The sequence below is a fragment of the Manis pentadactyla genome, chromosome 4 (assembly GCF_030020395.1).
Source record: "Manis pentadactyla isolate mManPen7 chromosome 4, mManPen7.hap1, whole genome shotgun sequence".
Classification (NCBI taxonomy): Eukaryota; Metazoa; Chordata; class Mammalia; order Pholidota; family Manidae; genus Manis; species Manis pentadactyla.
In genome coordinates this window covers 111,125,362-111,197,450 of record NC_080022.1, presented here as the reverse complement: position 1 = coordinate 111,197,450, position 72,089 = coordinate 111,125,362, and the positions used below count along the sequence as shown (strand labels likewise).

Sequence of the window (72,089 nt, the reverse complement as noted above, 5' to 3'; positions counted from 1 at the left end):
ATCCTCATAAGGAGCAGAAACAAGTTTCACATGGGACCTTTTTCAAAGTTTTATTTTAAATGCATCAGTGATTTGAAGCAGGCATTGAACTTCCTGGTCCAACTATAAATTGAAAAGATTAACTTATAATGATGACTTCACACTTCAGTTTTTTTTTGGAGAATGAAAACAATCTGTGTAAGGGGACCAATTGGCTTTAATATTCACATTTCCTGAGTGTCAGGACCCAGATCTTTCACTAAACAGACTGCAAACTAAAGAATCATTCATGTTCTGTCTTACAGGTGACAGAGTTAGTCCTTGATAATTGCCTGTGTGTCAATGGGGAAATTGAAGGCCTGAATGATACTTTTAAAAAGCTAGAGTTTCTGAGTATGGCAAATGTGGAACTAAGTTCACTGGCTAGGCTGCCCAGCTTAAATAAACTTCGAAAGGTAAGTTGGCATGAGGCACAAAAGCATCATAATTTCAGTGCCAAAGACTGTTATGTCTAGTGTTTGGCCAAATGAAACAATCATTTTGCTTTTATTTAGAAGGTTCTAAGTTTTACAGTAAGAGGGTTATGTAGAATTTTGGAGTCAGGTCTAATACTGCTTTTAGATATTTAAATTTAATAATGAAATTGCTTTATGACATGAATTTGGATTTAACATGTACCAAATGCTTTCCTCTGAAACATAAACTCCAACTATAACACAACTGAAAACAACCTTGGGTTAGAAGACCATTACATAGGGCGTCTAATATATTATTTGGGGGTCGTAGGTGGGGATTTGGAAATTAATGACTTGTAACAGTCTCTTGAAGTCAGAGAGAATGAAAATTGCTTTTCTTCTCCAAATTGATCTGTTTTAAAAGTTTCATCCATCTTAAGCCTTCACCGTTTATTTTCTCTCCACTTTGAATATACAGTTAAAACTAAGTGACAATGTAATTTCTGGAGGCTTGGAAATCCTGGCAGAAAAATGTCCAAATCTTACATACCTCAATCTGAGTGGAAACAAAATCAAAGATCTTAGTACAGTAGAAGCTTTGGTAAGTGGAAAGGTGTGTCTCAGGACTTGCCTTTTTTAGGTGATTTTTCTGAGATTTGCTTGCATTTTATCTTAGTCATTTATATTTCCCTCTTTCAAAATTTGTGAATTTTATATATGTTGGGATCTAGATGGTTACTACTTTCTTTTTTGTATAAATTTTCAAATTAGTAAGTTGATTTTATTGACTTAAGGAAGTTAAATATCTGGCTTTAAAATTTTCAGGATCTTCTTAAATTCTATACTTTTTCCTTCCTTAATTATTTTTTGAGTTATTTCATTATTTGCTCCTTTTTTCTTGGTATGAGAGAAGGAAAAGGAGATGAAGTGAAACTGAAAATTGTTCCTCTGATTTCTAAAAAAGCTTGGAAAGAGGTTGAAACTGTTGAAAATCAGATGAACTATGGATTTAAACTAACCTTGTTATTGTTGTTACCTATATATGTACATATTCAGTCAACATATATATAATGCTTAATTATAGTAAGGCACTAAACCGGATGGTAGAGATATAGCAGTGAACAAAAGGAAGTACCTACTCTTATGCAGTTTACATGCTAGGGCCTGTCAGAGAATTGGCTGTGCTTAATATAAAAATTTTTCATTATAAAATCCTAAAAATCCAAAGTTCATTCTCTTGATTTCAAGTATATATTTTGTGGTCTATGAATGAAAAAGAAATAACATGGTATGTAAAATTTTGACTGTAAGTTTTAACACTTTACTTTTCCAGCAAAATCTTAAAAATTTGAAAAGTCTTGACTTGTTTAACTGTGAGATCACAAACCTCGAAGATTATAGAGAAAGTATTTTTGAACTGCTGCAGCAAATCACATACTTAGATGGATTTGATCAGGAGGATAATGAAGCACCAGACTCAGAAGGGGAGGATGATGAGGGTAATCATTCTTAATATTCATAAGTGTTTCATAATTACAGCTTCTGCTTGAGCCATGCAACTTGGATTGGGCCTAGATATTTAGGTGTAGGAAAAAAAAGGTGTTAGTAAGATAAGAAAAATAAAAAAAACCATAGCCATAATCCTGTATGTCTCTCAGATTTCTGATAGCTTTGGGAATTTAATGGTTATTGTAATATCAAGCTCCATGAAATTTTATATCTATGTATATAAACTTATGTAACCACTACCCAGTAAAAGTGGCAACTTTAAAAAAATGAGCTATTCACTGCAGTATTATCCGTAACAGCCCAAAAGTAGAAACAACCCAAATGTCCTTCAACTGATAAATGTATAAACAAAATGTGATATATCCACACGATGTAATATTATTCAGCCTTAAAAAGGAATCAAGTACTGATAGATGCTACAACATGAGTGACCCTTGAAAGCATTCTACTAAACGAAAGAATCCAATATATGACTACGTATATGAAATGTCCAGAATAGGCAAATTCATAGAAACAGAAAGTATAGATGAGTGGTTGTCAGGGCTGGGGGTGTGGAGAATGGGAAATGACTCTAAATGAGTATAGGTTTTTGGGGGGTTGGGGTGATGGAAATGTTATAGAATTAGGTAGTGAATATACATTTTTGAATAAATGGGTGACTAACAGCTCAGATGATGAAATGGCTGTTGTTAAATGAGACACTATCTGTTGTTACTGGTTGAAAAATTTTTCACTGTAAGAAATTTAATGGCTAAACAATGTTATAAAATAATGAAATGATGGATAAGCAGAAAAGTGAAACAAACTCTTAATACATATAATGTTTTGATGAAAATCTGTGTTGGAAAAATTTTAGTATTTAGAAGCCATATTTCTCAAATAGTAAGTGTGAATGTTGTAAAAGGGAGAATCTATATTCAAAAAAATCACCCTGAGATACTTTCTACCCACCCATTGGCTTAAGATTTGGAAGTGGTTGGAGCAAGGGTAAAAAGGATCAACATACCAGCAAGAACATTTGCCCAGCCATTTGCTCATCTTTCCAAATATTTTTAAAGATGGAGATGAAGATGATGAAGATGAAGAGGAAGATGAAGCTGGTCTACCTGAAGGATATGAGGAAGAGGAGGAGGAAGAGGAGGAGGAAGACGAAGCAGGCTCAGAACTGGGAGAGGGAGAAGAGGAAGTGGGCCTCTCATACTTAATGAAAGAAGAAATTCAGGTGAATAGACACTTCTTACATGCACTCAAAATTAATTTAGGCATAAGGCTAAGTACTATAGAAAGTAACTTGTGTAGAAATCTGCAAGTTGTTTCTAACTTGTGGGTGTTCATGTGTGTCTACCAGTCTTTTTTCCCCACTGTCCCCCAGCTTATACTGTGTCCAGAGAATCGAAAACACCTATCCTCCTAGAAATCTTACAAATCCCTTCTGCCCTCAGTGGCTTGGTATGGTGGAAACATTTTACAAATGTTCCTGAGCCTCAGTTTCTGCATTTAGCAAACTGAAATTATACTAGTCTAATAGGTTTCTTTTAAGGATTTAACAAGGTAATATATGTAAAGTATCTAGTCCTTGGTGCATTGTAGGCACTCAAGAAAACTTTCTTTTCCCTTAATTATTTCTTGTTTATGCTTCTGCAGTAGCTTCTAAGTGGCACCTCTGCATTCAGTGTTGCCACTTAGGTGCATCCCCCACAGTACTTGCCTGAGTAGTCTGGGTGCAAATGTGGTCATATCACTACCCTGCCTGGAACCCTTTAATATTGCCCTGTTGCTGCCAAGACATACAAACCCTTGATTGTCTGGCTCCTGCTTCCTTCTCAAGCCTCATCTTGGGAAGTGCCAAGTTAGATGGTTACACCAGAGCTGTTTTGTCTTTCTGACTGTGGATAAATTGTTTATCTGAGATGACTTCCTACCCACACCCGCTCATGGACTTTCTTTTCTTTTTTACTGAGGTAAGCATAAATATAGTAAAGCATTTAATGGACACTGGTTTTATGTACTAGATCCATGAAATTTCACTTAGGTATATACTTGTGTAACTGCCACCCAAATCATGCCACATGAACTCTTACCTTTAAAAACTCAACTCTGGAGTTGCCATTAGTGAAGCTTTTGTAATTTTTCATAGATAATCCTTTCTCTGTGACTTTTAAACCTTGATTGGACTTTTGTTGCCTGTAGACACTTTTGTAAAAACTTGTTTATTTGGCCAATTTATTAGATGGAGAGCTCCTTAAGGGAAGGCTTATTCATCTTTGTGTCTAAGCATCTAGTACATTGACTGGGACATACTAGACTCACAGGAAATGTCACTTGAATAAATGATTTTTAGTCCCTGGGAGATAAGTAATTTTCTCCAAATGTTGAATTTTTGAGTTTTGTTTTCATAATTCATAATTTAAAATAATTTTTATTACTAAAAGTAATATCTCTTATTTAGACTAGAAATCGAGAGTATTCTTATTTGTTCTAATGATTTTTACATTGGTTAGATAGATAATATCAGTGATCAAGGATTTTTCTAATACCATTTTAAATATGAAACTAGCATGGAAAAAGTAGGACTTAAACTTGTTTGGGGCCCTGGTGAGTTTGGAGCTATGTGATAATGAAGAACAGAACTTTTAAGTATTTTAAATATTCATAGAGAATGTCAGCCTGTTCAATTTATATCAGCGTACAACTCGAATATTTTTCCTCTAAGTTTTCATTTATTTAGTAAAATAATGGACTCATGTTATTTTGCATTTGGCTTTTTATTTTCTCTGTCAATAATTCCTTGTTAAGTCTAAGTAATTAAAAAATGACCTTCAACCAACTGCATATGTTTATATTTTCATTCCATTGAATATTGGGAAATATTATTAATTAAAAGTGACATGCTCAGGTATAGAGCCAAAGTCTCTTAAGATAATGCACATAACATTTAATCAGTGTAGTACCTGGGTAGCAGGGACCAAAAGAAGTTTTCAATCATGATGAAATAATTTGGGTATTTAAAATGTTTATAATGTTTTCAATTAGTTAATGTTTTGAACTTGTTTTTAGAAGCTAGGAGCCAGGAGAAGCTTCAGAGACTATTGAATTTAAAAAGAAATTAGAAGGAAATAGAAATGGTCTTTGATTAGCTATTTTTGTGTGAGTCTTATTTTTATTTCCACTGCTCTTCAGAGGTAAGGAATTAATATGTATAAAGAAGGACTTTATGTGTGTGTAGTTTATTTCATTAAAAATAGGGATGGGGGGCTTTAGAAGAATTGGGATTTATGGTGTCATAGTACAAATGAGGAAACATTTTATTTCCCACTAATTAGGAAAAGACCATAGTCTCCACTTAGCACATCTCTAATGGAAGCTGAGTTTTTATTGAGGGATATTATCTAATAAATGGTATTTAAAAAAAAAGAAAGGCCTAAATACAGGAATCAATTTATCTAATCATATTTTGTATCCAGAGAAGTAATTTGCTATTTGAACTTGTGCTTTTCTAAATTATCTAGGAATAAATGTGACTAGTATCTCAAGTGTTTTAAAAAAAATTATAAATATTTAAGTATCTTCACTTGCCATTCTTTGCAAATTTGAGATATTTAAAATGTCTCTCCTCTCCCTCTCCTTTCTTTTTCCTTCTCTCCCTTCCCCTTCCCACATCCCCTTTCTTTCCTGTTTCTCCTCTACCTTTCATTTCTTCTTTAGTTTAAGGATTCAGGTTCTCCTGATTTTTATTGTTTCCTTTCCATGTTTGCTATGCCATCTATTCCTTCTGTTCCTTGTAGCTTCGTGGTGTCCTGGTATGGAATGCTTTATAGTGTTTGAATTGACTTGTATAAGAATGATTTCTGATTTAAGTGTCATGTAGTTTAGTTTCTCGGGATTCTAGCTAAAAATACTGGGAAATTATGTTCTGTTTAGTATTTCTAGACACAAATGGGGCTGCGGATGCTGTGAAAAGAGTGGGTTGTCCGTTTTCCCTGACTACCCAGAAGTTCTTTTTTTTTAAATTAAAGTATCATTGATATACAATCTTTTGAAGATTTCACATGAGCATGTGGTTTCAACATTTACCCATATTATCAAGTCCCCCCTCACCCCATTGCAATCACTGTCCATCAGCATAGTAAGATGCTATAGAGTCATTACTTATCTTCTCCATGCTGTACTGCCTTCCGGGTGACCTACCTATATTGTGAGTGTTAATTATAATGCCCCTTAATCTCCTTCTCTCTCCCTCCCTGCCTACCCTCTCCACTCCCTTCCCTTTGGTAACCGCTAGTCCCTTCTTGAAGTCTGTGAGTCTGCTGTTGTTTTTTTCCTTCAGTTTTGCTTTGTTATTATACTCCACAAATGAGTGAAACCATTAGGTAATGTCTTTCTCTGCCTGGCTTATTTCACTGAGCATAATACCCTCTAGCTACATCCATGTTGTTGCAAATGGTAGGATTTGTTTTCTTTTTATGGCTGAATAGTATTCCATTGTATATATGTACCACCCCTTTATCCATTCATCTACTGATGGACACTTAGGTTGCTTCCATATCTTGGCTGTTGTAAATAGTGCTGCAATAAACATAGGGTTCATAGGTCTTTTTGAATCAGGGATCTTGTTTTCTTTGGGTAAATTCCTATGAGTGGAATTCCCGGGTCAAATGGTATTTCTATTTTTAGTTTTTTTTGGAACCTGCATATTGTTTTCCACTATGGTTGAACTAATTTACATTCCCACCAACAGTGTAGAAGGGCTCCGCTTTATCCACATCCTCGCCAGCCTTTGTTTTTTCTTGTCTTTTGGATATTGGCCATCCTAACTGGTGTGAGGTGGCATCTCATTGTGGTTTACCCAGCAGTTCTTGACATTTGCCAGTAAAAGTGTTTTTAAGTTGCTGTAAACTTTTGTGGGGTTGAAGAGGAGGCCCTAGATTGGTTCCATTTTTTTAATCAAACATATAGTAGAATTCAACTATTTGGAACATACCAAGGACAAGGCAGTAAGTGTAAAAGGCCTCTGAATAACCAAAATATAAGTAACAAAAGACATTTTCTTTGTAGGAGAATGTTTAAGCTGTTATTCTAGACTTGTTTTCTCTTTTGCATTCAATCCTCTGATCAGTCTGTTGATCTATTTTCTGAATGTACATCAGATTAAAATGAAATAGTAACTGACTGCAAAAGAGAAAGCATGAAAACTAGGAAAAAATACAACTCAAAGTAGAGGCCAGAGTCATTTTTAAAAGGAGAAAACATTTTGCATGTATTAATAAGCTTTGAGGGAATCACCATATTCCAATTAGTCCATGATTAAAATGGCGACTATGATAATTCAAGAAAAAGGTTTGTTAGGTTTAGCATAAAATGGAATTGCACTTTAGAGATTTGTGTTCCAATTGGCTGAAGTAAAAAAAAAAATTGGTTAGATTTTTCAATTTTTTCAAGGCTACGTTTAAATCTTAGTTATCTAGGACAACTCATTCCTCAAGAGTTGTAGATCAAATTTTATTGTGATTTTTATTGACATTTGCTATCTCGATGTGTAGATTTTTAGATGTACAAGGATCTTTTTAGATGAATACTTTATTTTGCTGATTGGAAAGCTGAGGTCCAGAGAGAGTAAATGACTTTTTTAATACATGTAGCTATGTTGGGGTTAGGATTCAGGTAATTCCTACTGCAATCTATAAAATAGAAGACTGTGTCTTTGAAATAGTCAAAAGTTCTCTGTCCATTATAGTAGCCACTGAGTACATTTGGCTATTTAAATTAGTTAAAATTAAATAAAGTTTAAAATTCAGTTCCTCATTCGTACAGGTCACATTTCAAATGCTTTGTAGTCAAGTGTGGCTAGTGGTTACTCTAGTAGATAGCACAGACATAGAAAATTTTCATTGTTGCGGAAAGTCCTTTAGCAGTGCTGGTCTAAAACATAACTTCTTTTCATAAAGAAACTAGATTTAATTGGGTTTTTTAAAAGGACCTATGTAAATTAGGCAGAGTGTATTACTACCCAATAGTGAAAAGTCTGTCATGGCTTTTTATTCTCAAACTGAATATTTGATTTTCAAGGATGAAGAAGATGATGATGACTATGTTGAAGAACGGGAAGAGGAGGAGGAAGAGGGTGAGCTGTATTAGTCATAAGTAAATCCTAAAATTAAAGTTACAGCTATTATTCATGGACTTTAAAGTATGAGCCTATAATTTAAATTACTACTGATCTTTGGTTTTGGTAACATGTCATAGAGCACCTTGAAAGGTAATAAGTCTTTTAAAAAGAGTAATTTTAGGACATTCATTAATTCCATTACAAAAGAAAAACAGTTTATAACATTTATTTTTGAAGAGATGATAGAAACGAGCTCAATTTATTATTTTTTTAAGATCTTTCATTTTGGAGCAGATGAAGCCATTGAGCCATTAGAGAACAGCTGAACTCCGGATAAGGCCCTTTTTACATTTACTCTCTAGTACTCTTTACTTAGGTCTGTCAGAAATTAGAATTCACTAACAATTCCTTTAAGTCAACCCCTAGTTTCTTGATATGTATTTCATGATTTGGCCACAAGGGTGCATAACAAGCTGCCATTATGGATTTCTTAAGTTTTTTAAGTCTTTAATACAATGAAATTGAAATAAATTCAGAGAGGAAACTTAACCTGTAATTTTCTTATGCCATTACCTTTTTACTAAGATAAAGTCAAAACTTTGTAAGTCAGCAAATATTTATTTGTTAAACTTCAGTATTTTATAATTTTTCTTTTACTCTTTCAGAAGAAGGTCTTCGAGGGCAAAAGAGAAAACGAGATGCTGAAGATGATGGAGAGGAGGAAGATGACTAGATCATTCTAAGATCAGATTCCCTAATGTTCCCAGGTGTGCAGTAGAGTGGTCACATCTTTGTTTTTTCCTGTACGATAGCTATCCCTACGGAAGATAAAAGTGTAACTTTTTATAGGAAAAGTATGATTTTACTATTTTTGCCTTATCATTCCAAATAAGATTTACTAGTCTGTTAATGATCATTGTATGTAGAGAAAAAATTTCATTGACTCTCCCATTGTGAAATTCCCTAGCAATTTATTTAAAATCTTCATTTTCTAATTCAAGCTTAATGTGTTAATCATTTTTAGCCCATAATTAAAACATGATTGCTTTTACACAGGTGTAGTATGGTGCATTTTATGCATAAGTTTCAAAGTTATTTGTAAATTAACAGAAATCACAGTCAGCTGGAATATGAAATGAAAATAATCTCTTGGATAAAAAATTGTTAATTTTTTTAGAGGTGACCCAGAGATCTTTAGTTTGAAGGTAATGACTTTTTTTTTTTGGCTGAGAGTATCTGGTTGCTTTTTGTTACATGAGTAACTTGGAGAAAGTAAGCAACAGAGCAACAGTTCTATTCAGCAATGTAGTTCATGGCTTTTGTGGACCCTTCTGAAACCAACTAAGCCAGGCGACTAATAAGATTTTATTTTTGAAGGAAAAATTGCTTGTACTAAATTCAGAGACATGCAAGTGAACCCCTTCTTCTTCAAGCTGAAGATGCCAACAGTTGTTTGTTTTGTTTTTAAGTGTATATCCTTCATTTTTCTCTCAGCAATTCCTTAGGTTCGCCTTCCTTTCTTGTTTTACTCCTTTCCCTCTATCTTAAACAAAAGTTGAGAAACTTATGGATACCCAGGGAACTGTTTAGTCTTATACCTCAACCACCTTCTCAGACCTGTCTCAGTTTTAAACAAGCAAAGTGAAAGAAATTGAGTATTTTCTGAGATGCGAATATTATTATCAATACAATTTTATGCAACAGATTCTGCTTACTGTAATTCTTTCTTGGTTGACAAAATGTACAGACTATTAAGATGAAGAAAGAAAAGGAGCAGAGGAGGCTTTTGGAAGCAGCATTAGTGTTCTTCAAAAGTCAGAGTAATAATTAATAATAATAATAATTAATAAGATGTGCAAGTTAAGTTAGCTTCCCAAATGATTTAGTGATGGTTCTACAAAATATTTCTAATTTTTTTGAGTAGAACCTTCAATTATTCTTCCTACAGATCTTAAGCATCACAGATAGCATTTAATTGGAATATGCTGGGCAATTGGAAAAATATTTGAAACTAAACTAAATCAGAGTTAAAATTAAGATTTACTTTCAAGTGGATGTCCGTTAAAAATAGAAAAATAATTTGGGATAAGTGTGAGTGTATAGTTCCTTATATGGCTACTAAATATAATGTGAGTAGATAAGTACATTTTCCTTTTTGTTGTGGAGGCTCCATGTTCAAGGCAATTGCTTTTTTTTTAATCTTGGCTGTCTAATTTTTTCCCGTTTTGAAATTAGTTGAAGTTGTACTTCCATAGTGGCACACATTTAAATTACAGAGTATACGTATTACTGCTTCTTTTTTAGTTTAAAATTTATGACTTAGGGTTTTAAAGTAAAAAGTATGAAGTAACATGTGGGTAAGCTAAAAAAGTTGAAAAATTGACTGAAATAAAACTCTTTGGATAAGTTTAGTGGGGGAATTGGGATCTCCAGAAGACTAATATTTTACACCTTTTTAAAATTGAAATGCCTTGTTTTAGTCCCTAACAATTCTCATTACATAGTATGTGTAACAGTTTATGAAATACTTATTTTAAAAATTAAATCTATTGACTTTCTTATCAATCATCTTATTGTGCAATCAAAATTAGAGTTCTTTGGTTTGAAAACAACACTTAGAGCCTCCAAATAACTTTTTAAGACTTATTTAACTTTGTGGGTGGTATTTCCATGCAAATAAGTTAAGGGTGGGGTTTATATTTTGTAGAAGTTTTTGGTCCTATTTTAATGCTCTTTGTATGGCAGTATGTAAATAGTGTGTTAAATTCTTGAAAAACTCTCCTTTAAAACTGAAGTTAATACTTTTGTGCATCTGTGTTTTGAATAAAGCCATGACAGTGTTAAAAACAAACAAAAAAATGCAGTACTCCTGATTATTCTTTTATTGTTTCTGACTGTTCTGTTTTTTTCTGTGACTGCTGTAACTTAAAAGTTTTTGAAACTGAATTGCTTCAAATAAATTGAAGATTTGTTGTTAATGATTAGTTTCAGTGTATTACATTCACTTTTTGAATACCACCATTGGGAGCTTTGAAGATCTTTTTAAAAACAGAAAAGAACTTGAAAGTTATTCTTGGATATGATATGAGGCGTGTGATATGAGGTATGTGATATGAGAGCTTGAAAGTAACACTTGGATGTGATATGAGGCCTTGCAGTTTATTAGTTGAACTCATCATCTGCTTTGTTAATTTTTTTCCCAAGAAGCAGAAAAAATTCTGGATTCTCTTAGTTTTCCTTTTGGAGTTGTGAACTGAGCCAGTACTTTTAGTATTTTCACTTGAAGTAAAAACGTTATTACTTATAGTTGAAGTAACTATTATCTAAAGTGATTATTAACCTATTTTATACCAAAAAAGTATTCTAAAATGAGTCTCCATTTACACTGTATATAATCTTCAGAATGCTTAGCTAATATAAGTACAAACATACATAAGTCTTGCATGTTTCCCCTGAGTAAATCAAACCCAAACCAGTATTTTTTTCCTGCTCTCTTTTGGTTTTCCTGTGATAGTGTGATTTTTATGATGTTTCATTTGTAGACAAATCTGAAATGTATTTTATAAAGCCAAGGCACAAGTGTAATGTTAGGTAATGTTTTTGTGATTGCTTTACAGCTGAATATTGAAGAGGCATTTCAATTATGGAGCTCTACTTCCTGAGAGATGGAAAATACTAAAGTGTATTTCAACTACAGGAATTGTTTATTGAAATTAGTATCATATTTTTTTGTTTGTTATCTTTAAAAACTTCAAAGCCTTTCCCTTGTGGTTAAAGAAAATGATAGAACTACACTAAAAATTTTTCAGTGGAGGTGTTAGATAATGAAACAATTCTGTAGACTGATTCAAAATGCTTTTAACTATAGTTTATTCCTTGTTCTATATTTTAAAAAGAGACTTTGGAGCATGTGACATTTATTCTTCCTGAAGGAGAACAGGTTATACCACATAATGGAAATTTGAAAGGGATTGATCTCCAGGAGAATCTTTGAAAACATTTTATATAGTGGCAAAATACTTACACTTCATACAAATCTAGCCACTTTTTTTGAGGGTGGTAAAACCCTGAATCAAGGTTACCCCATAATAGCAATTCTGATTAAAAGAATCAGAAGCATGACTTAAAATTATATGAATATTTACAAACAGTTTAAGTTTTTGTTGAGGCATTATTTGGACCTGATTACTTATAAAAAATGGATATATCCACATTACTGGTCAATACTGACACAGGTCCCCAAATAGGCACACAACACTGATGTAACAACCCATTCAAAAGTAACTTTGGCACTAAACGCTTCCCTGTTTTCTCTGATTCTATTAAATACTCAGAGGGCATCATCTTGCATATGAAAGCTATCATCTGTGCGCTCCACTTTAGTTAATGAATTTTCCTGGATAGACTCACTCCACAGCCTCAGAATTAGCTCTCAGAGGCTACTGGGTTTCTCCACTTGTAGGCATTTTCTCCCAGTCTTCTCAGCACCGAGAATCCAGTAACAGGGTCCTCCGTGGAGCTCAATGTCATTTATGTACACAGCTGTGACAGGAATACTGGGGTTGGTAGGAGAATCTGTAAGTGTCACGGAAAGGGCTGCCGTTGAAGCAACTGTATTTAAGAACCAATGGCAGCAGCACCAGAGGAAACTAGCCTGCAAGGGAAGCAAGCAATCACCATCACAATGCAGCCCTTGAACTCCGTGCAAGTCCCGCGCTTTCAGCCGTACAATTATCCTCTATCCTCACCCCGGTTTTCTGGGAATATTCTGAGTTAAGGATGGACAACTCACTTCTACAGTGTTGAGGATTTATTACTTGTAGGAAATGAGCCAAAATTTTCTGAATAGGATTCCAGGTGAGGAATCTTATTTTTATCATGCAATCTATATTGGAATATATAGAGGGAAATTTTGTTTTGACACATTTGGCATTTTATCCTTTCGCACTATTGTTTGATTTCCCCATTGCCAAAGGTTCCTGGGCTGTAGCAGTCAGTAGGTGAAGCATCTGAACTCTAGAACTGAACCTCATCCAATTTGCTTTCAGCCCATTTCCTTCTCACTTCAAGGACTGCAATTTTGATTTGGGTTTCTCTAAGGTCCTGTTGCCTATCAGTCTCTGGAGCGAACCACCAAGTCGTGTGGGTTATCTTATCTCAGCCTCACTACTCAGATTATTGCTAGAAGGCTTAAATAGATGGGGAGATTTTATTTAAATACTTAAATTGAAATACAGTGATCTTTGGGGGTACGTTTTTGAGGTAAGTTATGTGTCCTGGTCCTGTGGAACACTTGCCTACTTGTGTTTTTACCCTAATTTCCCCAATCTTCAACCATGGGATACAGATAAAGCAGTTTTTCTTTTTCTAGGGTAGTATGTTTACGACACAGAGACCTCCAAGCGGTTCTGGAGTCTCAGGCAGTGGGGACAGGATTTGAGTGTTCTGGGGGAAGAGAACAGGACATGAAATTAGAAAAATAACATTCTAGTTATGGAGAAAAAGAAATGAAAAGCGCCAATCACTTTAGAGTGTACCCCTATTTTGATTCGCAGGTCACATGGCAAAAAGTTCCCCCAAACCAGACTTTAGATTCAAAAGCTCGTTAAAAGGCCAGGAAAGTAAGAACAGGGCCAGGTCCACGGACCAACCGGAGCTACCCGAACTGCTCTGCAAGGGCGCTTTCCAAAACGCCCCGATTGGACCAGAAATGCCGCAATCCTTGTCACATGCTCTTGTCCGTCCCCCGACTATCAGCCAGGGCCAGCGCGCAGCGGCAACTTCGGTCAGCGAGCTGCGCATGCGCCCGCCGTGATCGCGTGCGCCAACCGTGAGCGGGAAGCGCCCTCTGTTGTCCTTCCGCTTTCCTGTTCCTGGGCCGCCCGCGGACTGAAACTTGCCAGTCAGGTCTTTTTAAGACCCTGCATTTTTTCATTACTTCTTTGCATTTTACAATTCTCGCTTAACGATTTACAGAACTTCTGTTTTCTTTCTCATTTAATTCCAAATACTTAATTATTCTTCCACATTCATGAATGTCATCCAATTGAGGAACTATAAACAGCGGAGTATTATGTACATTTTTCAGATCACTAAGGTGGAAAAGAGATGGGAGTTGAGTCCGCTTTGTTTCTCCCTCTTTTCTGTGTTCCTTCTGCTGCAAGTTTGCACTTGGGTGACGTTTGTTCGGTGTTCTGCTCTTGTCTCTAGAAGCTAGCTTGCTATTTTATGCTGTTCCTAGTCTCATTTTCCCTATTTTTAAATCCAGTAAAGGATTGCTTTACTGAAATGAGGCTTAACTCAGTCAAGTCGGTACCTAAGGATAAATTAATAATGCAAAATATTAGAACAACCAACTACTCAGAGGGAAACCACTAAAAAATGACATGCAGTCCAAGTGTAAGGTAAAGAGTTTTGACATATGTAGGATCTTTTTCTTTTGGAAGGAATGTTTCCACTGGGGAAATTTTGTAAAGGTTAGCTTGCAGGTTTAGCATGTGAATTTTTTCTTCTTTTAGTTAGGGCATCTGAATTGTAGTTTGTTAGTAGTGTCTCAACCTACTGAAGAAAAACTCATTACATTATACTTTTTTTGGAATCAGTAAGTCATGTTTTAGAGAATATTTGCTTCAGTTTATTTTGTATACCAGAAAGGTTTCTTTGGAGCTATGGGAGGTGGAAAAGACAATTGAATTCTTGTGTATATAATTTTTATAACAGTATTAAAGGATGTGCTTCTATAGAATTAGCAACTAAACTTTAACTTCAGTAAAACTAATGCTGATAGTTTCTCAGACAGTTTACAGAATAGTTTATAAAAGAGACACAAAATTGGGTAAAACGAAGGTCATTTTCATTTATAACAAGAGATGAGAACATGGATTTTAAGAAGCTAGGATTTTCTGTTGGGTCACAGCTTTTCTCAGGAAAGAATTTTCCTTTTGCTAGTAAGTACTTAGAAGGGTTCCTTCTCCTCTTCCTATATTGAGGGATTGTGTGTATTTTCAGCATTGTTTTGATGCTGCCACAGTGTTAAAAATAATTCTTAGCAGGGGAAGTTGATAGTGAATTTGTTTCTTAAAACCCTAGGACATTGAGAAGATACTTGGTGAGAAAGGGATTGCCATCTGGTCTATGTTATAAGGCCAAAGCTTACACTGATTCCATGATAAACCTAAACCTCTTTTTCTTTTTGTGTCATCTGTTTTCCCTTCCACTACCAGTCTATTCCAGTCTTGAGGTTGCGGTTGGAATTCAGGGACAAATAAGAGGTCATATAATGTAGGGCACAGCATAATAGTGAAATATCAATTCTATAGTCTGGCTCTAAGCTCTGACCTTGATAATAAAATACACTGTGCTGGGCATGACAAGATGCTCCACATCGCTAATTATCAGGAAAATGCAAATTAAAACCACAACAAGATACCACCTCACACCAGTTAGGATGGCCAACATCCAAAAGACAAGAAACAACAAATGCTGACAAGGATGCAGAAAAAGGGAGCCCTCCTACACTGTTGATATGAATATAAATTAGTTCAACCATTGTGGAAAGCAGTATGGAGGACCTTCAAAAAACTAAAAATAGAAATACCAGTTGACCCAGGAATTCCACTCCTAGGAATTTACCCGAAGAAATCAAGAACCCTCATTCAAAAAGACATATGCACCTCTATGTTTATCGCAGCACTATTTACAATAGCCAAGATATGGAAGCAACGTAAGTGTCCATCAGTAGATGAATGGATTAAAAAGAGGTGGTACATATACACAATGGAATATTATTTAGCCATAAGAAGAAAATAAATCCTACAGTTTGCAACAACATGGATGGATCTAGAGGGCATTATGCTCAGTGAAATAAACTAGGCAGAGAAAGACAAGTACCAAATGGTTTCAGTCATTAGTAGAGTATAACAACAAAGCAAAACTGAAGGAACAAAACAGCAGCAGACTCACAGACTCCAAGAGGTGACTAGCGGTTACCAAAGGGAAGAGGTAGGGGAGGGCAGTGGGGAGGGAGGGAGTAGAGGATTAAGGGGGCACTGTAATTAGCACACATAATATAGGCAGGTCATGGAGAAGGCAGTATTGCACAGAGAAGACAAGTAATGACTCTATAGCATCTTACTATGCTGATGACAGTGACTGCAATGGGGTGTGGGGGGGATTTGATAACGTGGGTGAATATTGTAACCACAATGTTGCTCATGTGAAACTTTCATAAGATTGTATATCAATGATACCTTAATAAAAAAATACAGTGTGCTGGGTTGGTTATGGAGCTTTGATTCCATGTTATTTTTAGTACATATGACTGTAAATTACTTTCTTTCAGGTTTCCTTGTGTTCAGTTTTTTACAAGTTATTTGTAGTTGACATTTGAAGGAAAAAACCAGTTGTGAGAGGAAAGCAATAGGGAGGTTCCTCAAAAAACTGACAATAGAAATATCATTTGACCTAGGAATTCCACTCCTAGGAATTTACCCTAAGAATACAAGTTCTCAGATTCAAAAAGACATATGCACCCCTATGTTTATTGCAGCACTATTTACAATAGCCAAGAAATGGAAGCAACCTAAGTGTCCATCAATAGATGAATGGATAAAGAGGAGGTGGTACATATACACAATGTAATATTATTCAGCCATAAGAAGAAAACAAATCCTACCATTTGCAACAACATGGATGTAGCTAGAAGGTATTATGCTCAGTGAAATAAGTCAGGCAGAGAAAGACAAATACCAAATGATTTCTCTCATTTGTGGAGATGACAATGAAGCAAAACTGAAGGAACAAAACAGCAGCAGACTCACAGACTCCAAGAAGGGACTAGTGGCTACCAAAGGGGAGGGGTGGGGGAGAGGGAGGGAGAAGGGGATTGAGGGGTATTATAATTAGTTCACATGGTGTGTGTGGGGGTCATGGGGAAGACAGTGTAGCACAGAGAAGACAAGTGGTGACTCTGTGCCATATTACTACACTGATGGACAGTGACTACAATGAGGTGGGGTGGGGGGCTCGATAATATGGGTGAATATAGCAACCACATTGTTTTTCTTGTGAAATCTTCATAAGATTGTATATCAATGATACCTTAATAAAAAAGAAAGCAAAAGAAAAAAAGGAACAAAGAAAAAACAAAGACTATAAGAAGTATCTATTGTCACCACATAAGTAAGGGATTCTGAGAAATGGGTGGAGGTCTTGAACAAACATTTCCCCAAAGAAGAACTACAGATGGCCAACAGGCACATGAAAAGATAGATGCTCCACATCCCTAATTATCGGGGAAATGCTAATCAAAACCACAATGAGATATCATGTCACACCAGTTAGAATGGCCGCTATCCAAGAGACAAGAAAGAACAAGTGTTGGCAAGGATGTGGAGAAATAGGAACTCTCCTACACTATTGCTGGGACTGCAAATTGGTGCAATCGCTATGGAAAACAGTGCGGAGGTTCCTCAAAAAACTAAAAATAGTAATACCATTTGACCTAGTAATTCTACTTCTAGGAATTTACCCGAAGAAAACAAGATCCCTGATTCAAAAAGACATATGCACCCATTACTTATAACAGCCCAGATACGGAATAAACCTAAGTGTCCACCAATAGGTGAATGGATAATGAAGATATGCTGCATATACACAATGGAATGTTATTCATCCATAAAAATAAAAGAAATCCTGCCATTTGCAACAACATGGATGCATCTAGAGGGTATTATGGTCAGTGAAATAAGCCAGGAGAAAAAAGACAAAGCCATATGATTTCATTTATTTATGGAATATAAAAACAAAGCAAAACAGAATGAACAGAACAGCAGTAGACTCACAGTCACTGAGGAGGGACTAGTAGTTACCATGGGTGAGGCATTGGGGTGGGTAGGTGGGCGGGTGTGGGGGATAAAGGAGCACAAAAATTGTTAATCACAATGAAAGTTAGCCATGGGGATAGTTGAACAGCATTGAGAATATAGTCAATGACTCTGTAACAGCTTTCTACATGGACTGATAGTAGTAACTGCACTAGTTGGGGTGAGGATTTAATAATACGGGTACTGTTGAACCACTCACTGTGCTGCATATTTGAAACCAATATAAGATTGTATACCAACAATACTTCAATTGAAAAAAAGTTTTTTTGACTAGGTCAAGCACTCATATTATGTATTTTTTCATAATTATAAATCAACTAGCAATTAAAAAAAAACAATGGTGAGGTGATGTAATAATCCTCAAGGCAAGGAGGCCTGTAGCTATGATCAAAGACATGAGATGTAGAAGAATGTTCATTTACAAACTTAAATATCTTTGTTTAAGGTACCTAAGTGCTAGGAAAACAAATATGAATAATACACAACCCTGTCCACTGAGGAACACAGTCTAAACACAAGATTATCAGCCAAGAGAGAAATGATAGAACATAGAGAAATGGCTGAGCTGACAGCTTGTGCCCAGGAAGCTAGGTTGGTGCCAGAACTTTGATTTGCTCATGTCAGTGAATGGCTAATCTTCCATTTAGCAGGGATTGATTTTGTCAATGCAAAGTTAATCAGTTTGTGATGGTCAGACATGTGCCATGAAAGCTCCCAAGAGAGTGATGTCTAAATCAGAGTGTCAATTTATTGGTGTATAGGAAGATTCTATATTTACATTGACTGCAGTATTTTTGTTCAATGTTTTAGATCAGTGCTCTCCAGTAGAAATATAATACTATTTACAAATTATAGAAGTAATTTTACATTTCCTAGTAGCCATATTAAAAAAGTAAACAGAAACACATAAAATTAATTTTAATAATACATATTATTTAATTCAATATATCCAAAATGTAATTTTAACAGTAATCAGTATAAAATTATTACGGAGATATTTTACATTCTTCTCATACAAAGTCTTCAAAATTTGGGGTGGATTTTACATTTACAGCATATCTCAATTCAGATTAGCCACATTTCAAGTTCTCGTGGGGCTACGTGGATGTCTAGGATATCCCCTCTTCTGAGAAAAACTGGGTGGTTCTCTGGTGAGCATGGAATCAAAACAGAGGGTGCTAGATGGTCTGAAAGGATATGATATTGGGATATGGCACTGGCCTGGCTAGCAGTGAAGAACCTACTCTCATCCACAGGAGTATACATTTGTAGTGCTTTTAATATTTGTTGTATTTAACAGGTCTTGTCTTAGCAGTACTGGACTAATACTACCAAACTCTTCTTTTGATTCTATGTAAACCATTTTCTTCTATTAACATACTTCACTCAAATAAGTTAAAAAACTTTTAAGGTCTTTTCTATTTAATCATGTTTAAATGCAGACTAGTCAGTCTTTGATTTGTATGTTTCTTATCTCTCCACCCAAGCTGTTACTTTTCTTCCATGGGGTTAATACTTTCTCCGTCTGGCTAACTTTATCAGTGAGGTGTTTTACAAAACTAAATATATGTTTATTATAAGTGCATTTTAAGTAAGTAAATTATAACCATTATTACAAACAATTTGGAAAGTAAAGAAAAGCAAAAATTTCCACAATACAATGATTGCTTATTATGGTTTATATTTTAATTTAGTTGGAATCATAGGCTATAAACTCATATTCTGTTTATATATTTATTGTTTTTGTTTTCAATTTCTTTCTTTCTTTATTTTATTTTGGTATCATTAATCTACAATTATATGAAGAACATTATGTTTACTAGGCTCCCCCCTTCACCAAGTCCCCCCCACAAACCCCATTACAGTCACTGTCCATTAGCATAGTAAGATGCTGTAGAATCACTACTTGTCTTCTCTGTGTTGTGCAGCCCTCCCTGTGCCCCACCCCACATTATACATGCTAATCATAACGCCCCCTTTCTTTTTCCCTGCCCTTATTCCTCCCTTCCCACCCATCCTCCCCAGTCCATTTCCCTTTGGTAACTGTTAGTTCATTGTTGGGTTCTGTGATTCTGCTTCTGTTTTGTTCCTTCAGTTTTTCTTTGTTCTTATACTCCACATATGAGTGAAATCATTTGGTACTTGTCTTTCTCCGCCTGGCTTATTTCACTGAACATAATACCCTCTAGCTCCATCCATGTTGCTGCAAATGGTAGGATCTGTTTTTTTCTTATGGCTGAGTAATATTCCATTGTGTATATGTACCACATCTTCTTTATCCATTCATCTACTGATGGACATTTAGGTTGCTTTCATTTCTTGGCTATTGTAAATAGTGCTGTGATAAACATAGGGGTGCACTGGCCTTTATTATGTTGAGGTACTTGCTCTCTATACCCATTTTGTTGAGAGTTTTTATCATGAATGGATGTTGAATTTTGTTGAATGCTTTTTCAGCATCTGTGGAGATGATCATGTGATTTTTGTCCTCCTTTTGTTTATGTGGTAGATGATATTGATGGATTTCAAATGTTGTACCATCCTTGCATCCCTGAGATGAATCCTACTTGGTCATGGTGTATGATCCTCTTGATGTATTTTTGAATTCGGTTTGCTAATATTTTGTTGAGTAGTTTTGCATCTATGTTCATCAGGGATATTTGCCTGTAATTTTCTTTTTTGGTGGGGTCTTTGCCTGGTTTTGGTATTAGCGTGATGCTGGCTTCATAGAATGAGTTTGGAAGTATTCCCTCCTCTTCTATTTTTGGAAAACTTTAAGGAGAATGGGTATTATGTCTTCTCTGTACGTTTGATAAAACTCTGCAGTAAATCCATCTGGCCTGGGAGTTTTGCTCTTGGGTAGTTTTTTATTACTGGTTCAATTTCATTGCTGGTAATTGGTCTGCTTAGATTTTCTGTTTCTTCCTTGGTCAGTCTTGGAAGGTTGTATTTTTCTAGGAAGTTGTCCATTTCTTCTAGGTTTTCCAGCTTGTTAGCATATAGTTTTTTATAGTATTCTGTAATAATTCTTTGTACTTCTTTGGGGCCATCTTGATTTTTCCTTTCTCATTTCTGATTCTGTTGATGTGTGTAGATTCTCTTTTTCTCTTAATAAGTTTGGCTAGAGGGTTATCTATTTTGTTTATTTTCTCAAAGAACCAGCTCTTGGTTTCATTGATTTTTTCTTTTGTTTTATTCTTAATTTTATTTATTTCTTCTCTGATCTTTATTATGTCCCCCCTTCTGCTGACTTTAGGCCTCATTTGTTGTTCTTTTTCCAATTTCATTAATTGTGTCTTTAGACTATTCATTTGGATTGTTCTTCATTCTTTAAATATACCTGGATTGCTATATACTTTCCTTTTAAAACTGCTTTCGCTGCATCCCACAAAAGTTGGGGCTTTGTGTTGTTGTTGTCATTTATTTCCATATATTGCTTGATCTCTATTTTGATTTGGTCATTGATCCATTGATTATTTAGGAGCATGTTGTTAAGCCTCCGTGTGTTTGTGAGCCTTTTTGCTTTCTTTGTAGAATTTATTTCTAGTTTTATACCTTTGTGGTCTGAGAAGCTGGTTGGTAGAATTTCAATCTTTTGGAATTTACTAAGGCTCTTTTTGTGGCCTAGTATGTGATCTATTTTGGAGAATGTTCCATGTGCACTTGAGAAGAATGTGTATCCTGTTGCTTTTGGATGTAGAGTTCTGTAGATGTGTATTTATGTCCATGTGTTCTAGTGTTTTGTTCAGTGCCTCTGTGTCCTTACTTATTTTCTGTCTGGTGGATCTGTCCTTTGGAGTGAGTGGTGTGTTGAAGTCTCCTAAAATAAATGCATTGCATTATATTTCCTCCTTTAATTCTGTTAGTATTTGTTTCACATATGTTGGTGCTCCTGTATTGGGTCCATATATATTTATAATGGTTATATCCTCTTGTTGGATTGACCCCTTTATCATTATGTAATGTCCTTCTTTATCTCTTGTTACTTTCTTTGTTTTGAAGTCTATTTTGTCTGATACTAGTACTGCAACAGCTGCTTTTTTCTCCCTGTTGTTTGCATGAAACATCTTTTTCCATCCCGTGACTTTTAGTCTGCGCATGTCTTTGGGTTTGAGGTGAGTCTCTTGTAAGCAGCACATAGATGGGTCTTGCTTTTTTATCCATTCCATTACTCTGTTTCTTTAGATTGGTGCATTCAGTCCATTTACATTTAGGGTGATTGTTGAAAATATGTACTTATTGCCATTGCAGGCTTTAGGTTCGTGGTTACCAAATTCAAGGTTAACTTCTTTACTATATTACTTAACTCACTTATTAAGCTATTATAAACAGAGTCTGATGATTCTTTATTTCTCTCCCTTCTTATTCCTCCTCCTCCATTCTTTATATGTTAGGTGTTTTATTTTGTGCTCTTTTGTGTTTCCTTTGACTGCTTTTGTGGGTAGTTGATTTTATTTTTTGCCTTTAATTAGAATTTGATTGTTCTGCTTTCTTTGCTGTGATTTAATTTTATCTGGTCACATCCATTTCGCCTTAGGAGTGCTTCCATCTAGAGCAGTCCCTCTAAAATACCCTGTAGAGGTGGTTTGTGGGAGGCAAATTCCCTCAAGTTTTGCTTGTCTGGGAATTGTTTAATCCCTCCTTCATATTTAAATGATAATCGTGCTGGATACAGTATCCTTGGTTTGAGGCCCTTCTGTTTCATTGCATTAAATATATCATGCCATTCTCTTCTGGCCTGTAAGGTTTCTGTTGAGAAGTCTGATGATAGCCTGATGGGTTTTCCTTTGTAGTTGACTGTTTTTCTCTCTCTGGCTGCCTTTAATACTCTGTCCTTGTCCTTGATATTTGCTATTTTAATTATTCTGTGTCTTGGTGTTGTCCTTCTTGGGTCCCCTGTGTTGGGAGTTCTGTGTGCTTCTGTGGTTTGAGCGACTATTTCCTCCCCCAGTGTCAGGAAGTTTTCAGCAATCTTCAAATACACTTTCTATCCCTTTTTCTCTCTCTTCTTCTTCTGGTACCCCTATAAATGTGAATATTGTTCTGTTTGGGTTGGTCACACATTTCTCTTAATATTCTTTCATTCCTGGAGATCCTTTTATCTCTCTCTGCATCAGCTTCTCTGCATTCCTCTTCTCTGATTTCTATTCCATTAATGGCCTCTTGCATCTCGTCCATTCTGCTTTTAAGTCCTTCCAGAGATTGTTTTATTTCTGTATTCTCCCTCCTTAAGTCATTTAGGTACAATTTCAAGTCCATCAGCATGGTTATGACCTTTATTTTGAATTCTTTTTCAGGAAGATTGATTAAGTCTATCTCCCCAGTTCTCTCTCAGGGGAGGATGTCTGTGTGATTCAGGTCTGGATCAAATTCTTCTGCCTTTCCATGGTGAGAGAGGTAGTCATGGGCAGTTGGCACATGTGTTAGCAGGGAGAACAAAGTCCCTTCCCTCTTGCTCCTTGCCTTCCTTTCCTGGAAGAACGGCAACCCCTAGCGGATTGTGCTTGGCAGTTGCACACAGACAGGGTCTCTGATTCTTGCCTGGGCCGCTGTGGAGTAAGCTCCGTGTGGTTGTTGTGGGCGTGGCCGCTTTCAGGCTGCTGCTCGGCTGTGGTGGGGCCCTGCCAGAGGAGAAACTGGTGGGAGGCTGTTTATTGCCGTGAGAGGCCACAGAGCTGCGATGCCGCCCAGGGGGTTAGGGCACGGGGAGTTCCCTGGGATTCCCAGCTTCTATGCTGAGTGTGCCAGGATGCTTCCATCCAGCCGTGAGGCCCCTGTCCCTTTAGGACTTTCAAAAAGCACTTGCTTTTCTTTGTTATAGAGGCGCCGGCTGCAGGACCTGCTCACAGGTTGCACTGTTCCATTTCCCTAGTATCCAGCACACCATGCACTGTGTGTCTGTGCTCCTGGTGTAGATGGCTTGGGCTGGCTATTTAGCAGTCCTGGGCTCCCTCTCCCTTCGCACGCTGACTCCTTCCTCCTGCTGGGGAGCTGAGGTGATTGGCACACTCCTGCTGGGCCATGGCTTGTATCTTACCCCCTTCATGAGGTGCTGGGTTCTCTCAGGTGTTGATGTAGCCTGGCTGTTGTCCTGTATCTTCTGGTCTCTCTTTTAGGAATAGTTGTATTTGTTGTATTTTCAAAAATATATGTTTTTGTGAGGAGATTTCCGCTGTCCTACTCACACCACCGTCTTGGCTCGTCCTCAACCATCACTTTTTAAAAAGCGATTTCTCCTGCCTGCTGAAGTCAGTGACTGAAAGAGTACATTGGGAATGGAGCATATATGCCTCCAAAGATTAGGGCTACAAAGGGGCAGCATGCCCTCCCTGCCACATCTGCTGCTAGCCCTGTCCCTGTTGGTCTCAGAGGCTGGGATTCGTCCAAAGCTTGATCCATTGATTATTAAGCCTCCATGTGTTTGTGGGCTTTTTCGTTCTCTTTTGTGTAATTTATTTCTAGTTTCATACCTTTGTGATCTGAGAAGCTGGTTGGTACAATTTCAATCTTTTTTAATTTACTGAGGTTCTTTTTGTGGCCTAGTGTATGATCTATTCTTGGAAATGTTCCATGTGCACTTGAGAATAATGTGTATTCTGTTGCTTTTGGATGCAGTGTTCTGTAAATGTCCATTAGGTCCATCTGTTCTAATAGGTTGTTCAGTGCCTCTGTCTCTTTACTTATTTTCTGTCTGGTTGATCTGTCCTTTGGAGTGAGTGTTGTGTAGAAGTCTCCTGAAATGAATGCATTGCATTCTATTTCCACCTTTAATTCTGTTAGTATTTGTTTCACATATGTACGTCATCCTGTGTTGGGTGCATAGATATTTATAATAGTTATATCCTCTTGTTGGAGTGACCCTTTCATCATTATGTAATGTCCTTTTTTGTCTCTTGTTACTTTCTGTGTTTTGAAGTCTATTTTATCTGATACAAATACTGCAACTCCTGTTTTTTTCTCCCTGTTAGTTGCATGACATATCTCTTTCCATCCCTTTACTTTCAGTCTGTGTATGTCTTTGGGTTAAAGTGAGTCTCTTGTAGGCAGCATATGGACGAGTCTTATTTTTTAATCCATTCAGTGACTCTTTGTCTTTTGATTGGTGCATTCAGACCATTTACATTTAGGGTGATTATTGATAGGTATGTACTTACTGTCATTGCAGGCTTTAGATTCGTGGTTACCAAAAGTTCAAGGGTAATTCCCTTACTATCTAACAGTCTAATTTAACTCACTTCATGTGCTATTACAAACAAAACCTGGAGGTTCTTTTTTTTCCTCCTTTTTCTTCCTCCTCCATTCTTTGTGTGTTATGAATCATATTCTTTATTCTTTGTCTGTCCCTTGGGTGACATCTATTTAGCCTTAAGAATACTTCCATCTATAGGAGTCCCTCCAAAATGCACTGTAGAGGTAGTTTGTGGGTGATAAATTCTCTCAACTTTTTCTAATCTGACGATTATTTAATCCCTCCTTCAAATTTAAATGATAACCTTGCCAGGTATACTATTCTTGGTTCAAGGCCCTTCTGCTTCATTGCATTAAATATATCATGTCACTCCCTTCTGGCCTGTAAGGTTTCTGTTGAGAAGCCTGATGGGTTTTCCTTTGTATGTGATCTTTTTTCTCTCTCTAGCTGCTTTTAAAAGTCTGTCTTTATCCTTGATCTTTGCCATTTTAATTATTATATGTCTTGATGTTGTCTTCCTTGGATCCCTTGTGTTGGGAGATCTGTGCACCTCCATGGCTTGAGAGACTATTTTCTTCCCCAGATTGGGGAAGTTTTTAGCAATTACCTCCTCAATGACACTTTCTATCCCCTTTTCTCTCTCTTCTTCTTCTGCTACCCCTATAATATGAATATTATTCCGTTTGGATTGGTTACACAGTTCTCTCAATATTTTTTCATTCTTAGAGATTCTTTTTTCTCTCTGTGCCTCAGCTTCTCTGTGTTCCTGTTGTCTGATTTCTATTCCATTTACCATCTCTTCTACTACATCTAATCTGCTTTTAAATCCCTCTGTTGTATGTTTCATTTCAGATATGGAATTTCTTAATGATTGAATCTCTGACTTAAATTCATTCCTGAATTCTTGAATATTTTTCTGTACCTCCGTAAGCATGTTTATGATTTTTATTTTGAACTCTCTTTCAGGCAGATTCGTGAGTTCAGTTTCATTTTACCCCTTTTCTGGGGTTTGTGAGATTTTGGTCTGAACCATGTTCTTTTGATGTTTCGTATTTCTGTGTGGTGCCCACTAGTGCCCAGAAGCTCCAGTCTCTGGAGCTGCTCAGCCCATAGAGTGAAGTTGAGGGTTGTAGGGGAGTGGAGCTGGTGCCTGGTGGAAGGAAAGATCTGTTTTGTGATTCCAGTCTGTGGTGCCTGTCTCTGGTGTCAGAGCCAGTGGGCCAAGCACACAGGTTGCTTTTGGATGTCTGTTAGGTCCATCAGTTCTAACAGGTTGTTCAGTGCCTCTGTCTCTTTACTTATTTTCTGTCTGGTTGATCTGTCCTTTGGAGTGAGTGTTGTGTTGAAGCCTCTGTACTTTGCATCTCTAGCTGTTGTAGGCAGGGCCTCCATCTGCCTGGACTGATGCCAGCACAGTGACTGCAGGTTTGTGAACAGGTGTTGTCAGGCCAGGAGTAAGGCGCAGCAGGCTGTGTGTCACAGTAGGGGGCCTCGGAGCTGAGTAGGCAGCCAGGGGGATGGGGCACCTGAAGCTCCTCAAAGTTCCCAACCAGCTGGGCAGAATGCACCCAGGCAACCTTGTCCAGCTCTCCCCTACCCCACACAGCAAACTCTGTGCAAACTCCGTTCCTTCAGCAGCCCTCTCACTGCTAGGAAGCCTCTCAGACCACCTGCCTTTCCCTTGTCCCAGAGTGGCTGGGAGTGGATCCCCTCCTCCACAAATGGCCAGAATCTGTCTCTCAAGCACTCCACGTGTCTGAGCTCCCCAAGTCCAGAGCACCACACTGTAGGTTTCTGCTCCCAAAGCAGACCTCCAGGGCTGGCTGTTCAGCAGTTCTAGGCTTCCACTCCCTCCCCTGCTCCATTTCTCCTCCTCCCACTGGTGAGCTGGTGTGGGGGAAGGGCATGGGTCCCACCTGATTAAGGCTTTTGTACGTTACCCTGTTTCGTGAAGGCTTTCGTACGTTACCCTGTTTCGTGAGGTCTGCTCTGTTCATGAGGTCTGTATACAGTCTGGTTTAGCCTTCTTTCTTGTTGCTGTTTTGGGGTTAGTTGTATCAGTTAACTACATTTTCAAACTATTTGTAGTTTTGGGAGGAAGTCTCCGTCTCACCTCTCATGCACCATCTTGAATCCCCCTGTTTAAAGTCTTTTAATATCTTGTAAGGAATAGATGTATAAAGTGCTTTGACCCCTCCTTGTGGAAAATCATGATCCTCATTTGGCCCAAAAGGAGTTAAATTAACTGGTGCTACTAAGGGTGTCAGGTAAGTATCCATATCACTCTCCCTCTGAGCTTTGCGTATTCCTGCCACGAAGGCAGAAGCAGCAGGAACAGAAGCTGAGGGTTTTTTATGATGAAAGGAATGAATAGAACTCTCATCATCAGTCTCTGGAGAAGAAGGAGAGGAGGATGAAGAGGAGTCAGATGGATGTGGGGATGAAGATCACTTTATTTTACCACATCATCTAAGAGTTCTCTCTCACACTCTTGTATGTCTGATTTGGTTTCAGACAGTGGGGGAGTTTGCAAAGGCTGCAAGGCGAGAGTGATCAAATTACATAAAGACCAAACAGGCACTGGGATAATATCCCCTGTCTGTGAGCCTTTTTAAAGTCTCTTAATACATTATCCCAATCAGCCTTTTAAGTGTCTCCCCTGTGGTGGCAACCAGTAACAATATTTTTAAAATATATTTGTGAAGTTGAGCAAAGTCCTTTTTAGAAGTTTTCACTCCTGAGGTTTTCAGGAGGGCACAGAGTAATTTTAAGTAATCCTCCAGTTTATCTGTTTTAGTTTCATGTTGGACCATTATAGTGTCCCTGACGTCTCGATCCTGTCCCTATGTATGCTTTCCCTGGAGTCTTACTGGATCAACAATCTTCGGAGCTTCCCCGCTCTGAGTTTCAGGATCCCTGTTCAGGCACTGCTTGTCGGTTCCTCCCTGCCTCTGACCCACAGATAAGGGAGGAGATGCAAAGAGATATTGAAGATCTGAAAGGACCAGCCAGGGAACTCAAGGCTTAACTGTGCAAGAGTGGTGCTGAGAGGGCACCTCTCATATTTATTTATCAAATGGTTGTTAACAACAATAAAATTCTGTATAGGGGACTCAATACTCAAATCATTAATCAACCAAAGCCTAACTCTCAACAGTCTCCAATCTTCTGAACAAGTTCTTACATGGTGAACAATGCAAGGGCAGTCATATCACAGAAACTGTTTCAGTTTTGATCACACATCATGAACTATAAACAAATCAAATATGATTATTCATTTGATTTTTATAGTTGATTTATATGTGAATCTCACACCTTCTAACTTTAAGTCACTCATTATGCTATTATAAACACAGTCTGATGATTCTTTATTTCTCTCCCTTCTTATTCTTCCTCCTTCACTCTTTATATGCTAGGTGTTTTATCCTGTACTCTGTCTTTCCTTTGATGACATTTGTGGATAGTTGATTTTATTTTTTGCCTTTCATTAGTATTTGGTTGGTCTGTTTTCTTTGCTGTGATTTTATTTTATCTGGTGACATCTGTTTAGCCTTAGGAGGGCTCCCATCTAGAGAAGTCCCTCTAAAATACCCTGTAGAGGTGGTTTGTGGGAAGCAAATTCCTCAACTTTTGCTTGTCTGGGAATTGTTTAACCCCTCCTTCATATTTAAATGATAATCGTGCTGGATACAGTATTCTTGGTTCAAGGCCCTTCTGTTTCATTGAATTAAAAATATCATGCCATTCCCTTCTGGCCTGTAAGTTTTCTGTTGAGAAGTTTGATGATAGCCTGATGGGTTTTTTCCTTTGTAGGTGATCTTTTCTCTCTCTCTGTCTGCCTTTAATACTCTGTCCTTGTCTTTGATCTTTGCCGTTTAATTATTATATGTCTTGGTGTTGTCCTCCTTGGGTCCCTTGTGTTGGGAGATCTGTGGACTTCCATGGTCTGAGAGACTATTTCCTTCCCCAGATTGGGGAAGTTTTCAGCAATTATTTCTTTTTTTTTTATTTTTTTTATTTTTATTGAAGGGTAGTTGACAACAGCATTGCATTACATTAGTTTCAGGTGTACAACACAGTGATTCAACATTTATATACATGATAATTCTAGTACCAGGTATCACCATACCAAGTTGTTACAATATTTTGACTATATTCCTTATGCTATACATTACATCCCGGTTACTTATTTATTTTACAATTGGAAGTGTGTTTATATATATATATATATATATATATATATATATATATATATTTTTTTTTTTTTGTGAGGGCATCTCTCATATTTATTGATCAAATAGTTGTTAACCACAATAAATTTCTGTATAGGGGGGTCAATACTCAATGCACAATCATTAATCCACCCCAAGCCTAATTTTCATCAGTCTCCAATCTTCTGATGCATAACGAACAAATTCTTACATGGAGTACAAATTCTTACATAGTGAATAAGTTACATGGTGAACAGTACAAGGGCAGTCATCACAGAAGCTTTCGGTTTTGTTCATGCATTATGAACTATACACAGTCAGTTCAAATATGAATATTCATTTGATTTTTAAACTTGATTTATATGTGGATACCACATTTCTCTATTATTATTATTTTTAATAAAATGCTGAAGTGGTAGGTAGATACAAGATAAAGGTAGAAAACATAGTTTAGTGTTGTAAGAGAGCAAATGTAGATGATCAGGTGTGTGCCTGTAGACTATGTGTTAATCCGAGCTAGATGAGGGCAATAAACATCCATGTATGCCAAAGATTTCTCTCAGAACATGAGGGGGGAGGTTCTAAGCCTCACCTCTGCTGCTCCCCATTTTCTCACCAGATGGCCCCCTGCGACTGTGCCTGTCTTAGGTTGTTCCTCCCTTGAGGAATCTTACCCGTCTCTGGCTAACCAGTCATCTTCCGGGGCCATACAGGGAAATGTTAAGTTGGTAAGTGAGAGAGAAGCCTTATTGTTTGAAAAGGTTAGCTTTTTACTTCTTTGCATATTTATGCCTTGTGGCTTCTATGCCCAGCATTTGTCTTGAGGTGTCTTTACCACTTGGAAGAATTATGATACTCGGTAAATTCGACATGTGGCACGAGTTCTATTTAAAGGTTGTGATTAGGTAGGAAGAAGAAAAGCTATAGAAGTAGCAGGCAGAAGAAAACCTGGGAAGATTGATTATTTCTTTGACATATCTTCTTGTAGAGTAACTTCAGCATGGATAGGTTTTAAACGACTAATTAAATTGTGCACACACATTAACATAATAGGAATATAGTTACATAACCAAAGCATACCTGTAATTACCAGCCATCTCCAGTGAAACCAAGAAAACCAGTTAGGCACCTTAGGCATTTGTGAAAACTTATCTATGATATGGTGGATATTGTCCGACTGAATTTAAACAGTCTGAGAGAATTCAGATAAACTAGAACACCCCATTCCTGGGGACTGTTCATATCCCATATGTTCTTTTAACGATAAATAGTCTGTGGTTGTAAGATTTTGGAGTGCTACAATTTGCACTTCTCCTAATTCTTGGTTGAGTTCCAACAGTATAGATCCAGTCCAATTTTTGTTTTACTGTACGCACAGGCCAGCTTAGATATCTCCTTCATCTTTCCCATGGCAGGTCCAGGAACTGGTGGGATGAGTGCATCTACACCTGTGACAGTGCGTGGATCTTTGTTGGGGTTTTTTTTTTTTTTCTGATCATCTTCTGTCATGAGTCTTCCCAAGAGTGCTGATGTTGGAAGTTCTTTTTCATATCGTATCTTAGTTCATTTTCGGGGTAGCCAAATTAGGCTTTGATCCTCTGTATAAACACAAACAGACCCTTTGCCTACACTTTTATATGTCCTTTATATCATTGTGTAGAACTCATTAGAGGTCACCACATAGGAACTGCATTTTTTTTTAATCATTAATCTACACTTACATGACGAATACTTTGTTTACTAGGCTCACCCCTATACCAGGTCCCCCCTATATACTCCTTTACAGTCCTGTCCATCAGCGTAGCAACCTGTTGTAGAATCACTACTTGTCTTCTCTGTGTTGTACAGCCCTCCCCTTTCTCCCACCCCGCTATGGATGTTAATCTTAATACCCCTCTTTTTCTGCCCCCCCTTATCCCTCCCTACCCACCCATCCTCCCCAGTCCCTTTCCCTTTGGTACCTGTTAGTCCATTCTTGAGTTCTGTGATTCTGCTGCTGTTTTGTTCCTTCAGTTTTTCCTTTGTTCTTATATTCCACAGATGAGTGAAATCATTTGGTATTTCTCTTTCTCTGCTTGGCTTGTTTCACTGAGCAAAATACCCTCCAGCTCCATCCATGTTGCTGCAAATGGTTGGATTTGCCCTTTTCTTATGGCTGAGTAGTATTCCATTGTGTATATGTACCAATCTTCTTTATCCATTCATCTATCGATGGACATTTAGGTTGCTTCCAATTCTTGGCTATTGTAAATAGTGCTGCGATAAACATAGGGGTACATTGGTCTTTCTCATACTTGATTGCTGCATTCTTAGGGTAAATTCCTAGGAGTGCAATTCCTGGGTCAAATGGTAAGTCTGTTTTGAGCATTTTGATGTACCTCCATACTGCTTTCCACAATGGTTGAACTAACTTACATTCCCACCAGCAGTGTAGGAGGGTTCCCCTTTCTCCACAGCCTCGCCAACATTTGTTGTTGTTTGTCTTTTGGATGGCAGCCATCCTTACTGGTGTGAGGTGATACCTCATAGTAGTTTTAATTTGCATTTCTCTGATAATTAGCGATGTGGAGCATCTTTTCATGTGTCTGTTGGCCATCTGTATTTCTTTTTTGGAGAACCGTCTGTTCAGTTCCTTTGCCCATTTTTTAATTGGGTTATTTGTTTTTTGTTTTTTGTTTGTTGAGGCGTGTGAGCTCTTTATATATTCTGGACGTCAAGCCTTTATCGGATGTGTCATTTTCAAAGATATTCTCCCATACTGTAGGGTTCCTTTTTGTTCTATTGATGGTGTCTTTTGCTGTACAGAAGCTTTTCAGCTTAATATAGTCCCACTTGTTCATTTTTGCTGTTGTTTTCCTTGCCCGGGGAGATATGTTCAAGAAGAGGTCACTCATGTTTATGTCTAAGAGGTTTTTGCCTATGTTTTCTTCCAAGAGTTTAATGGTTTCATGACTTACATTCAGGTCTTTGATCCATTTTGAGTTTACTTTTGTATATGGGGTTAGACGATGGTCCAGTTTCATTCTCCTACATGTAGCTGTCCAGTTTTGCCAGCACCATCTGTTGAAGAGACTGTCATTTCGCCATTGTATGTCCATGGCTCCTTTATCAAATATTAATTGACCATATATGTCTGAGTTAATGTCTGGATTGTCTAGTCTGTTCCATTGGTCTGTGGCTCTGTTCTTGTGCCAGTACCAAATTGTCTTGATTACTATGGCTTTATAGTAGAGCTTGAAGTTGGGGAGTGAGATCCCCCCTACTTTATTCTTCTTTCTCAGGATTGCTTTGGCTATTCGGGGTCTTTGGTGTTTCCATATGAATTTTTGAATTATTTGTTCCAGTTCATTGAAGAATGTTGCTGGTAGTTTCATAGGGATTGCATCAAATCTGTATATTGCTTTGGGCAGGATGGCCATTTTGACGATATTAATTCTTCCTAGCCATGAGCATGGGATGTGTTTCCATCTGTTAGTGTCCCCTTTAATTTCTTTTAAGAGTGACTTGTAGTTTTCAGAATATAAGTCTTTCACTTCTTTGGTTAGGTTTCTTCCTAGGTATTTTATTTTTTTTGATGCAATTGTGAATGGAGTTGTTTTCCTGATTTCTCTTTCTGTTGGTTCATTGTTGGTATATAGGAAAGCCACAGATTTCTGTGTGTTGATTTTGTATCCTGCAACTTTGCTATATTCCGATATCAGTTCTAGTAATTCTGGGGTGGAGTCTTTAGGGTTTTTTATGTACAGTATCATGTCATCTGCAAATAGTGACAGTTTGACTTCTTCTTTGCCAATCTGGATTCCTTGTATTTTTTTGTTTTGTCTGATTGCCGTGGCTAGGACCTCCAGTACAATGTTAAATAACAGTGGGGACAGTGGGCATCCCTGTCTAGTTCCCGATCTCAGAGGAAAAGCTTTCAGCTTCTCGCTGTTCAATATAATGTTGGCTGTGGGTTTTTCATAGATGGCCTTTATTATGTTGAGGTACTTGCCCTCTATTCCTATTTTGCTGAGAGTTTTTATCATGAATGGATGTTGAACTTTGTCAAATGCTTTTTCAGCATCTATGGAGATGATCATGTGGTTTTTGTCTTTCTTTTTGTTGATGTGGTGGATGATGTTGATGGACTTTCGAATGTTGTGCCATCCTTGCATCCCTGGGATGAATCCCACTTGGTCATGGTGTACGATGGTTTTGATGTATTTTTGAATTCGGTTTGCTAAAATTTTGTTGAGTATTTTTGCGTCTACATTCATCAGGGATATTGGTCTGTAGTTTTCTTTTTTGGTAGTGTCTTTGCCTGGTTTTGGTATTAGGGTGATGTTAGCTTCATAGAATGAGTTTGGGAGTATCCCCTCCTCTTCTATTTCTTGGAAAACTTTAAGGAGAATGGGTATTATGTCTTCCCTGTATGTCTGATAAAATTCCGAGGTAAATCCATCTGGCCCGGGGGTTTTGTTCTTTGGTAGTTTTTTGATTACCACTTCAATTTCGTTGCTGGTAATTGGTCTGTTTAGATTTTCTGTTTCTTTTTGGGTCAGTCTTAGTAGGTTGTATTTTTCTAGGAAGTTGTACATTTCCTCTAGGTTTCCCAGCTTGTTAGCATATAGGTTTTCATAGTAGCCTCTAATAATTCTTTGTATTTCTGCGGGATTCGTCGTGATTTTTCCTTTCTCATTTCTGATACTGTTGATTTGTGTTGACTCTCTTTTCCTCTTAATAAGTCTGGCTAGAGGCTTATCTATTTTGTTTATTTTCTCGAAGAACCAGCTCCTGGTTTCATTGATTTTTGCTATTGTTTTATTCTTCTCAATTTTATTTATTTCTTCTCTGATCTTTATTATGTCCCTCCTTCTGCTGACCTTAGGCCTCATTTGTTCTTCTTTTTCCAATTTCGATAGTTGTGACATTAGACCGTTCATTTGGGATTGCTCTTCCTTTTTTAAATATGCTTGGATTGCTATATACTTTCCTCTTAAGACTGCTTTTGCTGTGTCCCACAGAAGTTGGGGCTTAGTGTTGTTGTTGTCATTTGTTTCCATATATTGCTGGATCTCCATTTTGATTTGGTCATTGATCCATTGATTATTTAGGAGCGTGTTGTTTAGCCTCCATGTGTTTGTGAGCCTTTTTCCTTTCTTTGAACAGTTTATTTCTAGTTTAATGCCTTTGTGGTCTGAAAAGTTGGTTGGTAGGATTTCAATCTTTTGGAATTTACTGAGGCTCTTTTTGTGTCCTAGTATGTGGTCTATTCTGCAGAATGTTCCATGTGCACTTGAGAAGAACGTGTATCCTGTTGCTTTTGGATGTAGAGTTCTGTAGATGTCTATTAGGTCCATCTGTTCTAATGTGTTGTTCAGTGCCTCTGTGTCCTTACTTATTTTCTGTCTGGTGGATCTGTCCTTTGGAGTGAGTGGTGTGTTGAAGTCTCCTAGAATGAATGCATTGCATTCTATTTCCTCCTTTAGTTCTATTAATATTTGTTTCAGGTATGTTGGTGCTCCTGTATTGGGTGCATATATATTTATAATGGTTATATCCTCTTGATGGACTGAGCCCTTTATCATTATGTAATGTCCTTCTTTGTCTTTTGTTACTTTCTTTATTTTGAAGTCTGTTTTGTCTGATACCAGAATTGCAACACCTGCTTTCTTCTCTCTGTTGTTTGCTTGAAATATCTTTTTCCATCCCTTGACTTTAAGTCTGTGCGCATCTTTGGGTTTGAGGTGAGTCTCTTGTAAGCAGCATATGGATGGATCTTGCTTTTTTATCCATTCTATTACTCTGTGTCTTTTGATTGGTGCATTCAGTCCATTTACATTTAGGGTGATTATTGAAAGGTATGAATTTATTGCCATTGCAGGCTTTAAGTTTGTGGTTACCAAAGGTTTAGGGATAGCTTCTTTACTGTCTTACTGTCTTACTTAACTCGCTTGTTGAGCTATTATAAACACGGTCTGATGATTCTTTATTTCTCTCCCTTCTTATTCCTCCTCCTCCCTTCTTCATATGTTGGGTGTTTTGTTCTGTGCTCTTTTTAGGAGTGCTCCCATCTAGAGCAGTCCCTGTAGGATGCCCTGTAGAGGTGGTTTGTGGGAGGCAAATTCCCTCAACTTTTGCTTGTCTGGGAATTGTTTAATCCCTCCTTCATATTTAAATGATATTCGTGCTGGATACAGTAGTCTTGGTTCGAGGCCCTTCTGTTTCATTGCATTAAGTATATCATGCCATTCTCTTCTGGCCTGTAGGGTTTCTGTTGAGAAGTCTGATGATAGCCTGATGGGTTTTCCTTTGTAGGTAACCTTTTTTTTCTCTCTGGCTGCTTGTAATACTTTGTCCTTGTCTTTGATCTTTGCCATTTTAATTATTATGTGTCTTGGTGTTGCTCTCCTTGGATCCCTTGTCATGGGAGTTCTGTGTACCTCTGTGGTCTGAGAGGCCATTTCTTCCCCTAGTTTGGGGAAATTTTCGGCAATTATTTCTTCAAAGACATTTTCTATCCCCTTTTCTCTCTCTACTTCTTCTGGAATACCTATGATTCTTATATTATTCCTTTTTGATTGGTCACTCAGCTCTCTTAAAATTCTTTCATTCCTGGAGATCCTTTTATCTCTCTCTGCATCAGCTTCTCTGCGTTCCTGTTCTCTGTTTTCTAGTCCATTAATGGTCTCTTGCATCTCGTCCATTCTGTTTTGAAGTCCTTCCAGAGCTAGTTTTATTTCTGAATTCTCCTTCCTTAGTTCTTGCATATTTCTCTGCAAGTCCATCAGCATGGTTATGACTTTTGTTTTGAATTCTTTTTCAGGTAGACTGGCTAAATCTATCTCCCCAGATTCCTTCTCAGGGGAAGATGTAGCAGATGCTGAAGCTGTCTTGGTTAGTCTTGTCTGGATCATATTTTTTTGCCTTTTCATGTTGACAGGTGCTATTGACTGTCAGCTGGGAGGGCCAAAATTTTCACTTGCTACTGGCCTTTCTTTACTGGGACAACTGCGACCCCCTAGTGGCTTGTGTTGGGTAATTGCGTGTAGAGTGGGTCTTTGTGTCTTGCCCGGCCGGAAGGGAGAAATTTCCCTTTCTGCGGGCGGAATTTGTCTCAGGCTGCTTCTCTGCTTTCGCAGCGCCCGGTGGGGTAATGGATGGGGGGCTGCTTGACTGTTTGCCTCCGTGAGGGGTCTCAGAGCTGTTGCCCAGGGGGTTAGTGCACCCGGTTTTCCCTGTAATTTCCAGCTGCTGTACTGTGACCTGGGTTGTTTCCGTCAAGCTGTTAAGTCCCTGTCCCTTTAAGACTTTCAAAAAGCCCCCGCTTTTCTTTGTCACAGGGGCATCAGCTTCAGCACCCGCTCAGTGGTCTTACTCCCTGTTCCCCCACTATCCAGGGCCCCCTGGGAATGTACTGTGTCTGCGCTCTGGCCCGGATGGCTGGGGCTGGGTGTTCAGCAGTCCTGGGCTCCGTCTCCCTCCCGCTCTGCCTATTCTTCTCCCACCGGGAGCTGGGGGGAGGGGCGCTCGGGTCCCGCAGTCCGGGGCTTGTATCTTACCCCTTTCACCAGTCGCTGGGTTCTCGCTGGTGTAGCTGCAGTCTGGCCACTGTCCTGCGTCTTCTGGTCTCTCTTTTAGGGCTAGTTGTGTTTGTTGTATTTTCAAAAGTATATATGTTTTTGGGAGGAGATTCCCACTGTCCTACTCACGCCGCCATGTTGGCTCCGCCTCTCAATTATTTCTTCAAAGACTCTTTCTATCCCTTCTCTCTTCTTCTTCTTCTGGTACCCTTATTATGCGAATATTGTTCTGTTTGGATTGGTTACACAGTTTTCTTAATGTTCTTTCATTCCTAGAGATCCTTTTGTCTCTCTCTGCCTCAGCTTCTCTGTATTCCTGTTCTCTGCTTTCTATTCTATTAACAGTCTCTTGCACCTCATCCAGTCTGCTCTTAAGTCATTCTATTGATTGTTTCATTTCTGTTATCTCCCTCCTGACTTCATCCTTAGCTCTTGCATATTTCTCTGCAGGTCCATCAGCATGGTTATGCCTTTTATTTTGAATTCTTTTTCAGGAATATTGGTTATACCTGTCTCACCAGGCCCCCCCTCTGGCATTGAGTGATTTTGGATTGGACCAGGTTCTTCTGTCTTTTCATGCAAATAGAAGTGATTGCTAGCAGGTCATATGTGTCAGCTGGGAAAACAAAGTCCCTTCCTGTTTGCTGGTTGCCTTGCCCTTCTCTGCTGCCTGTGCTGGTCACCCGTGCACTGGGAGCAGTCTCTGGGTTAATCCCTTGAGCTGCCATGGGCAGGGTGGCCCTTGGGATAGCATAGGGCACTACAGGGGGTTGCACCAGGTGTGTTCTCCTGTGAGAATGGCACCCCTTCATGCCTTCCGGAACTTGCTCCGGCTTCCTCTGCCTGTGCTGGGTAGCTGCACATAGGCAGCAACTTCTGGGTCTGGCCCGGTTAGCTGTTCACTTGAGAAGACTGTGTGGTTGCTGTGTGCGGGGCTGCTCCCCAGCTGCTCTGCAGCAGTGGCGGGTCAGCCAGTTTGCTTGTAGCGCTGGTGAGGGGGAATGAATGGCAGGCTGCTTATCGCTGTGAGGGGCTTTGGAGCTGTGTTGCCACCCAGGGGGTTAGGGCACCTGAAGTTCCTTAAGATTCCCAGCCTGCTGGGCTTAGAGTGCTGGGATGATTTTGTCCACCTGTTAAACCCTTGTTTCTTTAAGACTTTTAAAGCACCCGCTTTTCTTTTGTCCCAGGGGAGCCAGCTGTGGGGACCCACTTGCAGTCTCCATCTCAGATTTTACTTTTCTGTTTCTCTAATATCCAGTATACCATGTGATGTGTGTCTGTGCTCCCCCTGTACAGATTACTAGAGCTGGTTATTTAGCAGTCCTGTGCTTCCACCTGCTCCCCACTCTGATTCTTTTCCTCCTGCCAGTGAGCTGGGGTTGGGGGAGTGCTTGGGTCCCACCAGGTCACAGCTTTGTATCTTACCCTTTTTGTGAGATGCTGAGTTCTCACAGATGTAGATGTAGCCTGGATGTTGTACTGTATCTTCTGGTCTCTCTTTTAGGAATAGTTGTATTTGCTGTATTTTCAAAAATAGATATGATTTTGGGAGATTTCCACTGTCCTACCCACGCTGCCATCTTGAGCACCTCCCCTGAATGATTTCCTTTTATAAGATTTTAATCATAACTATAGAGCCTTCAGTGAGTTCTGGGAGTTGTTATAGCAAATTATCAAACCTGAGAAAGCCCCAAATTCATAGTCAGCAGGGCAGAATTGCAGGTAGCTTGGGGATACCCAAGACTTGTCCGTGTTGTCTGAAGTTGGGGCAGTCTTGTAAAGGATTCTGCCCTTGACTTGTGGGGTTTGCACTCACTCTGGGTAGTTAGTGTCAGAATAAAAATGTGGGACATCCAGTTGGTGTTAGAGAATTGGTATTAGAATGCAATATGACTAATGTAACAATGATTATAATCATACCATTATTCTCCTAGTCCAAAAATTCAGTCCTACCTCATCTCTTATCTCCTATTTTTTTTGAATGTCCCATTCTTCGTAAACCTTATGAGACCATTTTATCTGAGGTATTGCAAGTTACCTCTATTTCTAAAGTAGCTCTCCGCCTATTCCTTTTTCTTTTCCTACTGTAAAGAGTTTTATACAATGATGACAAATTAATTTTCCCAAATGGATAATTTCATTATTAACACTCTTTTATTTGGAAATTTTCTGTGGAACCCCACTGCTTTTTCATCAAGGTCCTCTGCAACTCAACTCCTTTGTCCTGTTTTATTTCCATTATTTCCCTAGATGTAGTTTACTTTCTAGCCACATTGAACTTCTCATTATCATATGTTGTGGTTGAATTGTATCCCCCTAAAAGATCTGTTCAGTTCCTAATCCTTGGTACCTGTGAATGTGACCTAATTTAGAAGTAGAGTCTTTATATATGTAATCAAGTTAAGATGAGGTTATACTAGATTAAGGAGGGCCTAATCCAGTATGACTGGTTTCCTTAAAGAATAGAAGAGACTCAGATGCACACTCAGAAGACAGCTATGTAAAGAGAGAGACACACAGGACAATGTAATGATGCAGGCAGATTGGAGTGATGTGTCTATAAGGCAAAGAACAGTATGGATTGTGGATAACCACCAGAAACTAGGAAGAGGCAAGGTCTTCCTCTAAGGCCTTTAAAGAGAGTGTGGCTCTACTGACACCTTGACTTCAGACTTCTAGTTTTCACAACTATGGGAGAATAGATTTCTCTTAAGACACCCAGTTGTGGTACTTTGTTAGGCAACCCTAGGAAACCAATATAGCACATCTCTCTGGTTTTGCTCACATTTTCCCTTTTTCTTAGAATGTTCCCCATCTCTACTCATTAGTGTCCTATCCATCCTCAGGGCAGTTTTTTTTATGGATCCTTCTGGATAGTCTTTCTTTTGCATATCCTTGGGTTGCTTGTCTAGAGCTCCCTCATGATGTGGCTATTACTCAGCCTCTTATTCTTCCTGTCCCCACCTAAGGGAAAACTCCTGGAGGGCAAGAATTGTCTTTGCATCTTCTACCTTTAGTAACAGTGCCTTGTTTAGATTTTCACAATCGCCTTAGTTATTACTAGCTGCCTCATTACAGAAGTAAGTACAAGAAGGGAAAAAATTCAGGTATAGGTTTAAAATGGCTAGAGTTTACTTTTCTTGAAATATTTTCCCTTAAAACCACACTGTACTTGTTGTTTAGACATAAAGCATAAAGTTCTATAGAGGTGTTTTACTGTATCAAGGAAGAAGGAAAAACAAACTGTAAAGCATTCCATGAGAGAAATACAGTAAAGTCCTCAAATTACATATGTAATTCATATTTTGCCAATTTAGATGAAACAAACTGCTTAGTTCAGAGGGAACCTTGATGCCCACATTATGAATTTATGTTCTAATTGAAAGACTAGATGATATTGAAACATGACAGGAGGCAAAGCAAGATAATTTCTGAAATTTATTTTCTTAAACAATAAATGCTAAGCTAAAATAATTTCTTTTATTTCAAATCAGGGAATAACACTTTTGGTCAATTTAGAAAGTAGCATCTGGATTAAATATATTTGTTTTTCATAAGTACTTCGGAAAAAATGAGGAAATTATGTGAAATGGGGCAAGGAAATATCAGGTCTGAAATGGGTCTTATGGGACTACAGTTTTATTCATAAAGTAAAAATCATAAACAATACTGAATATTATGTTTGGAACTGTATCTTTTCCAAATTTGTCAGTGGGTTGGCAAAAGAAGGAAAGCTGTTTTCTTTTGGGAGCATATGTCATTGTTTTAGTTATCTGAAGGTCTTATAATCCTTAAAGATTTTAATTATAACTTCCTAAAGAGTGTCACTAAATAATACCTCTCCATGAAAAGGAAGAGTATCAGGATCACAAAGTTGTATCACAAAGAATTGCTGTATCAGAAAGAGGCAGGGCGGGCACTATGTATCCTTCACAGTGGCAGCTATCACCATTAAAATATTAGTGAAATGAGATAAGAATAATTGTCAGCCAGCTCTCTCTATCTACATTAAAGGGATAAGTCTATTTTTTAAATAAAACTCAACTCTTTCTGACAATGACTTAACTTGTTTTCAACAACTGTTAAAAAGAACAGCTTTATGCTAGAGAGTCACATCAAAGTAGCTTTGTTAATGTTGCCATTTTTGTTTTCCAAAGTCAGATTCTATTTTTTTAAACAAATTTCAACTTGTTAACAGCTTTCTAGCTGTTGGGCCAGCTCTGTGGTTGGGCCACTGGATTTATTTAATCTCTTGAGATTTCCTAGGTAGCTATTGCCACATACTTAAATGTATGAGCTATGTTCACCAAGTTTGTCTTGCAATGCTAAGGTGGATACCCTTCATCATATGTGCATTAGCCTCCAGATTTTAACTTTGGGATATGTTCTTAAAGTAAATAGCAAGTGAAATTTAGTGAAAACATGACAGTTACTAGCAACCAGAAAAAAGCATGTTTTAAAAGCACAAACAGGATAATAATATGAGACATAATTATTCAAATGCTGAATTTCTGACCTAACAGGATATTAAAAGTACTAGAAGATTAATGAAATGTTCCTGTGTTACTTTCCTATTGGTGCTAAAACAAATAACCATAAACATAGTTGTTTATAGCAATACAAGTTAATTTTCTTGCAGTTCTGGAGGTCAGAAGTCTGAAATGGGTATCATGGGGCTGAAATCAAGGTTGTCAGCAGGGCTATGTTCCTCCTGCAGGCTCATATGGGGAATCCATTTCTGGCTTTTCCAGCCTCTGCACACTGCCTTCATTTCTAGGTTTGGAGCCCCTTCATCTTCAAAGCCAGCCATTGCATCACTCTGCCCTCTGCTTCCACCATCAGATATGACTTTTCTGTCTCTCTCTTTCACTTATAAAAGGACCTTTGTGATTCCACTGGACCCAGCCAGACAATCCAGGATAATCTCTTCACTGAAAAATCCTTAACTCAATCACACTTGCAAAGTCCCTTTTGCCATGAAAGGTAACATGTTCACTGGTTCTGGGGATTAGGACCTGGACTTCTGAGGAGCAGTGGGGCAATTATTCTGCCTACCACTGTTTTTTTCAATGAAAACCTAATGAACTATTTTCCTTCACTGAGGAGTTTAAAGTCCTATGAAATTAGCAATGAATACATAAACTAATTTCTAGAACAGTTTTCCTTTTAAGAAAAGCTTCTGGATGCTTTAAAATAATTACATACTACAGAATAATCTGAACTTTTTGTATAAATGAAAAAGCTATACAAAATGACTCTCAAATAATGTCACTGGGTAATGTATCTCTCTCCCCTCTCCCTCTGATTAAAGTGATATTGTGGGATTAATATATAAATCAAGTAGAGCAATCAAATGTATAATCATATAGGTCTTGATTATTTTTCCTGTAATTCCTGATAAGTGATCAGGAACAGGACAAACAAGACCAAAACAGTTTTGGTGACCTAATTGCCTTGCTATTGTCTCAATACCTTGCAAGATGTTGCGCCCCAGGAGACTGGAGACTCTAAGGATTAAGTTTAGAGTTAGTTAATGGTTGTCTATTAAGTCCCCCACACAGAATTCTATTGTTGTTAACACGTATTTGCTCAATAAATATGAAGGGTGCCCTCTCAGCACCACTCTTGTGCTGTTACACCTTGAATCCCCTGGCTGGCCCTTTCAGATCTTCCATATCTCATCGCATCTCCTCCCTTGTCTGCGGGTCAGAATGCTAGGAAAGAGTATAAAACCTAAATGTGATTTATTCCCACTAGGATGTTCAAACATTTTAACAGTAAGGTATTAACAAAGGGCCACGTGGTGAAAGCTGCTCCGGCTGAGAGTGAGGGTGGGGGAATTGATAAGGGCCTGGCTATACCTGTTTGAGTTTTTTAAACCTACCAATAAGATTAAGACAAATGTAAAGGAAAGATATAACTGGCATAGGCGACATTGGGGGAAGAATGTGAAGCCTGTAGTCCTCAGCCAGTAAGGAACCAGGGGAGGGACTTGCGCACTAGGAGATAAATTGTTGGCACCAAACTCCCCAGGTGTGCCTGCCCACCAGATACCCAATCTTGCAAGATCGTCATTAAAGCCTCACTCCGCTGTTCTCTTCGTCTCCGTGTCCACTTATTGAATTTGGACCAATGAGTGTGTTTCTCACAATTTGGGGGCTCGTCTGGGATCCTCTTGCCTGTGCATGGTGGGGGCCCAAGCGGAGTGGGAAGATGCATCCTACCTGGCTTTGGGTGGCCCGCTGTGTCTGGGCATCTCACCTTCGCACGGAAGCCGAGGGGAGACCCAAGACTGTTGTGCAGAGACAGCGTGACCGATGCAGGGGAGAAAACACAGGCACTGTGGCAACCAGGCAACCTCGTGCATGAGCCAAGGTAGAAAAATTGGGCTATATGTGCTGCCTTGGTGGTCGGGCATTTTTCAGAGGTGGAGTGTGTGTGGCTGAGACGTGTTATCTTGGGGTGTGTGCAAGAATCTTCCATTATGGGGGGGTTGAGTACACAGGGATCTCAGACACAGGGACCTCTTGAAAGAAGAGAAATACAAATTCTAGGCCTAGGGAAGCAGGGAAAGGGAACCAGATGAGCTCCCTTGGAATTCCCCCCAGATAGCCTGCTGGGGTGAAGGTTAAAGTCCTGTGGGGACGCCTCCTGTACCGGGTTAAGGACAAACAGAAGATAATCAAGTTTTGCTGTTTGTCTGGATTAAAGTTACATCAGATGAAAACTGTCTTTGCCAGGTTGAAGTTATTTTTTTGGATAGTAAAAAGCCTCCAGTTCACCTGAGGAATCTGTTGGTTACTAAGGGCACTTCCCCTATTTCCCCTAACACCAGAGAAGGGAAAGCTAAGGAGGAGGAACTACAAGAGACTGCCCAGGACAAGCCCTGGTGTTGGGAGAGCATTGTGTGTTTTCCTCGGTCCCTTTCACCACCACAGCTGCAGCAGAGACTTGAGTGGCGGGGACACTGCGGTGAGGTGGAGTGAGAGTTTTGTTTGGAGTTACTAGGGGAGAGAGAAAGTGCCAGTGGCCTCGGCAGGGAGGGGCACCCTGGGAGGTTGGAGAAAGTTTGAAGTTAAAAGGTTGTACACTTTGAGGGTGCTGGTGGCCTCAGAGAGAGGAGTGCCCCAGGAGTTGGGGGTTCCCTTTTTAAGGATTCTTTAAGAGTGTGGCTGGGACCTGGAGGTGTAGACTTGTTAGGTGGTCTCAAGTACCTTTGATGAGACATTATATTTCTTATCAGTCCTCTGGGTAATTCTGCAAAATTAGCATAACACAAGAAATTTACTGCTTTAGTCCCTCCCAGGATAGCAGCTTCCTGGTTTGGGAGCATATCAGGACTGTCTGCCCTTCTTCCAAGGGGGCAGAGTTACTGTCTGTTTGTTAATGAGTAAGTTGAGAGTCATGCTTCTTGACCTCCTGGATATTAAAATGCAATCTTTGGGATGAAATCCTTCCTGCCTTCTGCTATGTTGTTTATGGCTGCACCTGCTTGCTGAATTGATTGCCTGGGTTGCAGACTATTTGATTGGGGTTGGAAAGAAAAAAATAGCATATAGGTAGAGTTAAAAAAAGAAAATAAGAGGCTGGGCCTGTATGATTAACATAATAAAGACAGGCTATGCTGAGGTACCCTCCTTTATCTGAGAAATAGTCAAACATTCCAGGTCAACTTGCTCCTGTCTTTTTGAGCTTTAATTAATTAACTCTGGGTCTTTTTAGTGGACTTTCCTGGCCTTTTTCTCTTTCCACCCCACTCATATCTATTTAACATTGGGACCCACTTTCTTATCTCCCTCCCTGTGGGTAAAATTGTAACATTTCCAGAATATCTTGCCTGGCTTTGGCATTACTGCATATCAACAGGCATTCAGAGGTGGAAAGAAGTATGGCTTTAGTGCATTTTCAGCTTTCCTCAGGGGTGGACAGAAGTTCATCTCCACATCAATGGGTAATTACCTAGGCAAGGAGGGCTTATCTGTACCTGAGAGGTGAGGGGAGGGCGGTTTTTGGCTGATGCTGGAGCCTGAAAGAGAGAAATGGCCCCAGACTGCAGCTTGTGAGCAATAAATAGATTTTAAACTTTATTTCTCCCTTTGACTGATTTCAGTTTTTAGAGCTATTTTGCCCCAGGATTTCCTCTCCCTGGACTTAACAATGTAAGAAGGACTTTGAGTTTCTGTAAGATAAATTCTAGCCGAAATAAGCAGGCGAAGAGAGGCAACAAAGGGCCAGGCAGTTTATTTGAATGCCCCAGGCAAGGTTCCCTAGTCTATGGAAATGGAGGCTGGGGAAGTCACACCCAGCAGGGCAGGCAGCAAGTTTTTAAAGAAGGTAGGGGGAGGGAGAGCTTAGATTTACAGCGGAGCAAGGATTGGCTAGCTTAAGGCACATTTTTCAGGTTGAGAGGGGGCTGCAGCCGGGGACTTTGGCACGTCATCATTGTCTGATGTGCTCACTCCTCCCCCCAGTGCCTTCTACCTTACATTCCAGCCTTTTGGTCATAATGGGCGATGACTTGATTTGGCTACTTCTAGCTGACAAGGGGTGTTGTGGGGAGGGTTTTGTAGCATGTAGTTACATTGCTGTGACTGCAAATATTTTGCCTTGTTTTCTCGAGAGGCTCTCACCTTATTCTGTCTAAGTTTATGGTTTCTGTCTAATTTCCCCCTCTACAGATAGAGATTTTAGCTGCTGCCAGGGAAAAGGGGTGACAACCGCTCCGGCTGCTTCATGCTGAGAAGGGGTGCAGTAAAGGGTGCAGCTAGATGTCTGTCACTGGTAGGTTGAGAGGGCCTCGGAAGGTTGCCGCTTCTCTTCTGGAAGGACAAACTTGATGAGATTAAGAATGCATGGCTGAATATGAGAACTAGAAATATGAAGAGTCTAATTGAGAATCATAGCCAGTTATCATGGGGAAACTAAAATTCTGGATCGAGTTTACATCTCAATGACTAGTATTAGGATTTAGTATAGATAAGACTACATTACTGAAACAATACTTTTCTCTAAAATCATCCTCATTTTTATTAGAAGTAGCTAGATTAAGAAAATAATTAACAGTTGGCTTGATCATTTGCATAAGTGCAGCAAGAAGAGCAATTGATTACATAGGCTCTTTTAAATGTGCTTTTCTGGAAACTTTTATAAGGAATTTCAGATTGAACTTTTAAAGGATTTTTGAGGCCAGACAGCCAAGCTAGACTTGCCATCAGGCTTTGCCTGCAGTACCTGTAGATTTGGGTGAATTCCTATCTTCTTGAGGTCTCTAAGACATCTTGAGGTTCCTGCACCTGCCAGGAAGTGACCTTCCTTACCTGGCAAGGCTGCTGGGAACTCTGTAAGCAAGGTACCAGGCTAGTTTTTCCAAGGGGCTTTGTTGGCTTTATAAAGTCAATCTTAGTTCCTTAAAGCTGTTTATATCTGAGTTTATGTACATGTTTCTCAGGTATGACATTCCAGTCAAAGCTTTGGTAGTATAACCTGTGTTTTTAATTGGTCTTCTTACAAGGAAAGCAGGTTCTTATTGAACTTATGCAAATAAACATATTGCCATGAAATATAAAAATAGTTACTGAGTTTTTAAATTCTGGAGGGATCAGGTAGAGAGAAAGATAAAGTTTCAATTCTGTTTATAAAGACAGTCATTTACTAAACTTGTCAGCTTAGGAGAAAAAGCTTAAAACACTTTATCAGCAATATCTGAAACAAAAAGCCACAAAATCATCTTCTTTAGTTTACTTAATCCTATGTAACTAATACTTGTTCTGCTGAAATCTAGTTTTTTGCTAGTTTAGGAGTAATAAAACAGTGACTATAAATGACATAAGACTTACAAATGACAATGGTTAAAGATCTGATGAGAGCTTACTGTAAGACAGTTGACATAAGGACATTTGGATATTTCTGTAACACAAAACATTCAGTAATAAAGTTTAGCATCATTCCCTTTGACAGTGCTTTCTAGGTAATTAAGCAGGTAATTATATATCAGATAAATAAGCTAGATGAGCCCAATACTTTCTCTAATGAGAAAAAGTTCCTCTGACATGTTCCAGGGGCCCTCTGAAAAATATCAGAATTCACTAGAGGTAAAAGTACTTTTCTGAATTTGATTTTGGGAAGCTGTTAAAAGTTTTAAGGCACTTGCTTAAATAGGATTATAGGTTGCTATGAAGCAATACTTATCTATTTAACTAGAATGACAAAAAAATACCTCAAAGGCAAATAAAAGTTACACAGTTGTTAGCAAACTTTAGGTTTTAGTCTTTTTAATGTTAAGATCTCATTTTCTTAAATACTCTGACAACTCATTGAGACTTTAAGCATGAGAAACTGCTCTGATAAAACAATTAGAGAACTTTTTGCAGTCTTTCAATATTAAGAGCAGACTAACAGTTAAGAAAACCTAGTCTTTTTAACTGAAAACAAAATTCTAATTTTGCTGTGTACTTGATACCAAGACTCATTTGCTTTAAATTTAAATAGCATGACCATATTAAATCTTTCCACAAGCTTTCTACAACTTTCCTTTTTATATTTAGAGTTCTCTCTCTAAATAAACAGCTGTACTTTAGAACAAAGTTACTTTATTTTATCAAGACACATTGTTTAGTATGCAGAAATGTTTTCCTTATTACTTTAAGTAGTTTTAATTAGAACTTAAAACTATTAGGTACCTCAATTTTTAGTGAACACTGAGAGGCAGGCTATTGTAAACTGTTACACTAGCATTCTCTGGATTGACAAATTTATGAACATTTTATAATTTCTGTTAACTATGAGCTTTACAACACAATCTCTCACTAAGCACAAAGTATATCTTTTTAAGTTAGCAAAATTTTAAGGTTTTAGGTTACCACAAAGATTTTTAGGCTGTAGATAGGTATACATACTGTAACACACAATTAAAAAGGTGTTAACTTGCCACACTTATTTAGTTTACTCATTAGTAACAACTATGCTAGATTACTTACAAGACCTTTACTGAATATTAGACAAAGCTAAGCCTTTAAACATTTTATTCTTAAAAGATTTAGCAGATAACATCAACTTAAATGACCATAGGTAAACTTAGGCAGCTGATAACCACAAGGACATGCCCACCTCAGCCAAACTCAAATTAGCATTAATGCTTAACATTTATCAGATTTTCTGGAAGTTTTAGAATGCCTAATTTTCACAAGTGCTTGTTTTTAAATCAATTTTTATTAATACCATCTGGAGGTAGGAAAATATTTTTCATCTACACACCTAGACACATAAACATACAAACTGAGACACAATGACTACAGTCAGCAACACTTCTTACCCAAAAACATATACACAGACAGACAAACCGATATAAAGACTTGATTTACTGATATCTAATTACTTTCTTTTTCTTCAGCTTCTTGTCCATGGCTTCTGGAACCAGAGGGTGGGAGGAGTGTGTTCTGGTGGGGGAAGAGGGTGGTGAAGGTGGAAGGAGAGGGGGGGTGTAGCCACCGGAAGAGGAGAGCAGGACAACAGCATGGTTGAGAATGTAGGACTTTAAGATGGCGGCGACACGTGTGAACACAAAGGACTTAAAGATGGTGGTGGAGGGGGGGAGGGGATGGTGAGCTGATGGAGGAGGGCAACTGAGGTCTTCTGGTGGATCTGAAAAGAAAGGACTGGGCAGAGTAAGAGGCCGACAATCTTTAACTGGAGATCGGGCTAGAAGAACCTGACTCATTGAACACTTAACATAAAGGTCTGGGCGGGAGCACAAAGTCCAAAAAGCCTGCACATATGGGATTTCACCCCACTCTCCGCTCTGGTGGCAATAATTAATCAAGTCAGTGAGGAGGCCAAAATTGAAAGTTCCCTTGGGGCCAGCGAGATTGATTCTCCAAGGGATACTGAGGCCCGGCCTCAGAGCAAAGAAAGACTAGCTTCCATTTGCAAACTTCCTGGGACAAATATAGAGTAGCCAAATTAGAAATGAGACACCACAACGGGGTCTGAGCCTCCGCTTTTGAGGGCTGGTTCCCCATGTCTGCGCCACTTCTCAACTAATCCCACCTAGAGGAGCGCCCATCGTCCCAAGCGCACCAAGTCAAGGGAGGCGTCCTGAGAGCCTGGGTGAGGGATGTCTGCCACACTGCAGGGCCAGGGGTGGGCTGGATGCCTGCAGAGGGTGGGCTGGATGCCCAAGGGGCCAGATGCCCCCACCTGGACGTACCTACGATTTCTAATGGACCAGGTGAAATGGAGTTAGGAAGGGAAGCAGACCGAAGGAAACTGAGGGACTCACCAGAAAATAGTCCATGCAGCAGAGAGCAGGCTGAGGTCCTGGGTCAGGGAAGGAGGGGGAGGGGCCACTGGTGGCCGGTCGGGGCCCCACGCTCATGCTCCTTCCTGGGATTTTGGCACTAAATGTAAGATAAATTCTAGCCAAAATAAGCAGGCAAAGAGAGGCAACAAAGGGCCAGGCAGTTTATTTCAACGCCCCAGGCAAGGTTCCCTAGTCTATGGAAATGGAGGCTGGGGAAGTCACACCCAGCAGGGCAGGCAGCAAGTTTTTAAAGAAGGTAGGGGGAGGGAGAGCTTAGATTTACAGCGGAGCAAGGATTGGCTAGCTTAAGGCACATTTTTCAGGTTGGGAGGGGGCAGCAGCCAGGGACTTTTTGGCACATCATCAGTGTCTGATGTGCTCACTCCTCCCCCCAGTGCCTTCAACCTTACAGTTTCCCCTTGCCTTCTAGGGAGTCTACCAGGAATCCCAAGGTGTTTCCATTGAGAGAGGTCCCACTAGGACAAGGGAAAATTTGTTAATGCTCCCCTCATGGGTACTGAGGTGAGAAGTTTTAAGCATTGCTAGAAGATCCCCTTGGCCTAGTGGACCAATTAGGTCAATTCCTGGGACCTAATATATATACTTAGGTTGAACTGATGTCCATCATGAATATCCTATTCCCTGGTGGTGAGAGGGGAGTGATCAGGAGAGCTGCTGTGTCCATTTGGGACCAAAAACACCCACTGGGCCAGGGTGTCCAGCCAGTGGAACAAAAGTTCCCAAATGTAGATCCTAAATGGGATAATAATAATCTAGGGGATAGAATTAAAATGTAGGATCTTCAAGGGCTAATTATAAAGGGAATTGGGGAATTGGTCCTAAGATCTCAAAATGTTTCTAAGGTGTTTGAAGTTCAGTGGGAAAAGGAAGAAACCCCAACTGCATTTTCACAGGGACTCAGGGACCAAATGAGAAAGTATTCAGGACTTGACCTAGAAGCTCAGGTAGGACAGGGTCTTTTAAAAGTCAATTTTGTAACCAAAAGTTGGCCAGATATTGCTAAGAAATTACAGAATTTAGATGGATGGAATGAGAAATCTATAGAGGAATTACTGAGAGAAGCTCAAAAAGTGTTTGTTAGAAGAGAGGCTAGAAGCTTGTATTTCAAATTTTTAGAGGGAGATCCAGACCCTCTCCAATGGACCCAGTGGAACTGCAAATTCTAGGGGAATTGAAAGCAATCCTTAGTCACTACTCCAGTCCTGGCACTCCCATCTTTACAGAAGCCGTTTTACTAGTTTGTTACTGTTGAACAAGGTTCTCTGTAGGGTTTTGACCCAAGCCTGGGGAGGAAATAAACAACCAGTGGCCTTTATGTCTAAACTATTGGACCCTGTCTCTTGAAGATGGATTAAATGTGTTCAGGCCATCGCAGTCACGACCTTACTGGTGGAAGAGAGCAGGAAATTAACTTGGAGGAACCCTCACAGTCAGTACTCCTCACTAGCTTCAGGTCATACTTAATCAGTGGGCTGGGCACTGACTAATAGATTCTCAAATTTTAAAACATGAAGCAAGTTTACTTGAAAAAGATGACCTGATCTTAACCACAGACACTGTCTCAATCCAACCAGCTGCTTATGTGCAAGGGAGGCTGAAGGCCAATCAGAATTGAGCCATAGTTACATAAACCTCATAGAATATCAGACTTGGAGTAGTCCATACCTTTGGAAAAATTTGGACAGAAAGAGGTCTCATAAACAGTAAAGGAAAGGAATTGATTCATGGGGAATTAATTAAGGAGGTTCTGGAAAATCTTATACTTCCAGCTGAGATTTCTATAACACATGTGAATGGTCACCAGAAAGGAAGTTCTTATGAAGCTATGGGTAATAGAATTGCTGATGTAGCTGCTAAAGAGGCTGCATCTGAGGATGAAATTAGATTTTTGAACCTCACTCCAAATATCTCTAAAATCTCATTGATCCCAAAATTTTCTGAGAGATTGAGAAGCTACAGGAGGTGGGGGCACTTCGAGATGAGAAAGGGCAGTGGACTTTGCCAGATGGGAGAGAAGTGATCGGCCAGCCTATTATGAGAGAGCTGATGAACATGTTACATAGAGGGAGCCATTGGGGTCCTCAGGCGATGTGTGATGCTTTGCAAAAGGTTTATGGGTGTATTAGCATTTACACCATTGCTAAACAGGTTTGTAGGAGCTGCATAATGTGCCAAAGAATTAATAAGAAGTGTATGAGAAAGCCAGTATGTGGAGAGAGACTCCTAAGAATAAAATCATTCCAAAGTATTCAGATTGACTTTACTGAGATGCTGAAAGTGGGAAAGCTTAAATATTTAGCAGTGATTGTTGACCATCTCACTGGATGGGTGGAAGCCCACCCATTAACAACTGCAACAGCAGGATCAGTGATAAAGGTACTTTTAGAGCAATTATTCCTAAGTTTGAGTTAATAGAAAATGTTGACTCAGATAACGGGAGTCATTTTACTTCAAAAGTACTACAGGGAATAATGATTATTATATGAGCTACCATATCTGGGAAAGGCAATAGACTTGCCCACTGTGGAAACAAAAGATCAATTTTTAAGGGAATATGTGCTGGCCATGTCTTCTAACCTATCTTGTCTTAAGCTAAAAGGACTCCTCACCCAGACTCCCCCACTTGAGTTCTTCGCTCACTGCTTCCAGCCTAGAGACCTGGTGTTAGTAAAATCCTGGAAAGAAGATGGACTCCAGCCAGCTGGGAAGGCCCCTACCAAGTGCTCCTGATCACAGAGACTGCAGTGAGGATGGCTGAAAAGGGTTGGACTCATTACACCAGAGTAAAGAAACTGACTGGGGGATCTGGGGACAAAACAGAGAATTGGCAGGTATCCCAGGTGGCTAACCAACCCTTAAGGCTGAAACTAAAAAGAACCTAAAAATGTTAACTTTTATCCTTCTAACTCTGTATTTCATAGGCAAGTCACAGGAAGCCCTAGAATGGGAAGGAACTCCTGGTTATCTTGGCAAACTGGTAATCAATATTACTAAAACATCAAGCCTCCAAACCATTAGGTTTGATGCTTGTCAGGTTCTAGATAATAAGTATCTCTGTCCTGAATGGACAAATCTTAATAGAATAAAAAAGGCAAGTAGGACTACCCAGTTTCAAGGGTGGACGGCCTCTCATGCAGTAGAAAAATCTTTAAAAAGAAAGCTCCACTTAGCTAAAGAAATTCCTCCTGACAATTGCCAGGACAGATAGTGTAAACCCCTTTTATTAACTATACATAGACTTCAAGATGGACTCAGTGCAGATGTCATTGGAGTAGATCCTGTGGGAAGGTTTGGTCTTAATTTAATCAGAGGCAAGACTTCACCTATAGTGGCCACCCCCAATCCTGAGGGATATATTGAGCCAGAGTTTCCCCAAAATGACCCTAGACTAGTTACTGTAACAGAGATAAAAGATCTAAAACAGACTCTTGAAATAGAGATAGGTTATGGAGACACCAATGCCTGGGTAGAGTGGGTTAAATTTTCAGTACTCACTTTGAATAAAAGCGATTGTTACACATGTGCTGCTGAATGGCCACAGGTGCAGGTGGTCCCATTCACTCTGGCTGGGACACAGATCCCACTGGGATGAATTGCATGTTGGCCTTGTACCAGGACAAGGACGCTTGGGAAAATGAGACTTGCAAGGGCTTGTCTTTACTCTTTCATGCACTAAAGAAGTCAGACCCGAGGGCAATCCCCTCTTTTTCCATAGGGAAGATGAATCACTCCTCATGCCTCTCTAGGCAAGGGGAAGGTTTCACAACTCCTGTGGGAAACTTACTGACTTGTAAGTGCCCTAAATGTCTCTAAAGAGGGCAACTTCTCGAAATTATGCATCCCCTGAGCAGATGTTTGGTGGTACTGTGGAAAGGGGAACCTGCGCTACTCATTGCCACCCAACTGAACTAGGACTTGAACTTTAGTCCAATTGGCTATTCCATTTACCCTGGCATTTCTCTCCACACTCAACAAAAAAAGTTTTCCTAGAAAATCGAAGATCATTACAAGTATCCATTGACTCAATAGGAGTCCCCTAGGGGAGTCCCAATGAATTTAAAGCTAAAAACCAAATAGCTGTAGGGTTTAAGTCAGCACTATTTTGGTGTCCACCATCAACAAAAAGGTAAATTTGGTCAGTTGTATTTACTATAATCAACAAAAGGTTATTATTAACTATACCAGGGATGCTCTTCCAGGAGTAGCTAGCCAACTAGGTGCTACCAGCAACATGGCCTGGGAAAACAGAATAGCATATGTTAGCTGAAAAAGGAGTGGTCTGTGTTGTGTTACAAGGAAAATACTGTACTTTTATCCCACATAATACTGCCCCTGATGGTACTGTTACTAAAGCCCTACAGGGACTCACCACTTTAGCTAATGAATTAGCTGAAAACTCTGGCACCAGTGACCCTTTTACAGACTGGTTGGAAGGATGGTTTGGAAAATGGAAAGCTATGGTTACCTCTGTTTTAACATCTCTTATTATAGTTGTGGGACTTGTAACTGCTGTAGGATGCTGTATCATCCCTTGTGTGAGAGGCTTGGCTCAAAAGCTTATAGAGGCAGCCATAAACAAGCAAATACCTATGACCTTCACCCAAAATAATCTTATGTTATTAGAAGAAAAATTGAACTATGAGGAAGAGAGTAAAAAGCTATTAGAGAAATTTGAGAAAGGACCAAGCATAAATTAAAATACATTACTGGGAATAAAATCAGAAATTCTTAAATAAAAAGAGGGGGGAACTGTTAGGAAAGAGTATAAAACCTAAATGTGATTTATTCCCACTAGGAGGTTTAAACATTTTAACAGTAAGGTATTAACAAAGGGCCACGTGGTGGAAGCTGCTCAGGCTGAGAGTGGGGGTGGGGGATTGATAAGGGCCTGGCAATACCTGTTTGAGTTTTTTAAACCTACCAATAAGATTAAGACAAACGTAAAGGAAAGATATAACTGGCTTAGGTGACGTCCGGGGAAGAATGTGAAGCCTGTAGTCCTCAGCCAGTAAGGAACCAGCGGAGGGACTCGCTCACTAGGAGATAAATTGTTGGCATGAAACTGCCCAGGTGTGCCTGCCAACCAGACACCCGATCTTGCAAGACCATCATTAAAGCCTCGCTCCGCTGTTTTCTTTGTCTCCGTGTCCACTTATTGAATTTGGACCAGTGAGTGTGTTTCTCACAAGAAGCACGGAGGGGTCCTACAAGTGGGACCCAAACAGGGACCCTTGAAACTCAGAGCAGGGAAGCTTCGAAGATCATTGACCCACTAAGACTCCCACGAAAGTGTACATAGGGACAGGGTCGAGATGTCAGGGACACTATAATGGGTCAACATAAAACTGAAGCAGATAAACTGAAGGATTACTTAAAATTCCTCCGTGCCCTCCTGAAAACCTCAGGACTGAAAACGTCTAAAAAAGACTTTGCTCAACTTCACAAATATATTAAAAAATATTGTTATTGGTTGCTGCCACAAGGAACCTTCAAGACAAGCTGTTGGCGTAATAAGAGATTTCAAAAAGGCTCACAGACAGGGGAACATTATCCCTGTACCTGTTTGGGTGGATCAATGACCCCTCAGTAAAGAAAAACTGGCAGCCTTACACACATTAGTTCAAGAACAGCTTCAGTTAGATAGATTAGAATTTTCCACAAGCCCGTGGAATTCCCCTGTATTCATTATAAAACAGAGTCTTGAAAATGGAGACTCTTACATTACTTAAGACAAATTAATGCAGTCCTTAAACCTATGGGTCCTTTACAAGAAGGCCTCCCTTCTCCAGCTATGATTATGAAAGACTGGGACATGGTTATCATTAATCTTAAAGATTTTTTACAATTCCTTTAGCTGTGGCAGATAGGGAAAAGTTTGCTTTTACTGTACCCTCCTTAAATTTACAAGCTCCTTCAGAAGGATTCCAATAGGAAGTACTTCCTCAAGGAATGTTAAACAGCCCTACAGTTTGTCAAAATTATGTGCACAGGTCTCTCTTGTTCCCTCCTGGTGTGAGTCAGGAGATGTCTGTCCTCTCACTATATCTCTAAATAAAAGCCTCTCCTTAGCTCTTCTACCTTGACTGTTTGCTAAGTTCAGTTATCAGCTCTGCAAACAAGAACCCCGGCATTATCTTTGGGGGCTTGTCTGGAATAACATCGGAGGTGAGTATCGGCATCCAAGCCTGCTTTTTCTCTCACTGTCCTTATAGAAGGAAGCCGTCTATGGCACACAGCATCGGGTGCTCATCAGTCACTTAAATGGGACTAGCCCAGCTGTTGATCTCAAAGTCTCGAGTGATAGGCTCCCCTGCATCTCCCTCAGTGGATCCTCCATCTCCCTTGGGAGCTGGGAAAGTTTCCTGAGTGGAGGCCAGGATTCCCTTTCAGAGGCATCTCCTCGAATGTGAGGAACTGAGGAAGGCTGTGGGCACCTGCTAGAGTCTAGGCTGAAGCTACACTTCAGGGCCTCCTCAAAGGTCCCTGTGTCTGGAATCAGGCCCGGAGGGCCTGCCTGGGTATCCATGAGGAGTGTCTCTCTGTCTCTCTGACTTCCAGCCTGCTTCTTCAGGCTGCCCTGGCCTCTGAGTGAGGCAGGGGATATTCCTAACTCTCTCCTAACTTCATCAGTTTCACAGAACCTGATGCCCCCCACTGCAAGGTAAGAGATTGCTCTTATTCCTGAATAAATGCTGTACTCTTTATCTCATAAAATGTGTCTGAGCACCCGTTAGCCACTTAAAAGATGATTAGTATCAGCCACCAGTCTTAACTCTGATTAGAAAGACTTGACCCCTGAGAAAAGTATACAATATTATAAAGTTATGCAGCTAAATATATTTTACCACAAAGAAGGAAAATAGTCAAAAGTCCCATAGACTACTCTAAATTTTTTTGGTGAAAATCTATTCTTATTGAGTTCATTATTATCTTCAAACATTGGGAGATTTTTAAACTAGACTCCCTGAAATGGAAGAAATTTATCTTCTGCAATACAGCCTGATTTTAAATAACTGGTGCTAGAATTGTACTTGTATTTTATTTCCAGCCCCCTAGACACACACAGTCCTGTCAGTTCAGAGCCTTCATCAGCCCTGTTAGTATGGGGCCATCTAAACCTTAACCCAGTTATGTAATCTGCTCACGTTTAGAGTGTACTCTTGAAAACTGAGATACTTTTAGTCAAATGAGCTAAAAGGAAAGAAGGCAATTGGACATTAGTAACTCAAATCTTTGTATCAGTTTATCTGCCTGTGTATATGTTCTTTTATGAAAAGTGTTGCTAACTTTAGTCATGTCTCAATCTGTATGGTTGTGTGTCTAAGTGTGTAAATGAAAAATATTTTTCTACCTCCGGATGGTATTAATAAAAATTGATTTAAAGACAAATGCTTATAAAAATTGGGCATTCTAAAACTTCCAGAAAATTATAATAAAAGATACTAAGCAATGCTAATTTAAGTTAAACTGAAATGGACATGTCCTTATGGTTATCAGCTGCCTAAGTTTACCTAAAGTCACTAAAGTTGATGTTATCTGTTATATCTTTCAGGAAAAAGTGCTTAAAGAGAGGCTTGACTTTGTGTATTTGGTAAAAGTTTTGTGTGCATACTTGTTAGGAATAAGTAAATAAGTGTAGCAAGTAAACATCCTACTAACAGTGTGTTAATGTATTACAGTGTGTTATAGTGTGTATACCTTCAAACAGCCACAGAATCTTTGTAGTAACCTAAAATCTTAAAAGTTTTGCTAAAGTTAAGTAGACATATTTTGTGCTTAGTGAGAGATTGTGCTATAAAGCACACGGTTCCAGAAATTATAAAGTGTGTTCATAAATTTGTCAATCTAAAGAATGTTAGTGTGACAGTTTACAATAGCCTACTTCTCAGTGTTCACTGAAAATTAAAGTTCCTAATGATTTTAAATTTTGATTAAAATGACTTAAAATAATAAGGAAAATATTTCTGCATGCTAAAAATTGTGCCTTTTGATAAAAGAGAGTAACTTTGTTCTAAAGTACAGCTATTTATTTAAAGAGGGAGAACACTGAATGAAAAGGAAAGTTGTAGAAAGCTTGTGGAAAAATTAATATAGTTATGCTATGTGAAATTAAGGCAAATGAGTCTCGATATCAAGTACACAGCAAAATTAGAATTTTGTTTTCAGTTAAAAAGACAGTTTTCTTAAACTGTTAGTCTGCTCTTAATGTTGAAAAATTGCAAAAAGTTTTATAATTGTTTTATCAAAGTAGTTTCTCATGCTTAAAGTCTCAATGAATTGTCTGAGTATTTAAGAAAATGAAATCTTAATATTAAAGGACTAAAAGTTAAACTTTGCTAACAACTGTGTAAACTTCTGTATCTGCCTTGGAAGTATTTTGTTGTCATTCTAGTTAAACGGATAAGTATTGCTTCATGGCAACCTATAATCTTATTTAAGGAAATGCCAAAGAAACTTCCTTCTGACAACTTTCCAAAATCAAATTCAAAAAGGTGCTTTTACCTCTAATTAACTCTGATATTTTCCAGAGGGCCCCTGGAACATGTTAGAGGAATTTTTTCTCATCGGGGAAGATATTTGGCTAATTTGGCTTATTTATCTGATATATATTTACCTGGAAAGCACTGTCAAAGGGAATGACGCTAAACTTTGTTACTGAATGTTTTATGTTACAGAAATATCCAAATTTTCTTATGTCAGCTGTCTTATAGATCTTTAACCACTGTCATTTGTAAGTCTTTTGTCATTTATAGTCACTGTTTTATTACTCCTAAACTAGTAAAGAACTAGATTTCATTCAGCAGGACAGGTATTGTTTACATAAGATTAAGTAAACTAAGGGAAATGATTTTGTGGCTTTTTGTTTCAAATGTTGCTGATAAAGTGTTTTAAGCTTTTTCTTTCAAGCTGACTGACAACAGTTTCATAAATAACAATACCTTTATTAGCAGAATTGAAACATTTATCTTTATCTCTACCTGACCCCTCAAGAATTTAATAGCTTTCAGTATTTTTTTATTTCATGGCAGTATGTTTATTTGCATAAGTTCAGTAAGAATCTGCTTTTCTTGTAAGAGGACCAATTAAAAACACAGGTTATGTTACAAAGGCTTTGATTGGAATGTCATACCTGAGAGACATGTGCATAAACTCAGATATGAACAGCTTTAAGGAACTAAGGTTGACGTTATAAAGCCAACAAAGCCCCTTGGAAGAACTGGCCTGGTACCTTGCTTACAGGGTTCCTAGCAGCCTTACCAGATGAGTAAGGAAGGTCACTTCCTGGCAGGTGAAGGAACCTCAAAATGTCTCGGGGACCTCAAGAAGAGAGGAATTCACCCAAATATACAGGTACTTCAGGCAAAACCTGATGGCAAATCTGGCTTGGCTTTCTGGCCTCAAGAGGCCTTTAAAAGTCCAATCTGAAATTCCTTATAAAAGGTTCCAGCAAAGCACATTTAAAAGAGCCTATGTAATCAATTGCTCTTCTTGCTGCACTTACGCAAATAGTCAAGCCAAGTGTTAATTATTTTCTTGATCTAGTGACTTCTAATAAAAATGAGGGTGATTTTAGAGAAAAGTATTTTTTCAATAATGCACCTTATCTATACTAAATCCTAATACTAGTCATTGGGACATAGACTAGATCCAGATATCTAGTTTCCCCAAAATATCTAGCTATGATTCTCCAGATGTTTTAGTTTTCTCCCATCATTTCAATTAAAATTTTACTGTTTCTAGTTCTCATATTCAGCCATACATTCTTAATCTTGTCAAGTTGCTCCAGAAAGGAAAATCCAACTCCAGATGTTGCTACTTAACCTAATAACACAATTTGTCCTATCTTGCCTAAAAGCCATAAAACTGCAAATAGTAATAGAAATGGAACCCAGAATAGAAGTGCCAATCTTCCGAGGCCCTCTCAACTGACCAGTGATGGAGACCTAACTGCACCCTTTACCGTGGCCCCTCTCAGCATGATGCAGCCAGAGTGGTCATCACCCCCTTTCCCTAGCAGCAGCTAGGGTCTCCATCTGTAGAGGGGAGAATGAGACAGGGACCTTGAGCTTAGACAGAATAAAGTGAGGGCCTCTGGAAAAAGCAAGGCAGGATATCTGCAGTCAGAGCAATGTAACTACATGCAAGGAAACCCCCTACCAAAACTCTGTGTTAAACATTAAGCTCTAGAGTCATTCTTCAGGGAGATCAGTTAAAGTACAAAAGGCCACGAGCAACTTGGCCTGTAATGTTTGAGTGTTCCGCAAATAAAGAAGGGTATCTCAGCACAACCCGTGACTTCACTGTAAACAGCCCTAGCATACAGACAACAACCCAGGCTACCTTAGGGGCAGGGCAGGTGGTACAAGTCCACACCCTAAGCCCTCTCTTCACATTAGCAAAGCATATGTGGCATGGGATGCATCCTTCCTGCTCTAATAGATTATCCCAGAAATAGTCATGAAAGATTTCTCTGAGCTCTGCCATCTGATTGTGACGACAACTTGAAGCTTCTAGATCCCACCTCTGTTGCAGTTGCAGCTGCATTCCTCCTGCCAGTTCCTGGACTTGTCAGGGGAATGCAAAGAGAGATATCCAAGCTGGCCTGTGTATATAACATGACAATGAATTTGTCTGCTTCTGTATTATCTGAACTCAATCAAGAGCTAGGAGAAGTGTGAGTTGCGGTGCTTCAGAATCGTGCTACTATAGACTGTCTGCTGTTAAAAGACCATATGGGATGTGAACAGTTTCCAGGAATGTGTTGTTTTAATTTGTCTGATTTTTCTCAAACTATTCAAAATCAATTAGAGAATATTCATCATATTACTAATGTTTTCACAAATGCCTGGGTTGCCTAACTGGTTTTCTTGGTTTCATTGGATATGGCCGGTAATTGTAGGTCTGCTTTTGTTATGTATCTGTATTCCTGTTATGTTAATGTGTGTACATTAGTAGTTTGTTAAAACTTACACATGCTTACATTACTCTACAAGAAGATGTGTCAAATAATCAATCTTCTAATATTTTCTTCCTTTGCTACTTCTATAGCTTTTCTTTTTACTTCCTAAATACAGCCCTTTACTAGAATTTGTGCTTCATACTTAAAATTACTGTGTATCATAATCCTTCCAGCTGGTAAAGATATCTCAAGACAAGTGCTGGGCATAGAAGCCATGGGGCATAAATCTGCAAAGAAGTAAGAAGCTAACCTTTTCAAAGAATATTGCTTCTCTCTCACCAACTTCACATCTCCCTGTATGGCCCCGGAAGATGGCTGGTTAGCCAGAGACGGATTAGATTCCTCAAGGGAGGAACAACCTAAGACAGGCACAGTCGCAAGGGGGCCATCAGGTGAGAAATTGGGGGTCAACTGAGGTGAGGCTTAAACCTCACCCCCCCAGTTTTGAGAGAAATCTGTACCCGTGGCTGCTTTGTTGCCCTTGTCTAGCTCGGATCAATACCTAGTCTATAAGGCATGGAACTGACCACCTACACTTGCCTTCCTACTGCACTAAACTCTACTCTCCATCTTTATATTACATCACAAGGTTTAAAAAATAGATTATCTTTTATGAAAAAGGAAACTGTGTTAAAAAGCTTTCTATTAGAAACTAATCTTTATTACATTTACCCACTACTTCAACATTTTATTTAAAAAAATAAGGGAAGTGTGGGATTAATATATAAATCAAGTATAGCAATCAAATGTATAATCATATAGGACTTGATTATTTTTCCTGTAATTCCTGATAAGTGATCAGGAACAGAACAAACAAGACCAAAAGTTTTGGTGACCTAATTGCCTTGCTATTGTCTCAATACCTTGTAAGACGTTGCACCCCAGGAGACTGGAGACTCTAAGGATTAAGTTTAGAGTTAGTTAATGGTTGTCTATTAAGTCCCCCACACAGAATTCTATTGTTGTTAACACGTATTTGCTCAATAAATATGAAGGGTGCCCTCTCAGCACCATTCTTGCGCTGTTACGCCTTGAGTCCCCTGCTGCCCTTTCAGATCTTTGATATCTCATCGTGTCTCCTCCCTTGTCTGCGGGTCAGAAGCAGGGAGGGGACTGACACAATATCTTTCTAGATTCTGTTTTCCTTTAGCTTTTTATTTTTATCCAAGTCATATAACTTTTCTATGTTATAGTTTCAAATATACATTCTGAACCATGTGCTTGTCCTTTAAAGGATCAAAGCCTAAACCTATTTGTGCCTTGCTTTATTATATGATTAGAAGACTTTCTAATTGAATTTAATTAGAGAGGATAGGATGAGACAAATATAAACAGTAAAGCAACAGCCTCTAAAACGAGATTGGGGAGTGATCACAAATGATTCTATTTAACTAAAGTAGATTTCCATTCCAAGGATCTGCTAAGGCTTGATAATTGTAGAGCTATAAAATACTTCCAGTTTTACTGGTTAATAAATAAAATATTCAATGTGAATAAGTTAATAAAAAATTATATAGTTTCAATCTAGTTTAAATCATGTAAAAATGAAGTAAAATTGTTTATTGATTCTTATTTCTTGTTTATTTCTCTGGTGAAACCAATTAAGTCAGTGAGAGATTGGTTGGGGGGAGGAAGTTACATTCAGTGTTAATCTAAACTACTTTTGTATTTTTAAAGTATCTAGTCCTCTCATTTATACATTTGAAAATTCATAGAATCAGAATTTATAAGCATGATGCACTTACAAGAGCAATAACCATTTACAGCAATCTGAGTAAATCATCCTAGTGCAATTTTCTAAAGCTTCTCAAATTTTGTAAAATTTTTGTTATGTTTACAATCAAAACAGATTTTTGTTTGCCTGTATTGTTTATTCTGACCCTCTACACTTTGCTAGAATGCAGTACAAACACTCATACTTCCCTCCTCCAACCCTTTTCCCTTCCATATTTCCTACATTTGGCTAGAAGCAAGCTTTATTTTCTAAGCACTTTGAAGGGAAGTGGATAGATCTAAGAAGTAAAGCTGGAGCAGAAAGTTAAAGGTGTGAAGAATTTCTCCCTTGTCAGGACTTTGGGAGGTTGAGGGGAGAGCTGAAAATCTTAATTCTGTATTTCTTTTTCATGCAAAAATGAAATTGTTTATCTCATTCAAAGGAATTAGTCTAGAGAACATTTTTTTTTCTTTGCTTATAATTTTTAGGACTGACATGAAATGTTTCAGACAAACTCCACTAATTTAGTGGTTCTCAACCAAAGGGCAGTTTTGCTCCTGAGGGGACATTTAGCAATGTCTGGAGGCATTTTTGTTTGCCACAACTGGGGTGGAGGTGCTACTGTAATCTAGTGGGTAGAGGCTAAACATCCATCAATGCGAGGGACAGCCCCCACAAACGATTCATCCAGCCCCAAATGTCAGTAGTGTGAAGTTGAAAAGTCTTGGGTTAATAGGATGTTACTTAATTGACAGACTTTCTGGGGTATGTCAGATAGTATTTAAACATTTTATAAAAGTATAAGCACTAGAGGGCAGTGCCTGTCCAAGAGCTGCAGCTAATGTTACTTTGGTGGGGGGGTCTTTGAAGGAAAACAGGAGCTGATGATTTAGGCAACTTAAAGAAAGTGACTGAAGACCCTTAAGGAAGTATTTAAGTAATTCTAGATCAAAATGCAGTTTTAATGATTACCGTTTCTGAAGTCAGTAAAAAAAGAGCAGGCAGGTTTCTTCTTTTTTTAAGTGATACCTTGTGAACTTTTGCCAGAGAAAGGGATAAATTTGCACTCAGTTTTCACACACAGAAACACTGATGTCATTGCCACTTACACTTCTATTTGCTCTGTTGAAGCAGGTGATGGAAATTCGCTATTCCTAGGGCATGTGGATCATTGTAAGGCTGTGGAAGCTGTGTCTGGAACAGGGGAACCTAGAGCAGGCAGGCAGGGAAAGTTGATTGAACTCATTATACAAGTCAGTCTGACTCCCTCTTTGATTCACAGAAACAAATAATGAGTTTGTTGCTTGAAGATATTTACATGTACTATGCAAGAATGCAGATACAATGTTTTTTTTTTCTCCTAAGGAGCAGTCCAGTTTTAAAAAAGAAACAACTATTCTTTTCTTTTCATACAAGGCATCTTGGTTCAAGCTTAAGTTTTTGGGGATTTTAATAAAAATTGAAACCAAACCCCTCCCCCAAATGGGACAAACTATTTGTTGAACTCACATTAAACCTACACGTTCCTTTTTATTTATTACTAAATATTTAAAGAATACAACACTGTATAAAGAATGGACATCTATGGAACTGCCATTCAGGTTAAAAAAAAATCTGATTGAAACCCTCTATGCTTTTCTCCAGTTGTATCCTTCTCTCTCTGCCTCCCGCCTTGCCATCATGCACAGGTAACTAAGTTTGGTGTTTTTAGCATGCCCATCTATTTCTTCATACTTTTATTACATATGTTAAATATGCACTGTAATTTACAATTCACATATTTTAAAACTATATGTGACATGTAAGTGTTCTGTAATTTGTTTTCTCTTTAACATTATATTCATAAGATTTATTCATGTTGATATAAGTAGTTCCAGTTATACCAACATTTATCTATCATCCTTCTATTATACATATTTAGGTTGTTTTGAATTGTCTGCTAATTAAAAAACTGATCCACCTGTAAGAGTCTCTAGGGCAGGAGTACAGCGTGGCCCACAGGCTTTTCATCTGTTTTTGTATGACCCAGAGCTAAAAATGGCTTCTACATTACTGAATGGTTTTTAAAAATCAAAAGAAGATTAATGTTTTGTGACATGAGATAATTTTATGAAAATTCAAATTTCAGCATCCATAAATAAAATTTTGCTGGAATAGCCATGCTCATTTGCTTATGTATTGTCTATGGCTGTTTTCAGGCCTGTGAGTAGTTGCAACAAAGATGGGATGGCCTGCAGAGAATAAAATATTTACTCTCTGGCCCTTTACAGAAAAAGTTTGCTGATTTCTGCTCTAGTGTAAATATGTAAGAATGATATTGTTCAGTTGAACGTGTTCATTTTTTGCTGTTTTATTCTTTTATTTTTTTTATTAAGGTATTATTGATATACACTCTTGTGAAGGTGACACATGAAAAAACAATGTGGTTACTGCATTCACAAATATTATGTTCCTCCCATACCCCATTGCAGTCACTGTCCATCAGTATAATAAGATGCCACAGAGTCCGTATTTGTCTTCTTTGAGCTACACTGTCTTCCCCATGACACCACACACATCATGTGCACCAATCATGACACCCCAACAATCCCGTTCTCCCTCCCTACCAACCCTCCCCCATACTTCCCCTTTGGTAACCGCTAGTCCCTTGAAATCTGTGAGTCTGCTGCTATTTTGTTCCTTCAGTATTTTTTTTTTTTGTATCATTAATATACAATTATATGAACAACATCGTGGTTACTAGATTCCCCCCATTATCAAATCCCCACCACATACCCTATTACAGTCACTGTCTATCAGCATAGTAAGATGCTGTAGAGTCAATACTTGTCTTGTCTGTGCTATACTGCCTTTCCCCGTGCCCCGCCTACATTATCTGTGCTAATTGTAATGCCCCTTATTCCCCTTATCCCTCCCTTCCCACCCATCCTCCCCAGTTCCTTTCCCTTTGGTAACTGTTAGTACACTCTTGGGTTCTGAGAGTCTGCTGCTGTTTTGTTCCTTCAGTTTTTGATTTGATCTTATACTCAGATGAGTGAAATCATTTGGTACTTGTCTTTCTGCACCTGGCTTATTTCACTGGGCTTACGTCCTCCAGCTCCATCCATGTTGTTGCAAATGGTAGGATTTGTTTCTTATGGCTGAATAATATTCCATTGTGTATATGTACCACCTCTTCTTTATCCATTCATCTACTGATGGACACTAAGGTTGCTTCCATATATTGGCTATTGTAAAAAGTGATGCAATAAACATAGGGGTGCATATGTCTTTTTGAATCTGAGAAATTACATTTGGGTAAATTCCTAGGAGTGGAATTCCCAGGTCAAATGGTATTTCTATTTTTAGTTTTTTGAGGAACCTCCATATTGCTTTCCATAATGGTTGAACTAGCTTACATTCCCACCAGCAGTGTAGGAGGGTTCCCCTTTCTCTACATCCTTGCCAGCATTTGTTGTTCATAGTCTTTTCAATACTGCCCATCCTAACTGGTCTGAGGTGATATTTCACTGTGGTTTTATTTGCATTTCTCTGATAATTAGTGATGTGGAGCATCTTTTCATGTGCCTGTTGGCCATCTGAATTTCTTCTTTGGAGAATTGTCTGTTCATATACCCTGCCCATTTTTTAATAGGGTTATTTGCCTTTTGGGTGTTGAAGAGTGTGAGTTCTTCATATATTTTTTTATGTTAACCCCTTGTCGGATATGTCATTTACAAATATATTCTCCCATACTGTAGGATGCCTTTTTGTTCTGTTGATGGTGTTATTGGCTGTACAGAAACTTTCTAGTTTGATGTAGTCCCATGAGTTCACTTTTGCTTTTGTTTCCCTTGCTCAAGGAGATACGTTCAGGAAAAAGTTGCTCATGTTTATATTCAGGAGATTTTTGCCCATGTTGCTTTCTAAGAGTTTTATGATTTCATGACTTACATTCAGATCTTTGATCCATTTTGAGTTTACTTTTGTGTATGGGCTTAAACAATAATCCAGTTTCATTCTCTTGCATGTAGCTGTCCATTTTTTCAACACCAGCTGTTGAAGAGGCTGTCATTTCCCCATTGTATGTACATGGCTCCTTTATCATATATTAATTGACTATGTATGGTTGGGTTTATATTTGGGCTCTCAAGTCTGTTCCATTGGTCTATGAGTCTGTTCCAGTGCCAGGACCAAATTGTCTTGATTACTGTGGCTTTATACTAGAGCTTGAAGTCAGGGAGCATAATACCACCCCCCTGGCTTTATTCTTCCTTCTCAGGATTGCTTTGGCTATTCGGGGTCTTTTGTGGTTCCATATAAATTTTAGAACTATCTTCTCTAGTGTGTTGAAGAATGCTGTTGGAGTTTTGATAAGGATTGCCTTGAATCTGTAGATTGCTTTTAGGGAGGATGGCCATTTTGACAATATTAATTCTTCCTATCCATGAGCACAGGATGTGTTTCCATTTATTGGTGTCTTCTGTAATTTTTCTTATGAGTGTCTTGTAGTTTTCAGAGTATTGTTTCACTTTGTTCATTAAGTTTACTCCTAGGTATTTATTCTTTGTGATGCAATTGTGAATGGAATTGTTTTCCTGATTTCTCTTTTGGCTAGTTCATCATTAGTGTATAGGAACGCAAGAGATTTCTGTGTATTAATTTTGTATCCTGCAACTGTGCTGAATTCAGATATTAGATCTAATAGTTTTGGAATGGATTCTTTAGGGTTTTTTATGTACAATATTATGTCATCTGCAAACAGGGAAAATTTAACTTCTTCCTTGCCAATCTGGATGCTTTTTATTTGTTTGTGTTGTCTGATTGCTGTGGCAAGGACCTCCAGAACTATGTTGAATAAAAGTCGAGAGAACAGGTGGGCACCCTTGTCTTGTTCCTGATCTTAAAGGAAAGGCTTTTAGCTTCTTGCTGTTTAGTATGATGCTGGCTGTGGGTTTGTCATATATGGCCTTTATTATGTTGAGGTACTTGCCCTCTATAACCATTTTATTGAGAATTTTTATCAAATGGATATTGAATTTTGTCAAATGCTTTTTCAGTATCTATGGAGATGATTATGTGGTTTTTGTCCTTTTTGTTGATGTGGTGGATGATGTTGATGGATTTTCTTTTTTGTTTTAATTTTTTATTAAAGTATTATTGATATACACTCTTATGAAGGTTTCACATGAAAAAACAATGTGGTTAGTACATTTACCCATATTATCAAGTCCCCACCCATACCCCATTGCAGCCACTGTCCATCAGTGTAGTAAGATGCCACAGATCCGATTACGGGAAGATGGCAGCATGAGTAGTTCAGAGGAAATCTCCTCCCCAAAACATATATATTTATGAAAACACAATAAATACAACTATTCCTAAAAGAGACACCAGTGGATGCAGTACAACAGCCAGGATACATCTACATCTGTGAGAACTCAGCATCACACAAAGGGGGTAAGATACAAGCCGTGGCCAGGTGGGACCCGAACACTGCCCCACCCCAAAACCTGGCAGGAGGAAAGGTGTTGGAATGGGGAGGGAGTGAAAGCCCAGGACTGCTAAACAATCAGCTCTAGAAATCCGCACCCGGAACGCAGACACAAGGTGCACAGGGTGCTGGATATTGGAGAAATGGAAAAGCAAACCTGTGGGCAGGTCCCCGCAACCAGTGCCCCTGAGACAAAAAAAAAGCGAATGCTTTCTGCAAGTCTTAAAGAGACAGGGACCCCTAGCTGGATGAAGTTGCTCCGGCACACTCAGCCAGCAGCTGGGAATTCTGGGGAAATTTAGGTGCCCTAAACCCTGGGGAGGCAGTGGAGCTCTGAAGCCCCTCACGGCACTAAGCAGCCTGCCAGTTGTTCCTCCAACTGGCACAGACCCTGACACACCAGCCCAGTAGAGGGAGAGTGGCAGTGCGTGCCGGGGGCGGAGGCACCAGAAGGGACCGGGAGCAGATTCATGCACCAACGGTGCCAGAGGGGACCAGGACAGGCTTGTGCAAGCCCGCAGCAGCATGACCTAACAGCCCAGGTGCGGCTCACGCGCACCGGTGGCAGTGGAGCCAGAGGAGCCTGGTAGAGGCCCGCACGCACCTGCCGTGGAGCCAGAGAGAGCAGGCACGCTCCCAGCAGCCAACCAGAATCCCAGCCCAATGAACAGAAGCTCGGGCCAAACCCAAAGGCTGCTGCTGTTACACAGCTGCCCGGCAGGTGTGCTGCTAGCACGGAGGAGTGCACCTGGCGTGCCTGCCACTCCCCGTAGGGCTCCGTGCTGCTCTGACGGAGATCCCACCCACAGGAGCTTAGGGGACTAAACCGATGGCTGCTCCAGGAGTGCGGGTAACTGTCACAGACGGCAGAGAAGGGCAAGGCATGCAGCAAGCAGGAAAGGACTTTCTTCTCACAGCTGACACACCCTCAACCTGCCTACAGCCACCGCTATCACCATGAAAAGGCAAAAATATTTAGTCCAGTCCAACATAGTTACACCTGAGAAAGGATGTGCAGAGGCAGACCTAACCAGTCTCCCTGAAAAAGAATTCAAAATAAAAATCATAAACATGCTGACAGAGCTGCAGAGAAATATGCAAGAGCTAAGGGATGAGGCCTGGAGGGAGATTACAGAAGTGAAACAAACTCTGGAAGGATTCATAAGCAGAATGGATAAGATGCAAGAGGCCATTGATGGAATAGAAACCAGAGAACAGGAACGCATAGAAGCTGACACAGAGAGAGATAAAAGGATCTCCAGGAATGAAACAATATTAAGAGAACTGTGTGAACAATCCAAAAGGACAATATCTGCATTATAGGGGTACCAGAGGAAGAAGAGAGAGAAAAAGGGATAGAAAGTGTCTTTGAAGAAATAATTGCTGAGAACTTCCCCAAACTGGGGGAGGAAATAGTTGCTCAGACTACGGAGGCACACAGAACTCCCGAGAGATGGGACCCAAAGAGGACAACACCAAGACACATAATAATTAAAATGGCAAAGTTCAAGGAAAAGGTACTAAAGGCAGCCAGAGAGAGAAAAAAGGTCACCTACAAAGGAAAACCCATCAGGCTATCATCAGACTTCTCAACAGAAACCTTACAGGCCAGAAGAGAATGGCATGATATATTTAATGCAATGAAACAGAAGGGCCTTGAACCAAGGATACTGTATCCAGCATGATTATCATTTAAATATGAAGGAGGGATTAAACAATTCCCAGACAAGCAAAACTTGAGGGAATTTGTCTCCCACAAACCACGTCTACAGGGTGTCTTAGAGGGACTGCTCTAGATGGGAACACTCCTAAAAAGAGCACAAAACAAAACACTCAACATATGAAGAAGGGAGGAGGAGGAAAAAGCAGGGAAAAAAAATAATAATCAGACTGTGTTTATAACAGCTCAATAAGTGAGTTAAGTCAGACAGTAAGGTAGTAAACAAGCTAACCTTGAACCTTTGGTAACCACGAATCTAAAGCCTGCAATGGCAATATGTACATATCTTTCAATAATCACCCTAAATGTAAATGGACTGAATGCACCAATCAAAAGACACAGAGTAATAGAATGGATAAAAAGGCAAGACCCATCTATATGCTGCTTATAAGAGACTCACCTCAAACCCAAAGACAGGCAAAATTAAAAGTCAAGGGATGGAGAAAGATATTTCATGCAAACAAAAGAGAGAAAAAAAGCAGGTGTTGCATTACTAGTATCAGAAAAAAATGGACTTCAAAGTAAAGAAAGTAACAAGAGATAAAGAAGGACATTACATAATGATAAAAGGCTCAGTCCAACAAGAGGATATAACCATTATAAACATATGTGCACCCAATACAGGAGCACAAATATATGTGAAACAAATACTAACAGAACTAAAGGAGGAAATAGAATGCAATGCATTCATTTTGGGAGACTTTAACACTCCACTCACTCCAAAGGACAGATCCACCAGACAGAAAATAAGTAAGGACACAGAGGCACTGAACAACACACTAGAACAGATTGACCTAATAGACATCTATAGAATTCTACATCCAAAAGCAACAGGATACACATTCTTCTCAAGTGCACATGGAACAGTCTCCAGAATAGACCACATCTAGGCCACAAAAAAGAGCCTCAGTAAATTCAAAAAGATTGAAATCCTACCAACCAACTTTTCAGATCACAAAGGTATAAAACTAGAAATAAATTGTACAAGGAAAGCAAAAAGGCTCTCAAACACATAGAGGGTTAACAACATGCTCCTAAATAATCAATGGATCAATGACCAAATTAAAATGGAGATCCAGCAATATATGGAAACAAATGACAACAACAACACAAAGCCCCAACTTCTGTGGGACGCAGCAAAAGCAGTCTAAAGAGGAAACTATATAGCAATCCAGGCATATTTAAAGAAGGAAGAACAATCCCAAATGAATAGTCTAAGGTCACAATTATCAAAATTGGAAAAAGAAGAACAAATGAGGCCTAAGGTCAGCAGACAGAGGGACATAATAAAGATCAGAGAAGAAATAAATAAAATTGAGAAGAATAAAACAGTAGAAAAAAATCAATGAAACCAAGAGTTGGTTCTTCAAGAAAATACACAAAATAGATAAGCCTCTAGCCAGACTTATTAAGAGAAAAAGAGAGTCAACACACATCAACAGAATCAGAAACGAGAAAGGAAAAAAATCATGATGGACCCCACAGAAATACAAAGAATTATTAGAGAATACTATGAAAACGTACATGCTAACAAGCTGGAAAACCTAGGAGAAATGGACAACTTCCTAGAAAAATACAACGTTCCAAGATTGAACCAGAAAGAAACAGAAAATCTAAACAGACAAATTACCAGCAATGAAATTGAATCGGTAATCGAAAAACTACCCAAGAACAAAACCCCCGGGCCTGATGGATTTACTTCAGAATTTTATCAGACATACAGAGAAGACATAATACCCATTCTCCTTAAAGTTTTCCAAAAAATAGAAGAGGAGGGAATACTCCCAAACTCATTCTATGAAGCCAACATCACCCAAATATGAAAACCAGGCAAAGACCCCACCAAAAAAGAAAATTACAGACTAATATCCCTGATGAACATAGATGCGAAAATACTCAACAAAACATTAGCAGACCGAATTCAAAACTACATCAAGAGGATCACACACCATGACCAAGTGGGATTCATCGCAGGGATGCAAGGATGGTACAACATTAAAAAATCCATCAACATCATCCACCACATTAACAAAAAGAAGGACAAAAACTCTCAACAAAAATGGGAATAGAGGGCAAGTACCTCAACATAATAAAGGCCATATATGATAAACCCACAGCCAACATCATACTGAACAGCGAGAAGCTAAAAGCTTTTCCTCTCAGATCGGGAACAAGACAGGGATGCCCACTCTCCCCACTGCTATTCAACATAGTACTGGAGGTCCTAGCCACAGCAATCAGACAACACAAAGAAATACAAGGAATCCATATTGGTAAAGAAGAAGTTAAACTGTCACTATTTGCAGATGACATGATATTGTACATAAAAAACACCAAAGACTCCACTCCAAAACTACTAGAACTGATATCGGAATACAGCAAAGTTGCAGGATACAAAATTAACACACAGAAATCTGTGGCTTTCCTATACAGTAACAATGAACCAATAGAAAGAGAAATCAGGAAAACAACTCCATTCACAATTGCATCAAAAAGAATAAAATATCTAGGAATAAACCTAACCAAGGAAGTGAAAGACCTATACCCTGAAAACTACAAGACACTCTTAAGAGAAATTAAAGAGGACACTAACAAATGGAAACTCATCCCATGCTCCTGGCTAGGAAGAATTAATATTGTCAAAATGGCCATCCTGCCCAAAGCAATATACAGATTCGATGCAATCCCTATCAAATTACCAACAGCATTCTTCAATGAACTGGAACAAATAGTTCAAAAATTCATATGGAAACACCTAAGACCCTGAATAGCCAAAGCAATCCTGAGAAGGAGGATAAAGTGGGGGGGATCTCGCTCCCCAACTTCAAGCTCTACTACAAAGCCACAGTAATCAAGACCATTTGGTACTGGCACAAAAACAGCCACAGACCAGTGGAACAGAACAGAGACTCCAGACATTAACCCAAACATACATGGCCAATTAATATATGATAAATGAGCCATGGACATACAATGGGGAAATGACAGCCTCTTCAACACTTGGTGCT

The 72,089-nt window shown here is 38.9% G+C and overlaps 1 protein-coding gene and 1 long non-coding RNA gene across 7 annotated transcripts in view; one reads left to right on the top strand and one right to left on the bottom strand.

The window, feature by feature from the left end:
• The window catches only part of ANP32E (acidic nuclear phosphoprotein 32 family member E), a 13,935-nt gene extending 2,908 nt beyond the window's left edge, over positions 1-11,027 (top strand). For 2 of the 6 annotated variants that reach the window (XM_036905323.2, XM_036905326.2), the window contains exons 2-7: positions 285-434; positions 913-1,035; positions 1,768-1,933; positions 3,002-3,165; positions 8,010-8,064; positions 8,715-11,027. In XM_036905323.2, coding sequence (XP_036761218.1) covers positions 285-434; positions 913-1,035; positions 1,768-1,933; positions 3,002-3,165; positions 8,010-8,064; positions 8,715-8,782 — 726 coding nt within the window. In that variant the 3' untranslated portion in view covers positions 8,783-11,027. Of the gene's footprint in view, positions 178-284; positions 435-912; positions 1,036-1,767; positions 1,934-3,001; positions 3,166-8,009; positions 8,065-8,714 lie in introns of those variants that run through there. The other 4 variants (XM_036905324.2, XM_057500672.1, XM_036905325.2 and 1 more) reach the window with 4 other exon arrangements.
• Positions 11,028-46,104: 35,077 nt separating this feature from the next.
• On the bottom strand, positions 46,105-49,418 carry LOC130683665 (uncharacterized). The gene is made up of 2 exons (XR_008997561.1): positions 49,173-49,418; positions 46,105-46,188 (listed from the first exon to the last, which is right to left on the bottom strand). It is a non-coding gene; the product is annotated as an uncharacterized LOC130683665 (long non-coding RNA).
• Positions 49,419-72,089: the final 22,671 nt, after the last annotated feature.